This window comes from Rutidosis leptorrhynchoides, chromosome 8 (assembly GCF_046630445.1).
Source record: "Rutidosis leptorrhynchoides isolate AG116_Rl617_1_P2 chromosome 8, CSIRO_AGI_Rlap_v1, whole genome shotgun sequence".
NCBI classification, from domain to species: Eukaryota; Viridiplantae; Streptophyta; class Magnoliopsida; order Asterales; family Asteraceae; genus Rutidosis; species Rutidosis leptorrhynchoides.
In genome coordinates, this window is record NC_092340.1 from 141,605,535 (window position 1) to 141,677,623 (window position 72,089).

General features: G+C 34.4%; 2 protein-coding genes across 2 annotated transcripts; both read right to left on the reverse strand.

Annotated features, from left to right (window-relative positions):
* Positions 1–2,401: 2,401 nt before the first annotated feature.
* LOC139862945 (pentatricopeptide repeat-containing protein CRR2, chloroplastic-like) lies at positions 2,402–3,899 on the reverse strand. Its single transcript, XM_071851573.1, has 2 exons — positions 3,775–3,899; positions 2,402–3,477 (listed from the first exon to the last, which is right to left on the reverse strand). The coding sequence occupies exon 2, from the start codon at positions 3,193–3,195 to the stop codon at positions 2,554–2,556; it is 642 nt and encodes a 213-aa protein (XP_071707674.1). The 5' UTR covers positions 3,196–3,477; positions 3,775–3,899; the 3' UTR covers positions 2,402–2,553.
* A 45,358-nt stretch (positions 3,900–49,257) lies between these two features.
* Positions 49,258–53,340, reverse strand: LOC139863857 (uncharacterized). Its single transcript, XM_071852459.1, has 7 exons — positions 53,296–53,340; positions 52,390–52,409; positions 51,863–51,991; positions 51,637–51,739; positions 50,637–50,786; positions 50,024–50,093; positions 49,258–49,757 (listed from the first exon to the last, which is right to left on the reverse strand). Exons 1-7 carry the CDS (start codon positions 53,338–53,340, stop codon positions 49,456–49,458), a joined length of 819 nt encoding a protein of 272 aa, XP_071708560.1. The 3' UTR covers positions 49,258–49,455.
* Positions 53,341–72,089: the final 18,749 nt, after the last annotated feature.

Consider the following 72,089-nt stretch of genomic DNA (forward strand, 5'->3'; position numbering starts at 1 on the left):
TATACGGTTAAGAAAAACACACGGATTCAGTACACGGAGACGTATTCGTACGGTTTTAGTATCCGTATGATGAATTCGTGCGATTTCAACGTGTAACCGTGCGGTTGCAATGTGCAACCGTGGCGGTTACAGTTCTTGAGATTGCAGGTTGAAAAGTGCAGAAAAATTAAGGTATTGGCTTCCAATCAATCTAGCAATCAAAATACGGGTGTTTTTGTTAATGTTTGACGTCAAGAATGTTTTTATGACTAAGTTTAACACATGGGCACAAACAAAAACAATTTTTAACGTAAAAATTGACTTTTCTGATGACTTCTTGTGAAAACACCAAAAACTTAAAAACCTAGAAATTGATTTTGACAAAAACTGATCGATTAATGGTACCCAAAAGCTCTCATACTACTTGTAGGATCGATTAGTTGGAATTAATCGATCAAATACTAACAGCATCGAGTGCGAAATCCTCGATATTGTGTTTTATATCAAAAACACTAAACAAACAAAGATCTTATTTATTGGAATGACTTTGATAAGTTTATGATCTCTTAGAAGAATTGCTAGGACGACTGGAATACTTGGGATCGACTAGGGTTGAGTTAGGGTTCGTAACCTCTACAATGAACCCGAAACTCAACATTTATAGCCTCAGTCGACTCATCCGTGCGGATGCATTCTGCATCCGTGCGGATGTAGCTCTAACCGTACGGATGCTTTCTGCTTCCATGAGGATTCACGGAACTTGTGAATTTTAACTTCAATCACACATGTTCGATTGTCACACATTATATAAACGTTATAGCACACAAACAAATAATCAAACAATAATGGCATCACATATGTTCTTATTACAAAACAATTGTTCACGACACAATCAATGAACTAGAATCAATGAACTAAGGACTTATGCACTAACAAAATATTATGTAGTTTATTTCTTTCTCTCTTTTTTTTTCAAAAATCACATGGCTTCTTAGTTCACAAGATTCAACATTTAACATGTTTTTATATATAAAAAAAGCTATTATAAATGTAATAGACATTTTGTTTATTATAAGGAGTGTTTATTCAACATTTATCAAACAAAATAGTCACATGTAATAGATATTTTGTTAATTATGTAGGGGCATATTTTGATAGTTACGCCGAGAGCATATAAAAATACAGGACCGGCCCTGGTTTATTAAGGTACTTAAAATAGTTTATTTTGAATACAATTATAAATAGGCTTAAGCCCACGACCTCTTTAACTATCATTGTAATTACCTAAAAAGCTATTTACAAGAGTTAAATCTCCCATCTCATTGGCTGCTATGTTTATGTCTCTCATTTCATTGTTTCTATCATCCTTGCTAATTTTATTTAATTATTTAGTGAAAAAACAAAAAAATAAATAACCGACTGAAAGACCAACATAAATACAAAATCGACTTTTAATTTGGCCTAACAAACATGCCGCATAAAGCATAAACAAACCAGCTACGGTAAATAAAATATCAGCCACCGACAAGGTCGGGTAATAATAAATTTAGCTAGCTAATCAACAACTGACAAAATACTTGGTTAAATACAGTACCTTTTTTTTTTTTTTTTTTGGGAATGCACTTAGTTAAGTACTAGTATTCGAGCACCTGGTTAACCAGCTTATCATTTAAATCCAGTTCGAATCCATTTATTTTCCTTCTCGTCCAGAAATACCACTGAAGATATAAAATGATCATTAGCACTATAGTTTCTACAAAACGGTCACTAATCTAAAATCTAGATAAGCCACATATATATAAGTAAAAAATCCGTACGCCAACTAGGCCGTTGTCTCGGGTAGGGGATTTGACACTTAAGAAGGGGTTAGGGCTTTGTTGTTGGTTTGGGATGAGAAGACGTTAGTTACACTGTTATTTCAAGATCTTGATCCAATTTGTTGATTTGACACTGTCTATTTTATACTTGTGCTTCTTCAGCTTCTATGACAATTTTTTCGGTTGATTAAAAAGTAAGAAGTATTTAGACAGGCTGAGAACTTGCTGCAGCAATTTAAAGTTTTTATATGTTCAAATTATTATATTGTTCAACTAAATTTTGTATCCAGTGTTCTAAAATAGGAAGGAACAAAGGCCCCAAGGTAGCCTTGGCATGACTTGCATTGCAAGATTGATGGTCCTGCTGCATACGATATACGAGTATATCCTGATAAACTTTGAGCAACAATGGAGAACCAAATACCAATGCATGGTCATATGAACATGTGGGTATGGTATGTTACAAGTAATTCAATGATAACCAAATACCATTGGAGTTAATTAGTTCGGAAAATAGAAAGCTAGCAAGATCCAAAACAATGAACCAGAAATAGTCAACGATTATGTAAAACATTAGTTTAGAAAACAGAAAGCATTATCCTTGAACTTATACATATTTTTGTGTCCATTGAACCAGCCATAGATCTTTCGTCATTTATGATCCAAAGAGCTTGTCTATATCAATTAGACAACTGTTACACATGAGATATATCAAGCGAAAACCTACAATATTTAACAACGACGAAACAAGTGTAAACTATCTTGTAGGCAACCTTCTTGAATATATCTTTTGAGCCAACCTCTCAGCTACTTCAACCTTTCCATAAGTTTTACACGCAGCCAATAACGAACCCCATAAAGCATCATCCGGGACAACATCCATCGCTTCCATCATCTTCTCTGCTTCCTCAACCCGCCCAACTCGCCCCAACATATCAACCATACACGTACAATGTTCCAGGCTCGGTCTCAACCCAAACTTATATTTCATCATCTCAAAATACTCTTTCCCTTTATCCACCAAACCCCGATGACTACACGCTGTTAAAACCGCTGTAAACGTCAATCCATCAGGCTCCACACCATCAACTACCATTCTCTCAAACAACTCAAACACCTGTTCACATCTCCCATACAACGCGTACCCACTCATCATAGTCGACCAAGTAACCACATTTCTGTCAGGCATTTCATCGAACACCTTCCGTGCGCTCACCAACTCACCACATTTACTGTACATCGTCACCAAAGAATTCAAACTAGCAACATCCGTATCAAACCCATTCGAAATAATCCGAACATGAACGCAACATCCAAACCGTAAATCCGGAACACGACTGCACGACTTCAACACGGCAGGTAATGTTTGGCGATCTACGGGTTTACCAACACGGATCATTTCCCGGAAAACATTGAGGGAATCAGTGAACTTATCGATGGAAGAATACGCCCTGATGATCGTATTGTAGAGGAACGTCGATTTGCGATTGGTGTAAGAAAAAATGGTGAATGCTTCGTGTAATTGAGAACAAGATGAATATGATAAAACGAGTTTCGCACGAATGAAATCGTGGCTGGAAACACCTGTGATTATGATTCGAGCATGTAGTCGTTTGATTATAAACAGGTTTCTGGTGGAATAACATGAGTCAAGTAGTTTGGAGAATAAGTGTATTGTCCCCTGATTTATCATAGTTATCAGCATGAAATCAAATTAAAAAGGCTCAAAACTTTGATTTAGGCAGCTCAATTAATAAGGAAAAATTACTTGTGCATCAAAAAATTGGTATAAATTCAAAAAACTTCAGATAAGTTAAGATACTTGCATAAAATCAAAAATCTCGCACAAAATTGAATCTCCCATAAAACATAATATTTTCACTATAAACTAATTTTCTCAACAATAAGCAGAATATACGAAATCGTACGCGGTAATGATAATAATAGTAAAAATTTGAAAGATATGAGAGTTAATTACATTCGACCGTGAAAGAATGCTATAATCCGGTGACTGTGTTTGTGAGTGAGCAGGAATTGGAGAAACCCTAACAAGTAAAGTTGTAACTTGGCGGTTTGAAGTAGCAGAAGATTTTAAAGAGGTTTGTCATGGGGCTTAAAGTAGATAGCACGTGACTTTAACAGAATTAATAGAGTTGTTAGACTATATCATTGTAATACTTAGCTATTGATTTGTATTGTGTGAAAACACTATTCTCCCTTTTATTCTTGTAATCTTTAGATTGTAACAACAATTTCATCTTAATTGTGCTTTCAATCTTTTGTAATCAATTTCAAGGCTTGATTCTTTCTCTAAAGCTTTCAAGTTGATTACTTAGGACTTCTTCGATCTATATAGATTCAGGAAGTTCATAACAGTGGTATCAGAGCACTTTTCTGGGCAATTTTTCAAAATCAAGATTAAAGAAATCGAAGTTTTAAAGGTCTGTCTATGGAGGCTGTTGGAATAACAAAACTGGATCAAGAATTTAAACAAGAAATAGGCGACTCTATCAAACAATCTCTACAGGATGCCTGCAATTCTATCAAGAATTTAAACACGAAATTGACAATGGTTGAAAACAGTCAAGAGTTCTTAATTAGTGAAATACAAAGCCTGCGAGAAGAAAAACAAGGTATGAATCGAAATTTAAACTTTTCATGTCATGAATCTAAAAATTCAAGATGTAGTTCAGATTTTGTTGCTGAAATGAATGAATTCACGGTAAATTATAGTAATAGGGTACACAAATTTGAGAATAAGAAGTTTGCATATGAGGTGTTTGATGAAATGCCCAAAAGAAAAGGTTTCAAACAAGAAGACACGGTTGAAGAGTGTTATGATGCTTTTCAATCTATGTATAACAATATGGGTTTTGATAAATGGTATCTTGTTAGCCTTTTTATTTGGGGTTTGCAATTGGAAATCAAAAAGTGGGTTGAGATGAATCAACCTAAAACTCTTTCGGATGCCTATGGTTTGGCTAAATTGCGAGAAGATATTAACAATGTCATGAAGAAACGAACCGATCCTTCGTTGTTGCATGTTCATGGTCTTAATGTTGCAAATGAAGTGAATAATGGCAATAGTTGTTTGGTTAGTTCTGTTAACTCACATGAAGTAGTGTAAACACATTGTTTGGAATCACTACCTATTTTAAGGGTTAAAGGTACAAGTGAAGTAGAAAATAACAATGGTATAGCTGTTGTTATTGCTGATATTTGTGAAGAAATTGATAAAGATAGTCAAAGTGAGCTAGCTATTGTTGCCACTGCTAATAGTTGTGAAAAGGCTGTAAAAGTTAATCAAACCGAGTTTAACCCGACATTGGTGAAAGAAGATATCAAATGTGTAGTCGTGGTTAGGAATGACTTGAAAGATGAACATGTAAATACCATTTGTATTACCTTAGTTCATGAAATGATTACATGTTTGTTTGCACATGATCATACTTAGAATCAAGGACCAGAGGCTGACATAGTTATAAAGGTGCAATTCAAGAACCGATTCAAAAGGAAGTCCATGTGGCACTTGTGGCCCAAATGTGAAAGTACCCGTTCATATCGATTAAAAACGTTTCATATTAATTGGTTTCATTGCGAGGTATTGACCTCTATATGATACGTTTTGTAAACATTGCATTAATTTTTAAAAGGCAAACTTTCATTTCAACTAAAGTTAACAGGTATGCATACTATGACGCCCCGTACTAAATCATCATGTACGGACCATCATCAACAGGATCATTACAAGGTTAAGTACTATATGCGTTTTCAAAACAGAGTTTGCATTCATTAATAAAAGTGACGTCATAACATACGTCAATTGTTTTACAAATCAAAGTATGATTCACTAAGTAGAAGCATTAAATAAGTGTACGTGACCATAATGGTCGTTACATAACATAAGTTCATAAGAAAAAAAGTTTGAATGCAACATAAGTAGTCATGCGATAACAACTCTAGGCAGCGGGTTCTACAGCACGACTAGTAAGATAGCGGAAGCGACTTCAAGCACCTGAGAAAATACATGCTTAAAAAGGTCAACACAAAGGTTGGTGAGCTATAGTTTAAGTATAACAGTAATGTAAGTAGGCCACGAGATTTCAGTGCTACAACGAGCGTTTCAAAAGTATGTAAAAGTATATGCTTAACCGTGGGCACCCGGTAACAAACTTAACGTTTAATGTACCCCCTTAAAGTGCACTTGGCAAGTGCGTATAACCTCGAAGTATTAAACACTCGTTAAATGCTAGCGCTACTAGCCCGAGTGGGGATGTCAAACCCTATGGATCCATATCTAAGATTCGCGTTCATGGTTCAAAAACCAATGATTAAACGTTACCGAGCTAAAGGGAATGTTTCTGCCGTTATATAACCCACACATATATAAAGTTTAAGTACTCGTGCCTAGTATGTAAAACATAAAATCCGCATGTATTCTCAGTTCCCAAAATAAGTTAAAGTAAAAAGGGAATGCTATAACTCACAATGATTAGTAGTAACGGTAAGGTAGTAGTCGGAAAGTGGTGTGCAAGTAACGGTCCAAACGTCCTCAACCTAAGTCAAATAGCACTAAGTCAATAAGTCATCTCAAAAGGTTTACAAGTACGTAATTAAGGTCATAAGGGTCATCATCAATCATCATTAAACAAGAGGTAACAAGTAAGACTCGTTTATGAAAGTCGTTTAAAACAAAGGCTGACTTCGGTCAGTCACCACGGCCTCTACCCTTACTGAATTAAGGTGAGACCAGTGGTCATGGCTCCGTCTATGAGTCCCTTAAGTGTGGTAAAATTTACAGAAGCAAACTCATCTTGGTTTGACCGTGGCGACGGTCTAAGTGCGAGTAGGTCAGAAATTTCTGCACAACGTTAAAGGACATGGTAACGATCGGAGGGCCATAAATCCTAAACCGTAACTCGGATTAAGACGAGTCCTATATGAAAAGTTATCTACTCGAAAAGTTCTATCTAAAAATCAAGGTTAGAACAGCCCAGGTCTACTGGTCTGTTCCAGAAGCACCAGGTCAGTAGGTTTTGGACAGAACAGTGGGTTTTGGAGAGTTCCGGTTGTCTCGGTGCTTGATGTTCATCACGGTTCTCATCCTTGATGCGTATAGCTTCAAGTGTACAACTCGTTGATGTGTTAACATCATTTTGACCAAGGTTTGTCCATCATAACTCAAGTGCAAGTGTTGTAAGTGTTTGATGAACCAAGGTTACATGTAAGTTTATGAACAAGTTCATGATCACTAAGAAAGATCACAACCAAGTGTTGGATCCATGATACTTGCACCAAAGTGTAAGCTCTTGTTGGTTTCATGTCCTTGTTCAAATGTGTAGTAAGCAACTAACAATAAGAAATAAAGAAAATGAGTGATAAGCCTAAACCAACCATGAAGGTGGTATTCTAGTAACATACAACAAACAAGAACACAAGTAACAATTATAAAGATTATAAACTTTAAATCTTTTGAAACAAAATAAAGTAGAAAACTAACTAAATAAGAAAATGGTTCATAGTTGCTCATACTTTTAAAGATTCAACCCAAGTTGATCTTTAAGTGAAGTAACTTTAAAGTTACTTCAAGAACTACAAGTAATGAGTTTATACAACTATGAACTTTAATCTTTTGAAACAAAATATGTAGAACATAACTAGATAGATTATGTTCTTGATGTTCTTGTTAAATACAAGATATAAGTGAAGAATCAAACTAAAGAGTTGATTCTTGAAACATGTAAAGAAAGACAAGTAAGTAAGTAAGTAATAACATGTAAATAACTAAACAACAACAAGACAAGTAATCAAAGACAAGTAGCAAGTAACAAAAGAATGATGATGATGGATATAGAATTCGGTTTTACAAGGAAGAAAGGAAGAGCAAAATAAGTCCATGTTACTTACAAAAGCTAGAGAGAAAAGAGAGAAAATGGAAGTAAGTTTGTGTGTGTGTTTTGAGAGAGTAATCTAGAGAATGAAGTAATGAAATTTGAAAAACAAAACACCCTATATGGGCACACTAGGCCACGGCCAGCAGGTGGGTCAAGAGGGAGGGTTTGGTTTGTTGGATAATTGTATGTAAAGAGGCTTAAAGTTGGTTAAAAGGATAGGTTGCATGGGGATAGTGAGCCAACTATATTCCAAAAGCCTTTAACTAGCTAGTTCATGTTTAAACTAATACTTACATGTTGAAAGAGTTGGGCTAAATGTCCATTAGCATAAGTAGGGTGGGCTTACACAAGTCCATCTTCACTTAAAAGGCCCAAGTTGCAAGTAGTTAGCAAGTAATCCAATAAAAGTCCAAGTTAAGCCCAAGTAACTAACTAATAGCTTTAGTTAATTAAAATGATCAATAAAATTAATCATGAATGTAAATAATATCTTAAAATATTATTCGTGCAAGTTCCGGGTGTCACAAAGACGTTTCGGGCATTTAAAGTTCAAGTACGGGCAATTAAAGCAACATGTAAATGTAATAACATACATTCGATTAATCACACGTATTAATAATAATAATTATTAATAAATAACGTTGGTAAAACCAGGGTCGTTACATTACCCACCTGTTAAAGAAAATTTCGTCCCGAAATTTAAGCTGAAGTAGATGGAGGAGTCGGGAAAAGATGAGGATATTTCCGCATCATTTGATCCTCTCGTTCCCAAGTAAACTCAGGTCCTCGTTTGGCATTCCATCGTACTCGTACAATCGGAATCTTGTTGCGTTTCAAAGTTTTGATCTCACGATCCATAATTTCAACAGGTTCCTCCACAAAGTGGAGTTTGTCATCAATAGTAAGTTCTTCCAATGGTATGATGAGTTCGGGTGCAGCAAGACACTTCTTCAAGTTTGACACATGGAAGGTAGGATGAACTGAGCTCAATTGTGCTGGTAGATCCAAACGGTATGCAACTGGTCCAACACGTTCCAAGATCTCGAATGGACCAATGTATCGTGGGTTCAACTTTCCACGTTTTCCAAAACGGATCACACCTTTCCAAGGTGCAACCTTCAACATTACACGATCACCAACATTAAATTCAAAGTCTTTCCGTTTAAGATCGGCATAGCTCTTTTGGCGATCACGGGCAGTCTTAAGTCTAGCTTGGATCTGAGTGATCTTCTCCGTGGTTTCGTGAACTACCTCGGGTCCGGTGATTTGCTTTTCGCCTACTTCGGCCCAACAAATAGGAGATCGGCACTTACGACCATACAATGCTTCAAAAGGTGCAGCATTAATGCTTGAGTGATAACTGTTGTTGTACGAGAATTCGGCGAGTGGCAAATGCCTTTCCCAGGCCTTTCCAAAATCAATGACACATGCACGCAGCATGTCCTCCAAGGTCTGAATCGTTCGTTCACTTTGCCCGTCAGTCTGAGGATGATAAGCAGTACTCATGTCAAGACGAGTTCCCATGGCTTCTTGCAAAGAACGCCAAAATCTGGAAGCAAAACGGGGATCGCGATCGGAGATGATTGATAAAGGTACACCATGACGAGATACAACCTCTTTGATGTACAGCTGAGCAAGTCTTTCCATTGTATCAGTTTCCTTCATCGCTAGGAAGTGTGCAGATTTGGTGAGGCGGTCAACAATAACCCAAATAGTATCGCATCCGCCCACCGTCTTCGGCAGCTTAGTAATGAAATCCATTGTGATCCTTTCCCACTTCCATTGTGGGATTTCCGGCTGTTGAAGTAACCCAGAAGGTCTCTGATGCTCGGCTTTAACCTTCGAGCAAGTCAAACACTTACCAACATAAGTCGCAACGTCCTTCTTAAGATTCGGCCACCAATACTGTTCTTTAAGGTCGTGGTACATCTTACCTGCACCGGGGTGAATCGAATATCTCGATTTGTGTGCTTCATCAAGTATCAGGCTTCGTAGATCTCCATAGTAAGGTACCCAAATTCTTCCGGCATAACATCGGAGTCCAGACTCTCTAACCTCGAATCGAGAGACAAGTATGTTCAAATGCTCGTGAGATATGTTCTCCTCCTTGAGAGCCTCAACTTGGGCTACTCTGATCTGGTTGTTGAGGTTCGAATGGATGGTGATGTTCAGAGCCCTAACACGGAGAGGTGCCGTCCTCTCCTTTCGGCTTAAAGCGTCAGCTACAACATTGGCCTTGCCAGGGTGATAACGGAGTTCACAATCGTAGTCGTTGAGCGTCTCGATCCATCGACGCTGTCTCATATTCAATTGCTTCTGATCGAAGATGTGCTGGAGACTCTTGTGATCGGTGAAGATAGTGCTCTTAGTTCCATACAAATAATGTCTCCACAATTTGAGTGCAAAGACAACGGCTCCAAGTTCAAGATCATGTGTAGTGTAGTTCCGCTCGTGAATCTTCAATTGTCGGGAGGCATAGGCAATAACCTTTGATCGTTGCATCAGTACACAACCAAAACCACTCTTCGATGCATCGCAATAAACAACAAAGTCGTCACTGCCTTCAGGAAGTGATAGGATAGGTGCGGAGGTTAACTTCTTCTTCAAAGTTTGGAATGCTGATTCGTGTGTGGGTTCCCAAATGAACTTCTTGCCCTTGTGAGTCAGTGCGGTCAAAGGACGCGCAATCAGAGAAAATCCTTCGATAAACCTTCGATAATAACCGGCGAGACCTAGAAATTGGCGAATATGCGTTGGAGTAGTGGGGGTCTCCCACTTGCTGATGGCTTCAATCTTGGCGGGATCAACTTTGATACCCTGGTCGCTCACAACATGACCCAAAAACTGTACTTCCTTCAACCAAAATTCGCACTTGGAGAATTTGGCGTAAAGTTGCTCTTGTCTTAAGAGTTCAAGCACTAGCCGAAGGTGTTGCTCATGTTCTTCTTCGCTCTTAGAGTAGATGAGGATATCATCTATGAAGACGATAACAAACTTATCCAAGTAAGGCTTGCAGACACGATTCATGAGATCCATGAACACGGCAGGTGCATTTGTCAAACCGAATGGCATCACGAGGAACTCATAATGACCATAACTGGTCCTGAATGCAGTTTTCATCACGTCACTTTCCTTCACCCTCAGCTGGTGATATCCGGATCGCAAATCGATCTTTGAATAAACGCTCGATCCTTGTAGTTGATCAAAAAGATCATCAATTCGTGGAAGAGGATATCGATTCTTGATAGTCAATTTGTTGAGTTCACGGTAGTCGATACACATACGGAAGGATCCATCCTTCTTCTTTACAAACAACACAGGTGCGCCCCAAGGCGAGAAGCTTGGTTGGATAAACCCTCGATCTAATAGCTCTTGTAGTTGACTCTGTAATTCTTGCATCTCGGAGGGTGCGAGTCTATAAGGTGCGCGAGCTACAGGTGCAGCTCCTGGCACTAAGTCAATCTGAAACTCTACTGCCCTCGGTGGCGGTAATCCAGGCAGTTCTTCGGGAAAGACATCGGAAAACTCGTTCACAATACGCACATCGTTCACGTTCTTCACCTCAGTTTCTACCGCTTTCACATGTGCTAGGACAGCAAAGCGTCCCTTCTTCATAATCTTTTGTGCTTTCACGCAACTAATGAGGTTCAACTTCGAGGTACATCTCTCTCCATAGATAACCAGTGGTTCGCCATCTCCTTGTGGTATGCGAAGTGCTTTATCTCCACAGATAACATCGGCCTTTATCTTGCTCAACCAATCCATACCGACGATCGCGTCAAAACTTCCCAGTTTGATAGGTATCAAATCAATTTCGAAATCTGCACCAGCTATGTTGATAATAGCTCCACGACTAATATGGTCGACCTTTTCTAGTTTTCCATTGGCGACCTCGACAAGCATACTTTCCTTCAAAGGAACTAACGACCAATCTAACTTATCACAAAAATGTCTACACACATAGCTCCTATCGGCACCAGTATCAAATAGGACAGAAGCTAAAAGATTGTTGATCTTGAATATACCTGTCACCAAGTCGGGGTTGTCGCGAGCGTCCCTTGCATTAACATTGAAGGCTCTAGCACGTGGTGGTCCGCCATCCTTACGCTTGTTAGGACACTCGTTTCTGAAATGGCCCGTCTTTCCACATTCATAACACTTCTTAGGCCCATTGTTGTTGTGGTTTGGCTTCACATTCAAAGTGGTAACCTTGCAATCCTTGCCAACATGTCCAGATCGTTGGCACTTCTCACAGATAACATTGCAATACCCAGTGTGGTGCTTGTAGCACCTATTGCATTGTGGTAAGGTTCCTTTGTAGTTCGGATTGGTGCGGTTGTTGTTGTTGGGGTTGGTGTTGTTGTTGTGTATGTTGTTGTTTTACCTGAACCCTTCATGTCGTTTTGCCGGGTTTTGATCATAGTTCCTACCCCTGTTGTTGTTGTGGTTGTTGTCCCATTTCCTCTTTTCACCACTAACAGTTTCGAACTTAGCCTTCTCCGGCTCGTCAAGGATGATTTGATTCAAGAGAGTATGCGCCATGCGCATTGCTTCGGGAACACTTGGTGGCTTGGATGAGGTAACATTACCCTTGATGGACTTAGGAAGTCCCGAGAAGTATTTCTCCAAACGCTTAAATTCGGGGGTGACCATGGTTGGACACATAAGAGCCAATTCCAAAAACCTACGGTTGTAGTTGTTAAGGTCGTTCCCTACGGTTTTCAATTGCATAAATTCGATTTCCATCTTTTGAATCTCGGTTCTCGGACAGTATTCCTCGATCATAGCACATTTAAATTCTTCCCAAGGCGTAGCATACGCCTCATCAATTCCTTTCGCTTGGGCCATGGTATTCCACCATGTGAGCGCGCCATCAGACAGCGTGCAAGATGCAAATTTCGTTTTGTTAGCCTCAGAACAATTGCTAACCCTGAATACCGATTCCAACTTTTCGAACCATCTGGTGAGACCGACGGGTCCCTCAGTGCCACTGAAGTAGTGTGGCTTGCAGTTTTGAAATTCCTTGTAAGTACACCCATCTCGGACGACAGGTGGATTGACAGGCGGTGGTGGTGGAACTTGGGGTTGTCTTTCAGCTAGTGCAGCAGCGACTCGCTCGTTAATCATTTCCTCAATTTGTGCCGCGGTGGGGATAGATCTCCCGTTGGCCATGATGTTCTATACAAACATTTTGACTCAAGTCAAAATCCATTATGCAAATAATAATAGTACATTATATAACAACCAACATGAAAACAGCACAACACATGTTGATTAAATAACGCAAGCAGATATAGGTACCACAAAACCATGAGATGATAACGTAAATAGAACACTTGCGCAAGAAGTAAGCAACACAAATTCCATTCATTAATGATAATAAGTTCATACATTACAATAAGTTCGTACATTACATAAGTGAAATATGAAATTACAAAAGAGATTACAATACAGAATCTAGTACAAAGTCCTACGGCGATGGTGGGTACAAGATGTCCAAAACATGAGCCAACTGCTCCTCGAGCTCAGTAACTCGAGTCTGGAGAATCTCAATCTCCCGCCTCATTTCCTCATTAGAGGAAGGTGATGGGGCAGGTGGTGCTGGCGGTGCAGGTGGAGCCGGTGGTGCTGAAGTGGATGGTCCGGCTCTGGGTGGTGACGGTAATATCTGTGGATCGGCGGGGTAAGGCACCAGCCGTTTACGTGCAGTGATCCTACGATGCCGACCATAAGCGTCAGTGACAGTACGACCAGGAATTATGCCAGCGAAGCGATACCGCTTCTTCGGCGGGGTAGAAGGTGCCTGAATCGGTCGGTCAGCGGGATCCTCCTCATCACTGGAGTCGTCAGATGAGGTGTCGTCTGAAGAAGCATCGGTGGAAGAACCGTCGTCTGAATCATGCGGTGGTGGCGCGGGTGGCTCAACATATCCGAAAGCGGCCAACATCTGTCGGTGTCGGCCTGGCGTAATCACGGCTAAGCGGCCGTCGGCAGTGCGTCGGCAAGGTGTGCGCCAGTGATTACGGAAGGGTCCTTCCCCGAACTCCGCGGGGATCTCCATGCCACCAATGCGAGCCAGTTGCCTCAGGGGTCTGGAAGAAGACGCCGGGATAGGCACACTAGAGCTAGCTCCAGAACTAGAGGCGCCAGGGTCGCCAGTGGGTGTCGGGGCCGGAATGTCGGCAGCAGCAGCAGCAGCAGCAGCAACAGGTGCAGCAGTGGGTGGAACAACGGGGCCTGAGCCGCTCGGGATGTCAGTAGGTGGAAAGTCCGACATCTGATCAAGGAAAAATAAATTTTCCATGTCAGTATGTCATAAAGCAAGCAAATAATAGGCCAACAGTTTAATTCATGTATAACAATAAGTAGCATGGCAATATCAGTAATCGTACGAAACTAGCATGCAATCGAAAGCAAGTAATAGCATGCAGTAGTGAAATCACGTAGTAGCATACGGCATATAGCAGTAACAGTAAGCAGCAGCGTGCAGTAAGTTCAGCGGAAACAAGTAAACTAACAAGTTGTAGATTAGCCCTATTAGTGAATCCTACTCGGGTCGGTCTTAGACTCACTAATGCATCCTAATTCCCTACAACCAATGCTCTGATACCAAATGTGACGCCCCGTACTAAATCATCATGTACGGACCATCATCAACAGGATCATTACAAGGTTAAGTACTATATGCGTTTTCAAAACAGAGTTTGCATTCATTAATAAAAGTGACGTCATAACATACGTCAATTGTTTTACAAATCAAAGTATGCTTCACTAAGTAGAAGCATTAAATAAGTGTACGTGACCATAATGGTCGTTACATAACATAAGTTCATAAGAAAAAAAGTTTGAATGCAACATAAGTAGTCATGCGATAACAACTCTAGGCAGCGGGTTCTACAGCACGACTAGTAAGATAGCGGAAGCGACTTCAAGCACCTGAGAAAATACATGCTTAAAAAGGTCAACACAAAGGTTGGTGAGCTATAGTTTAAGTATAACAGTAATGTAAGTAGGCCACGAGATTTCAGTGCTACAACGAGCGTTTCAAAAGTATGTAAAAGTATATGCTTAACCGTGGGCACCCGGTAACAAACTTAACGTTTAATGTACCCCCTTAAAGTGCACTTGGCAAGTGCGTATAACCTCGAAGTATTAAACACTCGTTAAATGCTAGCGCTACTAGCCCGAGTGGGGATGTCAAACCCTATGGATCCATATCTAAGATTCGCGTTCATGGTTCAAAAACCAATGATTAAACGTTACCGAGCTAAAGGGAATGTTTCTGCCGTTATATAACCCACACATATATAAAGTTTAAGTACTCGTGCCTAGTATGTAAAACATAAAATCCGCATGTATTCTCAGTTCTCAAAATAAGTTAAAGTAAAAAGGGAATGCTATAACTCACAATGATTAGTAGTAACGGTAAGGTAGTAGTCGGAAAGTGGTGTGCAAGTAACGGTCCAAGCATCCTCAACCTAAGTCAAATAGCACTAAGTCAATAAGTCATCTCAAAAGGTTTACAAGTACGTAATTAAGGTCATAAGGGTCATCATCAATCATCATTAAACAAGAGGTAACAAGTAAGACTCGTTTATGAAAGTCGTTTAAAACAAAGGCTGACTTCGGTCAGTCACCACGGCCTCTACCCTTACTGAATTAAGGTGAGACCAGTGGTCATGGCTCCGTCTATGAGTCCCTTAAGTGTGGTAAAATTTACAGAAGCAAACTCGTCTTGGTTTGACCGTGGCGACGGTCTAAGTGCGAGTAGGTCAGAAATTTCTGCACAACGTTAAAGGACATGGTAACGATCGGAGGGCCATAAATCCTAAACCGTAACTCGGATTAAGACGAGTCCTATATGAAAAGTTATCTACTCGAAAAGTTCTATCTAAAAATCAAGGTTAGAACAGCCCAGGTCTACTGGTCTGTTCCAGAAGCACCAGGTCAGTAGGTTTTGGACAGAACAGTGGGTTTTGGAGAGTTCCGGTTGTCTCGGTGCTTGATGTTCATCACGGTTCTCATCCTTGATGCGTATAGCTTCAAGTGTACAACTCGTTGATGTGTTAACATCATTTTGACCAAGGTTTGTCCATCATAACTCAAGTGCAAGTGTTGTAAGTGTTTGATGAACCAAGGTTACATGTAAGTTTATGAACAAGTTCATGATCACTAAGAAAGATCACAACCAAGTGTTGGATCCATGATACTTGCACCAAAGTGTAAGCTCTTGTTGGTTTCATGTCCTTGTTCAAATGTGTAGTAAGCAACTAACAATAAGAAATAAAGAAAATGAGTGATAAGCCTAAACCAACCATGAAGGTGGTATTCTAGTAACATACAACAAACAAGAACACAAGTAACAATTATAAAGATTATAAACTTTAAATCTTTTGAAACAAAATAAAGTAGAAAACTAACTAAATAAGAAAATGGTTCATAGTTGCTCATACTTTTAAAGATTCAACCCAAGTTGATCTTTAAGTGAAGTAACTTTAAAGTTACTTCAAGAACTACAAGTAATGAGTTTATACAACTATGAACTTTAATCTTTTGAAACAAAATATGTAGAACATAACTAGATAGATTATGTTCTTGATGTTCTTGTTAAATACAAGATATAAGTGAAGAATCAAACTAAAGAGTTGATTCTTGAAACATGTAAAGAAAGACAAGTAAGTAAGTAAGTAATAACATGTAAATAACTAAACAACAACAAGACAAGTAATCAAAGACAAGTAGCAAGTAACAAAAGAATGATGATGATGGATATAGAATTCGGTTTTACAAGGAAGAAAGGAAGAGCAAAATAAGTCCATGTTACTTACAAAAGCTAGAGAGAAAAGAGAGAAAATGGAAGTAAGTTTGTGTGTGTGTTTTGAGAGAGTAATCTAGAGAATGAAGTAATGAAATTTGAAAAACAAAACACCCTATATGGGCACACTAGGCCACGGCCAGCAGGTGGGTCAAGAGGGAGGGTTTGGTTTGTTGGATAATTGTATGTAAAGAGGCTTAAAGTTGGTTAAAAGGATAGGTTGCATGGGGATAGTGAGCCAACTATATTCCAAAAGCCTTTAACTAGCTAGTTCATGTTTAAACTAATACTTACATGTTGAAAGAGTTGGGCTAAATGTCCATTAGCATAAGTAGGGTGGGCTTACACAAGTCCATCTTCACTTAAAAGGCCCAAGTTGCAAGTAGTTAGCAAGTAATCCAATAAAAGTCCAAGTTAAGCCCAAGTAACTAACTAATAGCTTTAGTTAATTAAAATGATCAATAAAATTAATCATGAATGTAAATAATATCTTAAAATATTATTCGTGCAAGTTCCGGGTGTCACAAAGACGTTTCGGGCATTTAAAGTTCAAGTACGGGCAATTAAAGCAACATGTAAATGTAATAACATACATTCGATTAATCACACGTATTAATAATAATAATTATTAATAAATAACGTTGGTAAAACCAGGGTCGTTACACATACCATTTCAAAATACATCCACTCTATACCAATGATATAAATACGTTTTCCCAAATGCTAAATGACTAATCTGTCATTTATTTAATAACAATCTTTATGAACTCGTACGACTTGAATGCAATGTCTTTTGAAATATGCCATGAATGACTCCAAGTAATATCTTTAAAATGAGCAAATGCACAGCGGAAGATTTCTTTCATACCTGAGAATAAACATGCTTAAAAGTGTCAACCAAAAGGTTGGTGAGTTCATTAGTTTATCATAATCAATCATTTCCATAATTTTAATAGACCACAAGATTTTCGTTTATTCATTACACATAACCTGTGTATAAAAAACATTCATATGGTGAACACCTGGTAACCAACATTAACAAGATGCATATAGAATATCCCCAAAACAGAATCCTCTCGTCTGTAATAATAACTCGAAGTACTAAAGCATTCCATTTTCCAGAATGGGGGTGTTAGTGCTCGTAGATCTACCTTTAGGATTCGCGTCAATTAGGGGCCAGTTCCCTAATTCTTAGGCTACCAAGCTAAAAGGGCGATATTCGATCTAATAATCCAACCATAGAATGTAGTTTTGAGTACTTGTGTCTATTTCGTCAAACATTTATAAAAGCAGCGCATGTATTCTCAGTCCCAAAAATATATTGCAAAAGCATTTAAAAAGGGAGCAAATGAAACTCAGGATACAGTATTTCGTAGCAATTATGCATATGACGGCACTGGACAAATGCAGGGTTGGCCTCGGATTCACGAACCTATATCATTTATATCTATATTAAAACATATAACAATTTTGTATATATTAATATTATTAAGATACTTGTTATATCTAATGAATTATATGTTATTTTAATAATTAATTATCTTGTATATATTCTACGTATTTTAAGTAATTGATATCTATTTTTGTAGTGCATTTATTTATAGTAATATTGTAAGACCCAATTATTTATTGCACATAATGTAGAGATGGTGTACATAAAGTGTTTGGAGCCTTGCGTAATTGAAAAGTTGACAGAACCTGTTCAGACCATAGTGCGCGCCGCGCATGGTTGAGAGTGCGCGCCGCACACAGCCCCTGCGACAGAATTCCTGCTTTTTGCTATTTTGAGTTAAATGAAGGGCGTTTTGGTCTTTTCACTTGAGGCCGGATGTGTAGCCATATTATCAGTTTGGGATCCAATTTTGGATCATATTTCACATCCACAAACACTCTCATTTCATCTAGAGACAGAGAGAGATTTCTAGAGAGAGATTTGAAGATTTGGGGAAGAAGGAGCTTGAATCGATCAAAAGCTCGAGTGTTAAAGTTGTTCATCTCACTCCTAGCTACGTTGTGGTAGTATTGGTAAGTACTAACTCTGAGTTTTCATAGTTTGATTATTGTTCATAATTGGGGTTTTGATTTAGGTGTTCTTGAGTAAACCCACTAGTTGATAATTGAGTGATTGAACTAGTAAATGGTGTTGATAACCATTGTTGGTGGGTTTTGGGTTGGATGATGAAATTGATTAGTTGATAATCATGTTCGGGTGTTAATATCACTAGTTAACTTAGGTTATAAGTGATTAATTGTGTAAGCTTGCAAAATGGGTGTTTTGACTTGAGATTAGGTCAAAATGGGTTTTGTGTCAAATGATGCAAGTAATGTGTTTTGATGATGAAACCTTGAGTAAAATGAGTTGTTGGAATATAATCACTAGTCGATTGTGGTTAAGGGTGTTTTGGGTGAGATTTGACTTAGTCAAATTGGAGGTAAGTGCTAATGGGTCGAAATTGCACTTATGGTGTTTTGGGCATAAGCTAGAGTGTTTAGCTTATTTATTTGTGAATTACTTAGGTGATTTACATTTGGACGTTTAGGAGCTCAAGCGGGAGTTACCTTTCTCATAACCGAGGTGAGTGGAATATTTATACGGGTATGTATATAATTTGATTGCTTGCGTGCAACGTGGCAAGTGTTATCCGGTAGGATACGCTTTTCGTGGGCCACATTTGGGCTGGGAGAAATATAGTGAGTGATATCTGTGATGACCCGGGAATTTCCGACCAAATTTAAACTTAATCTTTATATGATTTCGATACGATAAGCAAAGTCTATTAAACCGAGTCTCAAAATGTTGGAACTATTATTCATAAATGCATTTGACTTTAACTATTCCCGACGATTCACGATACGATTACTTGTAAATAGATATATATATATATATATATATATATATATATATATATATATATATATATATATATATATATATATAATAAATATGAAATATTATATATTGTATTGTTAAAATTAATTATGCAAAACAACTCATGACATAATAAACTTTATTGTGTCAGTAAAACGTAATTGTATTTATATAACGTATTTAGAATATAAATAGCTTTAAAAACAAATATTGTACTTACAATATTGTATTACGAAACTTATTAGTTTCTAAAATAGTTATCATTATAATAAGAAATTATATTTTTCTCAAACACCACGAGTAACACCTTGTCAACAATCTAAGCACACACTTATGATACGATTTTCATCCCTTAAAAGTAATAAATGTTATTGAGCAAATTCTTAATATTAATACTACATTTAAATGGAATCCTTAATATCATTCATACAAATATCCAATTCAAGAACTAGCTTTCATAAGGTAAAATAAATGGGGATTCTTTATTAAAACCGTGAACCGTACTATTCCTGTTTGTGTTTAACAACACGTAATTTTTTTTTCTTTACAAACACCCATTCATGCATCAAACATCTTTCCAAAATATCACCAACTTATTTTACTTTTACTAGACAACCACAACCTACCCACATATATTATTTTATCTTTTATATGACCTACATGATACAACTTGTTATTTTTTTGTTATCAAGTGAGGCTGTTGATTCTTTTATATAATTGTACGAATTATCTTTCTATTTCCTATCACAATCTGTATCATTCATATAATTCACTTTATGTAATAGAATGCTACTTTATGTAATAGGATGCTACCATATAATTGTCTAACTCAAATCTTATTTATCTTATATATTACAGTGTACAAAATAATATAAATATAAACCCATCTTCTTATATCTTACTCTCTTTCTCTCCTAATCTTGCTCGAGAGCAATCCCTTCAAACATGCTGCATCTTGCCTTCTGTTACATGATCAATACCAGCATTCTTTAAAACAACTCGAAACCATCGTGAACCAAACACTACACCATCACCATTTGACCACCACATCCTACACACAATTCAAATGACATCTTAAGATTTTTTTTGGCCAAACTGTATTCTGTTTCGAATTGATAAACACAATCACTACCACAAACCCATACCCATATAACTATGACTATGCTCGAATGTTACCTGCTGCTATACTTCAAAAATTGTTTCTTCATCGGGAATACTCTACAAACCACCACTCCATGGTGAATCTCACCATCTGCGTTTTCTTCTTACCTGCTTCATTCTATTCTTTCTTCTTGCACCATAACCTGCCACCATCATTACATTAGGAAATCGAATCCTGGAACAATAACAACAACATAACAGTCATCAATCATCAGAAATTATAAACAATAACAGAGTTATAATTAAATGATTCATGATCATCTTTGTTTGAACATTCAAGATTATTTCGATCTCAGAAGTAAAACAATGAAGATAGTTATTTCTGTTTCGATTACCATTTAACCAAAACCCATGGTTCTTGATCGATAAAACCCAAAACCATCATTGAAAACCCATCACCTAATGACATACTGCATACTACCATAACTTGTCCTTTTCGTTAGAATCATAAAGAAAAACCCCACCTGCAACACCCATCTTAATCGACCCAACTTAAAACAACCCAAATTCACTTTTGATTTACAATCACACCATCACAACCAGGTTAATTATTAATAAGCACAATTAAGTTCATTAATTCCGAATTTATTCAATCAAATAAAAACCATCTGACCTTTGTAAACTACTGCTGCAATGTGTTAACTTTACAATCGAGCTTTTCCATCGATAAACCTGCAACCCTTTACAATTGATCATCAAAACCTGCTATTTATTCTCTGTTTCGAAAGAACACCCCAAAACTGGAAACTAGGAACCCTTGATATTGCCATTCAAGAACCTGCAACTAATCTGTTATTGTGAGTTGACGATGATGATTAATTTATGATGAATTGATGATTATGATAACACGAAAAGGATACGAAGAAGATTGATGATGATTACCTGCTATTAGCTCGAACGATGATGATGATGAGTGGTGATCGATTTAACAATGATGACAAATTGAAGACTAGTTATACGTCAAGTTGTTGTGGGTGATTGAATAATCGATTAAAGGATCGAAGGTGCTGCTCATCATGATTATATTTTTTCTCTGCGATCGTGATTCTGACTTCTCGATCTATTGTAGCCGCCAACCAACCCCCCACGAACCCTTTTATTAGGTACGGTGTATTATAACAATTATTATTATTATTATTATTATTATTATTATTATTATTATTATTATTATATTATTATTATTATTAGTATTATTATTATAGATTGTTATTGTTATTGTTATTATTGTTATTGATTGATATTATTATTAAGTATAGTATTAGTAGTACTATTATCATTGTTATTATTATGATTATGAATAATATGAATATTATTATAATTTTTATAAAAACCATAAAATTTATTATTAATTCATTAAAAACTAATACTTGTATAATTTTATAAGTTATAATATTATTATTGGTACCATTACTAGTATTATAATTATTATTAGTATTATAATTGTCATTATAAATGTAATAATCATTATTACTATTATTATTTTTTTATAAGTATTATTATATACATTATAATGATTATTAGTATTATGTAATTACTAAAATTATTAACATAACTAACACTAACAAAAAAAATTAATTTTTTTTTAAATTATTATCATTATTACTAATATTAAGTATTATCATTACAAATATTAATTGGGTATTACTATAATAATTATCTTATTTATATATATATATATATATATATATATATATATATATATATATATATATATATATATATATATATATATGTATATGTATATATATATATATATATATATATAAAGATATAGTTAATACTTATAACATAACAAATTTATATTTTATGTACAAAATGAATATATGAGACGTATATATGTTATTAATATATAAATGACACAATTAGTAAATTATATATATACAAACTTATTCGATTACGTTATGTATATTAATGAATACACAAATGATATAGGATCGTGAATCTAAGGCCAACCCTGCATTGTTCAATGTCGTCATATGTATTTTTACTACAAAATACAGTATTGTGAGTTTCATTATTCCCTTTTTATATACATTTTGGGTTGAGAATACATGCAAATGTTTTATTAACTGTTTTACAATAATTATATGCGTGAGTTTTATTTGCACCCTTTTTAAATGCTTTTGCAATATATATTTTTGGGACTGAGAATACATGCGTTGTTTTTATAACTGTTTTACAAAATAGACACAAGTAATCAAAACTACATTATATGGTTGAATTATCGAAATCGAATATGCCCCTTTTTATTAAGTCTGGTAATCTAAGAATTAGGGAACAGACACCCTAATTGACGCGAACTCTAAAGATATATCTATCGGGCCCAACAAGCCCCATCCAAAGTACCGGATGCTTTAGTACTTCCAAATTTATATCATGTCCGAAGGAGGATCCCGAAATGATGGGGATATTCTTATATGTGTATTGTGAATGTCGATTACCAGGTGTTCAATCCATATGAATGATATTTTGTCTCTATGCATGGAACGTATATTTATGAGAACTGAATATGGAAATCTTGTGGTCTATTAAAATGATGATAATGGTTATTTATGAGAACTGAATATGGAAATCTTGTGGTCTATTAAAATGATGATAATGGTTATTTATGTTAAACTAATGAACTCACCAACCTTTTGGTTGACACTTTAAAGCATGTTTATTCTCAGGTACGAAAGAAATCTTCCGCTGTGCATTTTGCTCATTTTAGGGATATTACTTGGAGTCATTCATGACATATTTCAAAAGACGTTGCATTCGATTCGTTGAGTTCATCAAGATTATTATTATTAAGTCAATTATATTTGGAAATATTATGAAATGCTTTACATGTCTGTCAACTGTCGATGTAACGAAAGTGTCTTTTAAAAACGAATGCAATGTTTGTAAAATATATCATATAGAGGTCAAGTACCTCGCGATGTAATCAACTGTTGTGAATCGTTTATAATCGATATGGACTTCATCCGAATGGATTAGGACGGGTCTTGACAGTTGGTATCAGAGCAGAGGTCTTAGCGAACCAGGTCTGCATTAGTGTGTCTAACTGATAAGTCATTAGGATGCATTAGTAAGTCTGGACTTCGACCGTGTCTGCATGTCAAAAGTTTTGCTTATCATTTCGTGTCAAAAATTTCCTGCTTATCACTCTTAGTCTAGACACATCTTACTGCATTGATTGCATAGACAGTGTATAAATAAATTCATATCTTAACGTATCTGTTATTGTTACTTTTGCCTGACAGCTTCCGTAGATTCCTCCGTAACTTATGGGATTATAGTACTATATATGCATATGTAAATCATGTATTTCAGGGTACTAATCTACATCTTATAATCTATTCCTTATCGAAAATCCTTTATCTGATCGTACGAGATGAATTCCTCAACCAGTTCGAGTCCCTCAGATTCCGATAGCTATTCCGATAGTTATTCCGACAGCTATTCCGATATGGATTTCCACTCGAACTTCGAAAGCAGTGTAACCGGAATGGAGCAACCAGTCAGCCATCCCTAATTCATCTGATGGGTTCGTAGTCAACTTAATCAATAGAGACGCGCAGAAGGCGACCCCATCCACTAACCGAATTCACCTTTTGGCGAAGAACCTGAAGCACTTACCGGCGAACCTGTTCGAAGCACCATTTCACCCTCATTTCCCAAATATCTCGCCACGACTATATCATAACTCAGATTCTAAACCTTATTAATCCGCTCGTTCCGACCGACAATTATCCCGGAATAATAGAAGAAGTCAACGAACTTCGCGCTCGAGTAATCAATTTGGAAAATATGGTACAAAATGTATCAGCTTCAGCAACATCACTGACACCAATAGTACCACCAACATCAATACCAGTACCACCAACAACCCAAGTTTCAATATCACATACCTCAACATCTCATTCTGTACCTCGAACTTAAATCGTTCTACGAATTGTTCTACATCAATTATCTTCATTCTTCACGGCGATTATGTAATCTCTAAAGTTTTAGAGATTATGTATTCTAGGTATAACGGTAAACCAAATGAGTTTAATATCATATTAACTCAATGAATCCATGATTACATCTGAAGAAAATATATATGTATATATATTTTCATAAAGATTGTAAAAAAAAAAAAAAATCTTTCGTACAAAGTGTTAATTGTGAAAATATTTTAACGGGTAGGTAATACCCGAAGAATATTCAGATTTCACATTAATAAGTTACAATGTACATTCTTCGAAGCTGATTCAACAGTTGTTTACTATCCTACTTACATCCACCGATATACAAATCCGTTCACCACAGAATAACAATATTCATCCAATTTCATATTTGGATTTTGATTTATCAGAATCCAACAAGTGGCATAATGAAGAAAAACATTTGACAAAATAAAATTTGTTAGAAACAAACAAATTAACTATGAGGAATTTTGTTAAGAATCCACGCTAACTGTTCCTAGCTAACTGATTACATTTTATTTATCACAATTTAATTATCGCAATTTTATTTATCATCATTTAATTTCTGTTATTTATTTTACGCACTTTAAATATCGGGACACGTATACAAGGTTTTGACATATCATATCGACGCATCTATATATATTATTTGGAATCACCATAGACACTCTATATGCAGTAATGATCGAGTTCTCTATACAGGGTTGAGGTTGATTCTCAAACAATATATATACTTTGAGTTGTGATTGAGTCTGAGACATGTACACGGGTCACGATATGTATTAATTAATTCGAATATTATATATTAAATTATATATGAATTATTGGACTGTCAACTGTGGACTATCGACTGTGGACTAATAACATTGGACAATTAAAATTAATTAAAATATTGACTATAACATATGAAATTAAACAATTCTTTAAGTTGCCACTTGATTTCATCTTAAACCTCATTTGTATCTTCACGATTACATTCTGCGTTCAAACCTTTCAGGATTCTTGAAAACACCTCAATCGATAGGATGAACCAACCGCACTTCATCTACGGAAGGAAAGATTTATGCATATAGTTATGCACCTGAGAAATTCTCGGCAACTGAGTAAAAGTTTAACACGTAGCCGCGTCAGATCCTTTGGCATTTATTAGCAAAAATAACTTTGCGATCCCTTTTCAAGGTAGCCAATTTTGTCACAGCTCCAGCAAGTCAACTTCGAATTTTCATTCGAAGTAGCCTTATTATAATCCTGATATATACGATTACCCTTTTGATACCGGAGAATTCTTTTATATTTCACCATATTACCAACAGACATACCAGCAACCTCGTTACTTCTTGGCTTAAATCTCTATGACAAATTATTATATTTATTCATTGAAACCCTATCATATACTCATCCGCATCTTGTAACGAGAACTGTCATACCAATTATCGGGAATCAGCAATCAGTACTTTGAAAACTCACAGCATATCTACATCAACAGTTATATGTATGACATTTATCTCTTAGAATTATGATCTCTCCTTCTGGAATTCTGAAAAGCACTCAGTCACAAATCAATACTCTGAATGTTGAAAAAGCTGAATGAAGCAGCAGAAACCATAGACAACCGTAAACGACCATAATCATCGAAAATTTGATGATAAAGAATAGTATGTTGGAAAAGCTCAGAAAAGTTAGAACTGGAAAACGGATTGAGCTAACCACGAAGGAGACCAATGACAAATACAAGGATCATACCATATATTCAAAGAATCCAGATAATTCTGGATCCGTTGAAATCTTTAGAGGATATCTTGCTCCGAAGTCATGTTAAAATCTTGCGGAAAACCTTTCTCCATCAACCATCGAACTTAGAAATTCCAAAATGTCCTCATCAATATCTCCGATATTTCTGAGGATATTTTCATAAATATTCTCGTCCGAAATTATATACCTCTTCGTGCTTCCTGTGTATCCTTATATTGGAAACATTCAATAGAAAATTTAGTACCGAAAAGCAGATTATGCGAAACTATGAAGAAAGCCGTGGACAAATCACAAAGAATAAGTTTGACTTCAAAGAATCCAAATGATTCAATACTTGCTAAAGTCTTTAGCGAATATCTTGCTCTTTACTCTAAACCCTTGCGGACAATAGTTTCAATCATCCTCTGATCTTAGATATTCCGAGATATTATCGTATCTTTCATTATAAATATCCTCGATATTTCTGAATATATTTTCATAACTAATCTTATCTGAAGTTATTAATCTCTTCGTGCTATCAGTATTACATCATATAGAAACTGTTAGTTTCTATATTCTGTAAACTTTCGAACTTAAAATATGAATGATATTGAAGTAATGTTGGGAGCTGAAGCATGAGTTAGTATAATATAATGACACTTGATCAACGTGATTATATTATAGTAAGTCATGTTGAGTTTCTAATGGAATGTGATGATTCACAGATCATATCGTCATCCCGTGCCATGTTACATAACTCTTTCATCCAAATTAACTTCTGAACATATCAAGAAAATATATTCTTGATAGTTCTATTCTCAATGATTCTGGTAATTTGACAAATCAAATCGTGCTATTACGTTCTTTCTTGCTTAGAACATTAAGTTCATTCGGAACTCCATACCTACAAATTCTGGACCAATACTTGCGAAAAGAAAACAAAAGTATGAAGCTCCGAAATAGAAAGGGGGTATAAATCGCAGCAAATAAGAGAGAGCATTAACTGTGGATAACAATGATTATAGGAGACAGAAGCAGGAACACCGAAATATAAGAGAAAATATAAAGCCCAATAACAACACGGAGATTACAAACCGTGGATATTAATACGAATAGCAATATAAAGACACGGTAGAATTAAGAATAGTATCACCCCAAGGTAATAGTAGAAGTAACCAGATTCTTCTGGTGGAAGATTAAAAAGAAGGATGATAGAAATGATAATTAAGAATATATCAAGGAGTAGAACTGGATGAAGCATTTTCCCAACCTTTTAGAAGTAAGAATTAAGAATGAAAATATAGGAATGATGAAAATAAGGGAATGGAAGAAGTTCATTTATAGTGGAGATACCAGACGAAGCAATCGATACAGATCATCGCATTTAATTATAGAGATTTTAATTTCCTTACTCACCGAAGAATCAAATCTTTTAGATTCCGAAGATTTCCTTTAAATCTCTTGAATTCCGGAATTCAAACGTGACCACGTCAAAGGTTAATGACGCACCTTGTTATTTTTTTTTTTAAAATTCAACCAAGACAACGTCAAAAGTTAAAACGAAACTTCATTTATTCATTTCACTCTTTTGTAATGGCTTCATTCATGCTCTTCGAATAATCGAATTATTTTATCGGTATTATTCAATAATGATAAAACTCTATTTATCAGCTCTTATTCATCAGGGAAACATATTTATTGTTAGCCATGACGACCTCACTCAAATTTCGGGACGAAATTTCTTTAACGGGTAGGTATTGTGATGACCCGAGAATTTCCGACCAAATTTAAACTTAATCTTTATATGATTTCGATACGATAAGCAAAGTCTATTAAACCGAGTCTCAAAATGTTGGAACTATTATTCATAAATGCATTTGACTTTGACTATTCCCGACGATTCACGATACGATTACTTGTAGATATATATATATATATATATATATATATATATATATATATATATATATATATATATATATATATATATATATATATATATATATATATATATATATATATATATGTATATATATATAATAAATATGAAATATTATATATTGTATTATTAAAATTAATTATGCAAAACAACTCATGACATAATAAACTTTATTGTGTCAGTAAAACGTAATTGTATTTATATAACGTATTTAGAATATAAATAGCTTTAAAAACAAATATTGTACTTACAATATTGTATTACGAAACTTATTAGTTTCTAAAATAGTTATCATTATAATAAGAAATTATATTTTTCTCAAACACCACGAGTAACACCTAGTCAACAATCTAAGCACACACTTATGATACGATTTTCATCCCTTAAAAGTAATAAATGTTATTGAGCAAATTGTTAATATTAATACTACATTTAAATGGAATCCTTAATATCATTCATACAAATATCCAATTCAAGAACTAGCTTTCATAAGGTAAAATAAATGGGGATTCTTTATTAAACCCGTGAGCCGTACTATTCCTGTTTGTGTTTAACAACACGTAATTTTTTTTTTCTTTACAAACACCCATTCATGCATCAAACATCTTTCCAAAATATCACCAACTTATTTTACTTTTACTAGACAACCACAACCTACCCACATATATTATTTTATCTTTTATATGACCTACATGATACAACTTGTTATTTTTTTGTTATCAAGTGAGGCTGTTGATTCTTTTATATAATTGTACGAATTATCTTTCTATTTCCTATCACAATCTGTATCATTCATATAATTCACTTTATGTAATAGAATGCTACTTTATGTAATAGGATGCTACCATATAATTGTCTAACTCAAATCTTATTTATCTTATATATTACAGTGTACAAAATAATATAAATATAAACCCATCTTCTTATATCTTACTCTCTTTCTCTCCTAATCTTGCTCGAGAGCAATCCCTTCAAACATGCTGCATCTTGCCTTCTGTTACATGATCAATACCAGCATTCTTTAAAACAACTCGAAACCATCGTGAACCAAACAATACACCATCACCATTTGACCACCACATCCTACACACAATTCAAATGACATCTTAAGATTTTTTTTGGCCAAACTGTATTCTGTTTCGAATTGATAAACACAATCACTACCACAAACCCATACCCATATAACTATGACTATGCTCGAATGTTACCTGCTGCTATACTTCAAAAATTGTTTCTTCATCGGGAATACTCTACAAACCACCACTCCATGGTAAATCTCACCATCTGCGTTTTCTTCTTACCTGCTTCATTCTGTTCTTTCTTCTTGCACCATAACCTGCCACCATCATTACATTAGGAAATCGAATCCTGGAACAATAACAACAACATAACAGTCATCAATCATCAGAAATTATAAACAATAACAGAGTTATAATTAAATGATTCATGATCATCTTTGTTTGAACATTCAAGATTATTTCGATCTCAGAAGTAAAACAATGAAGATAGTTATTTCTGTTTCGATTACCATTTAACCAAAACCCATGGTTCTTGATCGATAAAACCCAAAACCATCATTGAAAACCCATCACCTAATGACATACTGCATACTACCATAACTTGTCCTTTTCGTTAGAATCATAAAGAAAAACCCCACCTGCAACACCCATCTTAATCGACCCAACTTAAAACAACCCAAATTCACTTTTGATTTACAATCACACCATCACAGCCAGGTTAATTATTAATAAGCACAATTAAGTTCATTAATTCCTAATTTATTCAATCAAATAAAAACCATCTGACCTTTGTAAACTACTGCTGCAATGTGTTAACTTTACAATCGAGCTTTTCCATCGATAAACCTGCAACCCTTTACAATTGATCATCAAAACCTGCTATTTATTCTCTGTTTCGAACGAACACCCCAAAACTGGAAACTAGGAACCCTCAATATTGCCATTCAAGAACCTGTAACTAATCTGTTATTGTGAGTTGACGATGATGATTAATTTATGATGAATTGATGATTATGATAGCACGAAAAGGATACGAAGAAGATTGATGATGATTACCTGCTATTAGCTCGAACGATGATGATGATGAGTGGTGATCGATTTAACGATGATGACAAATTGAAGACTAGTTATACCTCAAGTTGTTGTGGGTGATTGATTAATCGATTAAAGGATCGAAGGTGCTGCTCATCGTGATTATATTTTTTCTCTGCGATCGTGATTCTGACTTCTCGATCTATTGTAGCCGCCAACCAACCCCCCACGAACCCTTTTATTAGGTACGGTGTATTATAACAATTATTATTATTATTATTATTATTATTATTATTATTATTATTATTATTATTATTATTATTATATTATTAGTATTATTATTATAGATTGTTATTGTTATTGTTATTGTTGTTATTGATTGATATTATTATTAAGTATAGTATTAGTAGTACTATTATCATTGTTATTATTATGATTATGAATAATATGAATATTATTATAATTTTTATAAAAACCATAAAATTTATTATTAATTCATTAAAAACTAATACTTGTATAATTTTATAAGTTATAATATTATTATTGGTACCATTACTAGTATTATAATTATTATTAGTATTATAATTGTCATTATAAATGTAATAATCATTATTACTATTATTATTTTTTTTTAAGTATTATTATATACATTATAATGATTATTAGTATTATGTGATTACTAAAATTATTAACATAACTAACACTAACAAAAAAAATAGTTTTTTTTAAATTATTATCATTATTACTAATATTAAGTATTATCATTATCATATTTATCATTACAAATATTAATTGGGTATTACTATAATAATTATCTTAATAACCAAATGATATATATATATATATATATATATATATATATATATATATATATATATATATATATATATATATATATATATATATATATATATATATATATATATATATAAAGATATAGTTAATACTTATAACATAACAAATTTATATTTTATGTACAAAATGAATATATGAGACGTATATATGTTATTAATATATAAATGACACAATTAGTAAATTATATATATACAAACTTATTCGATTACGTTATGTATATTAATGAATACACAAATGATATAGGTTCGTGAATCTAAGGCCAACCCTGCATTGTTCAATGTCGTCATATGTATTTTTACTACAAAATACAGTATTGTGAGTTTCATTATTCCCTTTTTATATACATTTTGGGCTGAGAATACATGCAAATGTTTTATTAACTATTTTACAATAATTATATGCGTGAGTTTCATTTTCTCCCTTTTTAAATGCTTTTGCAATATATATTTTTGGGACTGAGAATACATGCGTTGTTTTTATAACTGTTTTACAAAATAGACACAAGTAATCAAAACTACATTATATGGTTGAATTATCGAAATCGAATATGCCCCTTTTTATTAAGTCTGGTAATCTAAGAATTAGGGAACAGACACCCTAATTGACGCGAACTCTAAAGATAGATCTATCGGGCCCAACAAGCCCCATCCAAAGTACCGGATGCTTTAGTACTTCCAAATTTATATCATGTCCGAAGGAGGATCCCGGAATGATGGGGATATTCTTATATGTGTATTGTGAATGTCGATTACCAGGTGTTCAATCCATATGAATGATATTTTGTCTCTATGCATGGGACGTATATTTATGAGAACTGAATATGGAAATCTTGTGGTTTATTAAAATGATGATAATGGTTATTTATGTTAAACTAATGAACTCACCAACCTTTTGGTTGACACTTTAAAGCATGTTTATTCTCAGGTACGAAAGAAATCTTTCGCTGTGCATTTTGCTCATTTTAGGGATATTACTTGGAGTCATTCATGACATATTTCAAAAGACGTTGCATTCGAGTCGTTGAGTTCATCAAGATTATTATTATTAAGTCAATTATATTTGGATATATTATGAAATGCTATATATGTCTGTCAACTGTCGATGTAACGAAAGTGACTTTTAAAAACGAATGCAATGTTTGTAAAATGTATCATATAGAGGTCAAGTACCTCGCGATGTAATCAACTGTTTTGAATCATTTATAATCGATATGGACTTCGTCCAGATGGATTAGGACGGGTCTTGACAATATCCGTATGGATAGCTCTTCGTTGGCTATATTTGATTTGTGTTATGTGGTGAGTGATATCCGGAAGGAATGACTCTTTGTCAACCACGATTAGAGGTGAGGCATGTGACGAGTGGTTAACGTTTGACCTATCACTCTTCGACGGTCACATGTGTGTGTTTAGTTATGTGACCAGTGGTTAATGTTTGACCTATCACTCTTTGTCGGTCACATGTGTGTGTTTGGTTATGTGGCGAGTGATTAATGTTTGACCTATCACTCTTTGTCGGCCACATTTGTGTGTTGGGGTAAGTAGTTAGTGCTATCCGTTTGGGGATCCGCTCTTCGTTGGCCACTTATCGTAGGATGGTAAGCGGTTTCGCTTTTCGTCGGCCATCCTTATGATTGAGGCAAGTGTTAACGTTTCGGTTGCACTTTTCGTCGGCCTCATGCTGCGTAGTGGTGAGTGGTTAATGATTTTGACCTACCGCTCTTCGTCGGCCACGTACGCGTTGCGATGGGTGGTGAGTGATTAACGTATTTGACCTACCGCTCTTCGTCGGCCACCATCGAGTCGAATGTCGACATTGAGTATATTGGGTTGTGTAAGTGTTATTAGCATTGTACGTATGATTATTCGATTATTGCGGTTTGCTAATGATATTGCGTTGTTTGTGTAGGTGTATGCAAGTGATTGAATTATGTATGTATGCGTATAAGTATTGCATTCACTAAGCATTAGCTTACCCTCTCGTTGTTTACATTTTTATGTTCGGAGGCGGACGTGGCAAGGGTGTGCTCAGGATTAGATGAATTCCCCTTTTGATGCTTGCTTGGATTACCTTTGGTTTCGACTTAGGATTGGGTAGTTTATCCCCAAACATCATGCTCGTAGTTGTGTTTGGAACTTAAACTCATGTAGTCGAAAACTTGTATTTTGTACGAAAGTCGTAAAACGGCCGATGTGGGCCCGGTGTCGTAAAACTTGTTTTATTATTGAAACGTGTTAGTTTTACATATTATAATATATTGTGGAAAGCGTTTAGTCTAAAAGTGTCGGGAAGTGGAGATCTTTAAACGAAAATTGGAAAATTTGGACAGCGGGCTGCCAGGCCTTGTGCGCGCCGCGTACAGCAAGGGTCGCGCGCCATGTACCCTTCTGTAATAAAAAAATATATTTTGCATAATTGGTTGGATAACGGTTTGGGTCGTTAATAGTGGTAGCAGAGCATGGTCTAAGGGATTTAGGTGACTTGAGATAGGCGCATAGACTTAGACTTTTGTGTATGCTATGATGCGGGACTTGTAGGATTACGGGTCGGTTCGGATTTTAGTTAGTGCCTTAGAGAATAGGTGAACTAGCTATGTAATGATTATGTTGTTACTAATCATGTTGTTTTGTGTTGAACATCTAACGAGATAGTTATTGTATTCATGAGCTCGGCATGGCGTGTGAGCGTAATAATAATTCGCGACCATTATTACGGTTGCAAGCCAAGTCAAGTAAGTGATGTACAACAAGTATTAAACTATATGGGATGTACGAACGGTGGCGTGTTTATATGATTATGAATATTGTTCGTGACGGTGTATGTAATTTATTCGTGTTGCGTTCCTAACCGAGTTCATTTCTTAGAATGAAGACGAGGAACGGACGTGATAATGAAGATCAAAGCGAAGACTTCGAGTTCACGGCCAAGGTTGAGGCCATTATACAAAGGCATCGTGCGACTCTTTTAGAGGACGTTAGAAAGATGTTCCTAGATTCGATTAACGAGGAAGTAGTCGATCTAGTCAAGGAACAAGTTAAGATTGTCCTTCACAAAGATAATATAGGAAGACGAGACTTCTACTACAAAAACTTCAAGGACGCACAACCTCCCACTTTTGATGGCGAACGAGACCCACTCAAGAGTGCTCGATGGATCTATGATATGAAGGGGGCCTTTCGTACTAGTGAGCGCCCTCTCGATAAGAAGATGAGGTATGGTAGTAGTATGTTAAGGGGTGACGCCAAGTTGTGGTGGGATGCGAAAATCCAACTCTATGGTGAGGAACAATGTATGGAGTTCACATGGGACGAGTTTAAGGCGGAATTTTTCAAGGAATATCGAACTTCGGCCGATCTATCTAAGCTTAAGGACGAGTTGCGTACTTTGAGGCAAGGGTCAATGGATTTAAACACTCTCAAATCCGTTTTCTTATCGAAGATCCAATTTTGCCCGGAATATGTCGGGAATGACCACATGTTGAAGGAAGACTTTTATCGAACCTTGAACGATCATTACCAAGAGAAGATTAGTAGGAACTCGGTGAAAACTTTTGACGAGTTGTTTGACATGGCGAAGGGTTTTGAGACGCTTGTTCTGAAAAAGAGTGGTTCCGATGTTAGTAAGCAGAAATCCGAAACTACGATGAATTCGAATAAAAAGAGTAAAAGTATTTTCGAGAGTGTCGGAAGCATGAATAAGAGTGATACCGGTGGTTTTATACCCACGTGTTATAAATGCGGACAACGGGGTCATTTGTGGCGCGAATGTACGAATGCGAAGTCTAACAAGGTTACATGTTTTAATTGTCGAAAGGAGGGACACCGAAAGTCGGCGTGTCCGGAATTAGTTGGTGATGCATGAGAACCTGACGACAATATTCAGGTATTTTTCGATATTTCTATTGAAAGGTATTTATAATTTTGTTTGATGCATTTTGTGTTAGTGCGTAGAGTGATGAGGGGTAGCGTTCCTTATGGAATTACCCTATGATGATGGTCGGATTGACGGGCGAAGGGTGTAAGACTTGGTGCTTCCAAGCATTCCTTAGTGTTGGGCGAAAGATTTTACCAAGCCATGAGAATAGGCTTTGGTGTTGTTTTGGTAGCGCGTAGTCGCTTTTGTGTCGTAATTGATGAAACATAAGTTTCGTCGGGGACGGATGACTTAAAGTCACTTTAGTGTTGTGGTGGGTGACATCGGATGAATGGAACCCACGAAGTCGAGTCTTTCGGTTTCGATGAATGTTGGTAGTGGAGTCTATGAGACGCGTGGTCAGGTGCCTCTTTCATACCTGCAAGCGTAATGTTCGACTCCGACGATGTTGTGGTTACATTGTACTTAGGGTACCGGAGAGAAACCCTTAGGTACATGAGTGACTAGGTGGAACTTTAACAAGCTATGGCAATCGGAGGATTGCAAGAATAAAGTTTGTGTATCTTGTGATGAACTTTTCGTTCGAAGTGATTAAGGATAGGTTAAGACCCTTTGTATGCTCAAGGTTGGAGCAAGATGTGGTGATGGGTCGTGTGAACCCAATGGTTAGAAAAGTCTACCTTTTGGTAGCATTGTACGGTTGTACAAGGTGCGTGTTGCGTTGGCTTTTTGTCGTTGTTTAAATGACGCCAACGGGTGACGGTGAACATCAATTTCTAGTGTGCGAAATGAATTCTTGAGAATTCGGGTACTACGACAGAGGGATAGATTGGTCACGTATTTTGAAAAAGTGGTAACTATCGGGGGATGATGTTACCATGGCGATGTGGTTATGGAATGTAGTTCCAAGTGGGGGAGTTACACTCCTACACGAGGAGGTTTTAGTGTGAAACTTCGGATGATGCTCATGGTAGATCCGGAGTTAGTGTCGGGACCTAGATTGGTCGATTTGTGGTAGAGTACAATTTTGGTTAAATTGTATTTATTTGGTTTGGACGTGAATTACTACTTGAGGTGGTAATGGGGTTAAGCTCATTAAGAGACAAATGGGCGGGCTCGTTGAGCAAGGTAGGGTCCCGTAATCGAGGGATGGTATGCCCATTTCTCTTTTAGAGAAATGTATTCTTAAACCTATGCGTGATATAGGTTATGTTTTGCGCGATCGTGTTAGCGATGTTTGTGCATACGTATGGTTCGTGTGCGGGAGATTCCAAGTTGAGTGGAATGATTCTAAGTATGCGTATATACTTAGCTTGTTGTGTGTATTATGGCAAGTGCTATCCAATTGTGAGGATTCACGTTTCGTTGGCCACGGTTGGAGGGTGATAAGTAGTAAGTGTTATCCGTTATGATTCACTTTTTGTTGGCTACTTATTGGTGTGTGGCATGCGTTTTTCCGTTAGGAATCGCCTTTGTTTAGCCATGTGTGAGGAGAGGTAAGTGTGATCCGTAAGGATGCGCTTTTTGTCGGCGTCTTGTTGCGTAGTGATAAGTGGTTAATGTTTGATCTACCGCTTTTCGTCGGCCATGTACGCGTGAGGATATAGGGCAAGTGGTATCCAATCGTGAGGATTCACTTTTCGTCGGCTCCATTGTGATGTTTGTTAGCCATATTATTTGTGTGTTGTTACTTTAGCGATGTACATGATAAGGGTACGCTAAAGGGATTGCTAACTCGGTACGAGATTTTAAATGTTAGCATGTGTTTGTCATGCGGTCGAGGCGGGAGTTCGTTCTGGTTTGGGAATGAAGAGAGACTTAGTGCTCGGTTTGGTAGATTTGGTAAATCATGGATGATGATTTCAATTGGAAGGGTAACTTTTGAGTAAAGTCGCCTAAAGGAGTTGCGCGAAATCTACGGATTTGTGGGAATTGTTGTGGACATCGAATTTGGACGTATGTTGAAGGACCATAGAGTGTGGGTCCTGGTAGTTAAGTGGCGAGGATCACGGGGACGTGATCCAATTTAAGTGGGGGAGAGTTGTAAGACCCAATTATTTATTGCACATAATGTAGAGATGGTGTACATAAAGTGTGTGGAGCCTTGCGTAATTGAAAAGTTGACAGAACATGTTCAGACCATAGTGAGCGCCACGCATGGTTGAGGGTGCGCGCCGCGCACAGCCCCTGCGACAGAATTCCTTATTTTTGCTATTTTGAGTTAAATGAAGGGCATTTTGGTCTTTTCACTTGAGGCCGGATGTGTAACCATATTATCAGTTTGGGATCCAATTTTGAATCATATTTCACATCCACAAACACTCCCATTTCATCTAGAGAGAGAGAGATTTCTAGAGAGAGATTTGGAGATTTGAGGAAGAAGGAGCTTGAATCGATCAAAAGCTCGAGTGTTAAAGTTGTTCATCTCACTCCTAGCTACGTTGTGGTAGTATTGGTAAGTACTAACTCCGAATTTTTATAGTTTGATTATTGTTCATAATTGGGGTTTTGATTTGGGTGTTCTTGAGTAAACCCACTAGTTGATAATTGGGTGATTGAACTAGTAAATGCTATTGATAACCATTGTTGGTGAGTTTTGGGTAGGATGATGAAATTGATTAGTTGATAATCATGTTCGGGTGTTAATATCACTAGTTAACTTAGGTTATAAGTGATTAATTGTGTAAGCTTGCAAAATGAGTGTTTTGACTTGAGATTAGGTCAAAATGGGTTTTGTGTCAAATGATGCAAGTAATGTGTTTTGATGATGAAACCTTGAGTAAAATGAGTAGTTGGAACATAATCACTAGTCGATTGTGGTTAAGGGTGTTTCGGGTGAGATTTGACTTAGTCAAATTGAAGGTAAGTGCTAATGGGTCGAAATTGCACTTATGGTGTTTTGGGCATAAGCTAGAGTGTTTAGCTTATTTGTTTGTGAATTACTTAGGTGATTTACATTTGGATGTTTAGGAGCTCAAGCGGGAGTTGCCTTTCTCATAACCAATGGGAGTGGAATATTTATACGGGTATGTATATAATTTGGTTGCTTGCGTGCAACGTGGCAAGTGTTATCCGGTAGGATACGCTTTTCGTGGGTCACATTTGGGTTGGGAGAAATATAGTGAGTGATATTCGTATGGATAGCTCTTCATTGGCTATATTTGGTTTGCGTTTTGTGGTGATTGATATCCAGAAGGAATGACTCTTTGTCGACCACGATTGGAGGTGAGGCATGTGATGACTGGTTAATGTTTAACCTATCACTCTTCGTCGGTCACATGTGTGCGTTTGGTTATGTGACGAGTGGTTAATGTTTGACCTATCACTCTTCGTCGGTCACATGTGTGTGTTTGGTTATGTGGCGAGTGATTAATGTTTGACCTATCACTCTTCGTCGGCCACATGTGTGTGTTAGGGTAAGTGGTGAGTGTTATTCATTTGGGGATCCGCTCTTCGTTGGCCACTTATCGTAGGATGGTAAGCGGTTTCGCTTTTCGTCGGCCATCCTTGTGATTGAGGCAAGTGTTAACGTTTCGGTTGCACTTTTCGTCAGCCTCATGGTGCGTAGTGGTGAGTGGTTAATGATTTTGACCTACCACTCTTCGTCGGCCACGTACACGTTGCGATGGGTGGTGAGTGGTTAACGTATTTGTCCTACCGCTCTTCGTCGGCCACCATCGAGTTGAATGTCGACATTGAGTATATTGGGTTGTGCAAGTGTTATTAGCGTTGTACGTATGATTATTCGATTATTGCGGTTTGCTAATGATATTGCGCTGTTTGTGTAGGTGTATGCAAGTGATTGAATTATGTATGTATGCGTATAAGTATCGCATTCACTAAGCATTAGCTTACCCTCTCGTTGTTTACATTTTTAGGTTCGGAGGCGGACGTGGCAAGGGTGTGCTCGGGATTAGATGAATTCCCCTTTTGATGCTTGCTTGGATTACTTTTGGTTTCGACTTAGGATTGGGTAGTTTATCCCCAAACATCATGCTCGTAGTTGTGTTTGGAACTTAAACTCATGTAGTCGAAAACTTGTATTTTGTACGAAAGTCGTAAAACGGCCGATGTGGGCCCGGTGTTGTAAAACTTGTTTTATTATTGAAACGTGTTAGTTTTACATAGTATAATATGTTGTGAAAAGCGTTTAGTCTAAAAGTATCGAGAAGTGGGAGATCTTTAAACGAAAATTGGAAAATTTGGACAGCGGGCTGTCAGGCCTTGTGCGCGCCGCGTACCCTTCTATAATAAAAAAAAAATATTTTGCGTAATTGGTTGGATAACGGGTTGGGTCGTTACAAATATTTATTGAAATAGTTTAACAATATTATCATTCTTTATAATATATTAAAAATATATATTTTTATATTTTACTTGATGTAATTTGTGTATAGCTTAAATAATATCATTTTAAATGATAAAAATATAGTAATATGTAATATTAATATGGTTGTATTATATGTAGTAATTATATTTTTATGTATTTAATAGTTATTTGATAAAATAATATTAACAATAATAATGAATGTAGAGTTGTATTATTTTGTAATAATAATAATAATAATCATATTATTAATGATAATAATTATATTCGCTAATGATAATAATAATTTTGATAAAACGGATAATCATTTAATTTGTTGTAATATTAATATCATAATAATATTAATGATAATAATAATAATAAGTTGTATTATTTTATAATAATGATAACTATAATAATTTTAATAACTTTTGTAATAATGATAATACTAATAGCAATATTGATAGTAATATTAGTAATAATATTAATGTCATTAATAACTAATAATAATATTAGTAATATTTAATAAAAATGATAACTTTAATACTAATGAAAATTTTACTGTAACAATATTTTTTAATAATAATGATAGTTTTAATACAATGATAGTTAATAATAATGATAATTTTAATGATAATAAAATGATATTTAATAATAATAATACAAATTTTAATAATAAATAATAATAATTTTAATAAAAATGATAATTTTTATTTAATCATGACTTAATTATAATTATATTCATAATTATATAATAATTTTATCTTAATCATAAACGTACTTATAATTATACTTCTCGGTTGTAATTATCTTAACTAGATTCATGATCATAACCATAATCCTAATCATCTTATTATACCCTTAATTATTTTTAATATCGTAATCATAATCATAATCATAATCATATCAATAACGATAATGATAATAATGATAATAATAATATCAATAATAGTATTAAATAATGAAAATGGAATCGTCACTCACGTATCAATATTGCGATTCAATATTGCAGGAAAGGTACGCAGATGCAACAGGACGGATAGACACTAGGTTGACCCATGATTCACGAACCATACCCACGAACATTACCCATAACCTCCATAGCTATAACCCATAATTTACTTAGCTTTAACCTTTTCGAAAACACATTTTGAAATCACTCGAACGTACCCCCGTCGTAGTATTATATGTGATAATACTAATAATAATAATAATAATAATAATAATAATAATAATAATAATAATAATAATAATAATAATAATAATAATAATAATAATAATAATAATAATAATAATAATAATAATAATAATAATAATAATAATAATATGATTAATAATAATAATAATAATAATATAAATATATTTATATGTCTCGAGAGATAGATAGATGAAAATGGAACCAGAAATCGTTCGTTTTATACAAGTTTATCACACCTACCCCCATGCGATCGCATGGGGTTTATGTCTTGAAACCATGCGATCGCATGGTGATCGAATCCCAGACACATACAACTTCGCGATCGCGAGGTGTTTGTGTGTATAAGCTCCGAGATCGCGGAGCAGCCTCCTCCAGCTCACTCCTAATTATCTCATGGCGCTCGATAGTTTTTATTATATTTTATATATAATATATTTAATTTATATAATTATTTAAATATAATATTATATTTACGTGCATAGTTAACTTGTATATTTCTCGGGTATTACCTACCCGTTAAAATTTTCACAAGTAATATTTGTACAAGAGCATTTTTATTACAGTCTTTATGAAAATATATACATGCATATTTTCTGCAGATGTAACATAGATTTAATGAGTTAATATTAAATTAAACTCATTTGATTTACGTTGGAATTATAATTGAGTAATCCCTAAAACTTTAGAAATTACGTAACCTTTGCTGAGTATTTCTTCCATTTGAATGAAATTATGAATTAATACTTCATTATTAATCTATTGGTATTTCTTCGGTGAATGATGTTGGTGTTCGTGGAATTCTTGTGATCTTCGCAAGGCACGATTGATGTTTTCTAGAAAGTTTCAAGTACATCGAAAATGAAAGTGTAAAATTAAACATGTATTTAAATAATACACTTGATTTATTTTGAAGTGAAATCTATTGAGTTGAAGCAAAGATTATGGTTGACAATTGTTAAGTCGTTAACGATGGATGTACATTATAGCATATCAGTAACATGAATTAACCGAGTAGCACTTACCAGTTGAGATTCACACGTAATAGCTTAGTACGAAAAGATTTATTATGGTTTCAGAATTTATATATATAAAATATACATATAAATTCTTCAGAGGGAATGAGTTAATACTTCATAACTCATTGATACAATATACTCATTGTTGATTCATGATGATGTCCGCGGTGATTATAGAGCTGGCGGAGCTTGTGATGTTATAAGTGCTGCTGGTGCTGACGATGCTGACGGTACTGTTGGTGCTGCTTGAATAACAAGTCCAGCTTGTAAATCGCACACCATTCCTGTCAGGGTTTCATTTCATCATTTCTATTCGCCCACTCATCTGATTTATAATTAGAACTAGAATAAATAATCTCTAAAACTTTTAGAAACTACATATTCTCTGTAGAATATTTCTTTGATGAAGTTATGAATCAATACTTCATCGTTTGTTGTTGTTGGTATTCCTTGGTATCTTCAGGGCGTATGACGTTGATGCTCGTGGGACAGATTGTGAAGTTGAGATTTGCGATGCGGTTGTTGTTGGTGGTGGTAATGGTACTGTTGGTGTTGTTTTCGATGGTACTGTTGATGCTGGTGGTGCTTGTGATGCCTGCATGTTGTGCATCATATTCTTCAAAGCCACTACTCGAGCGCGAAGCTCGTGGACTTCTTCTATTACTCCGGAATGATTGGCGGTTTGAATAAGGGGATGAATAAGGTTTAGAATAGTAGATATTATGTAATCGTTGCGAGCTATTCTGGAAATGAGGGTGAAAATGGTGTTTCGGACTGGTTTGCCGGTAACTGCTTCAGGTTCATCGCCAAGAGGTGAATTCGGTTGGTTGAAAAGATTACCTTCTTCTTATCTCCTTTGATTAAGTCGAATACGAACCCATCCCCAATTCATCCAGAATTGATGATGGCTGATTGGTTGATCCATTCCGGTTACACTCTTTCAGAGCTCGAGTGGAAATCCATATCGAAATCCGAGGAACTTGAACCGGTTGCAGAATTCATCTTGTACGATCAAGGAAATGAATTTTGAAATGAATTAGATTATAGGACTTAGTTTGGTATTATTCAATACATAATTTACATATGTGTATATAATACCAAAGTCCCATAAATTACGGAGGAATTTTTGGAAGCTGTCAGGCAAAGTTTATAGTAACAGATACGCTGAGATACGAATTTATCTATACACTATCTATGCAATGAATGCAGTAAGACGTGTCTAGACTAGAAATGATAAGCAGGTAATTTCCAACATGACATGATAAGCAAAACTTTTGACATGCAGACACGGTCGAAGTCCAGACTCACTAATGCATCTTAACATCTATCAGTTAGACACACTAAGGCAAGACCTGGTTCGCTAAGACCACCGCTCTGATACCAACTGAAAGGACCCGTTCATATCAATTATAAACGTTTCATATTAATTGGTTTCATTGCGAGTTATTGACCTCTATATGATACGTTTTGTAAACATTGCATTCATTTTTAAAAGGCAAACTTTCATTTCAACGAAAGTTAACAGGTATACATACCATTTCAAAATACATCCACTCTATACCAATGATATAAATACGTTTTCCCAAATGCTAAATGACTAATCTGTCATTTATTTAATAACAATCTTTATGAACTCGTATGACTTGAATGCAACATCTTTTGAAATATGCCATGAATGACTCCAAGTAATATCTTTAAAATGAGCAAATGCACAGCGGAAGATTTCTTTCATACCTGAGAATAAACATGCTTAAAAATGTCAACCAAAAGGTTGGTGAGTTCATTAGTTTATCATAATCAATCATTTCCATAATTTTAATAGACCACAAGATTTTCATTTATTCATTACACATAACCTGTGTATAAAAAACATTCATATGGTGAACACCTGGTAACCAACATTAACAAGATGCATATAGAATATCCTCAAAACAGAATCCTCTCGTCTGTAATAATAACTCGAAGTACTAAAGCATTCCATTTTCCAGAATGGGGGTGTTAGTGCCCGTAGATCTACCTTTAGGATTCGCGTCAATTAGGGGCCAGTTCCCTAATTCTTAGGCTACCAAGCTAAAAGGGCGATATTCGGTCTAATAATCCAACCATAGAATGTAGTTTTGAGTACTTGTGTCTATTTCGTCAAACATTTATAAAAGCAGCGCATGTATTCTCAGTCCCAAAAATATTTTGCAAAAGCATTAAAAAAGGGGGCAAATGAAACTCACGATACAGTATTTCGTAGCAATTATGCATATGACGATACTGGACAAGTGCAGGGTTGGCCTCGGATTCACGAACCTATATCATTTATATCTATATTAAAAACATATAACAAGTTAGTATATACTAATATTATTAAGATACTTGTTATATCTAATGAATTATATGTTTTTTTAATAATTAATGATTTTTTATATATTCTACGTATTTTAACTAATGATATCTATTTTTGTAGTGCATTTATTTATAGTAATATTTATTGAAATAGTTTAACAATATTATCATTCTTTATAATATATTAGAAGAATATATTTTTATATTTTACTTGATATAATTTGTGTATAGCTTAAATAATATCATTTTAAATGATAAAAATATAGTAATATGTAATATTAATATAGTTGTATTATATGTAGTAATTATATTTTTTATGTATTTAATATTTATTTGATAAAATAATAATAATGAATGTAGAGTTGTATTATTTTGTAATAATAATAATAATAATAATCATATTAGTAATGATAATAATTATATTCGCTAATGATAATAATAATTTTGATAATACTGATAATCATTTTATTTGTTATAATATTAATATCATAATAATATTAATGATAATAATAATAATAAGTTGTATTATTTTATAATAATGATACCTATAATAATTTTAATAACTTTAGTAATAATGATAATACTAATAACAATATTGATAGTAATATTAGTAATAATATTAATGTCGTTAATAACTAATAATAATATTAGTAATTTTTAATAAAAATGATAACTTTAATACTAATAAAAATTTTACTATAACAATATTTTTTTAATAATAATGATAGTTTTAATAAAATGATAATTAATAATAATGATAATTTCAATGATAATAAAATGATATTTAATAATAATAATACAAATTTTAATAATAAATAATAATAATTCTAATAAAAATGATAATTTTTATTTAATCATGACTTAATTATAATTATATTCATAATTATATAATTATTGTATCTTAATCATAAACGTACTTATAATTATACTTCTCGGTTGTAATTATCTTAACTAGATTCATGATCATAACCATAATCTTAATCATCTTATTATAACCTTAATTATTTTTAATATCGTAATCATAATCATAATCATAATCATATCAATAATGATAATGATAATAATAATACTAATAATATCAATAATATTATTAAATAATGAAAATGGAATCGTCACTCACGTATCAATATTGCGATTCAATATTGCAGGAAAGGTACGCAGAAGTAACAAGACGGATAGACACTAGGTTAACCCATGATTCACGAACCATACCCACAAACATTACCCATAACCTCTATAGCTATAACCCATAATTTTCTTATCTTTAACCCTTTTCGAAAACACATTTTGAAATCACTCGAACGTACCCCCGTCGTATATTTTATGTGGTAATACTAATAATAATAATAATAATAATAATAATAATAATAATAATAATAATAATAATAATAATAATAATAATAATAATAATAATAATAATAATAATAATAATAATAATAATAATATGATTAATAATAATAATAATAATATAAATATATTTATATGTCTCGAGAGATAGATAGATGAAAATGGAACCAGAAATCGTTCGTTTTATACAAGTTTATCACACCTACCCCCCATGCGATCGCATGGGGTTTATGTCTTGAAACCATGTGATCGCATGGTGATCGAATCCCAGACACATACAACTTCGCGATCGCGAGGTGTTTGTGTGTATAAGCTCTGAGATCGCGGAGCAGCCTCCTCCAGCTCACTCTCAATTATCTCATGGATGTCGACAGTTTTTATTATATTTTATATAATATATTTAATTTATATAATTATTTAAATATTATATTATATTTACGTGCATTGTTAACTTGTAATTTTAGTTCCAATGACTTGTACGTTGACGCTCGACTTAAGTCCCGGCTCCGGTTTTTCGAACGACGTTTCGTATGCTTAGAAAAGTTGTACTTTACGTTACGCCACAAGTACCTTTATCACTAATTAGACTCAATTCACCAATAAACTATATTACCCAAAATATAACTTATACATTTGAGTGTTTTGGTCATTTGCTTCTATAAATCATCGTCTCGTTATCTATTAAAGTATATTAATAATATTGGAACGTTTTATATCTAAATTACGTTCTTTAAACGAAACATTTTAATAATCAAAATTCTATTATATCGAAAACGATTTCTTACATTAAATATTATGATAGTTAAATAATTAAATTATCAAGAGTCACGAGGAAATTATTGTAAAGCATGCTTTGAAAATTAAGCAGGAATCTCCACTAACTTTTGACTAATTCTCGTAAATTGACACTTTGTTCTCTCTTGTAGATTTATCATCTATTCCAAATATTGTTAAAAAGGAGGATTTCTCAAATCAACTTGGACCTCACAACAGAGACCCATAACCATATCATAATATTTATGGGAGTTATAAATACTAAAATATCTACTAAATCAATCATTGGTATTATCTTCCAATTCCGAAGATAACTATATTAAACATATATTGAGACAAATACGTTTAATGTAAAGTATTATACATTTAATACTTTGTTAACGTTTTCAAGTTATATATATATATATATATATATATATATATATATATATATATATATATATATATATATATATAGGGGCAGGTTCAAATGAGAATCACAAAAAGGGCGAGAACTGCGAGAACTTCTTAATTTCATAGTTTTTATGTATTTAAATGCAACAAATTACATGCACGTGTTAATTAATTCTCATATCACTGACAAATATACGTTGATTACCATAAATTACATGTTAAATTGTTAATTATATGAAGTGTTCACATGTTACACAAACAAATATGCACATGTGAACGAGAATCTATATATTTGATTATATAGGTAAAATATAAGTTTTTTCAAACTATTTTATGTTCATGCTTACTCTCCATCAACATTTATGGGTGATTCAATCTACTCACATGTGAAAATGTTCGTGAATTAAAAGTTCTCGCAGTTCTCACCCTTTTTGTGGTTCTCGTTTGAACTTTTGACTATATATATATATATATATATATATATATATATATATATATATATATATATATATATATATATATATATATATATATATATATATATACACACATAATTGTTCGTGAATCGTTGGGAATAGTCGAAGGGTAACTGAATACATAAACACAGTTTCAAAATTTGTGAGACTCGACATTACAGACTTTGCTTATCGTGTCGAAATCATATAAGATTAAGTTTAAATTTGATCGAAAATTTCCGGATCGTCACAAAATGGAAGTCTAAAGTGGTTAGTTTTTACAATAATATTGTAACTTGTTACCAAAAAAGGGATAAACAGAAGTTGACATCACTTATTCGCGATTGGAAATGGTATCGAAAGAAAAAGACTACTGTGAATTTTGACACATTAGTGGTGGAATTTCCTGTCATGGTTGAGAAGATAAAAACAAAGAAGAGATTTTGAAAGGAAACAGAGCCATTAAGAGCCTTGAATCTGTCAAAGACTAATAATCTATTCAATCACAAGTGAGGAATGTTGAGAATATCAGTCCATTGAACAATGGATGTGATGATTTGATAACTTGTGAAACAGTTCTAGGGGACGAGATAAATCACGACTTATAATTCGGTCAAAGTAGATAGCATGTGAGCTAAATATAAGAATGGGGTTGAATGCATATGGTTATGCAACGAGACATCTGACTTGTGAAATGTTCCGAAGAAGTTAAGTTTGTTGACGGATTTTAGCTTGGAATTTAGTCTAGTTGCTTGGAAGTCATTACAATTGAGATTCTTAAGGACAAGAATCATTCCAAGAAGGGTGGATTGTCATGGGCTTAAAGTAGATAGCATGTGTGTGGCACGTGACCTTAACAGAATTAACAAAGTTAGAGTTATAAGTACTAGACTATATCATTGTAATACTTAGCTATAGCTATTGATTTGTATTGTGTGAAAACACTATTCTCACTCTTATTCTTGTAATCTTTATATTGTAACAACAATTTCATCTTAATTGTGATTTCAATCTTTTGTAATCAATTTCAAGGCTTGATTCTTTTGCTAAAGCTTTCAGGTTGATTACTTAGGGCTTCTTCGATCTATATAGATTCAGGAAGTTCATAACAAGGTTTAGGTTGACGCTCTGTTACCGAGTTTTTAATAAAGAGAAATAAAGTTTAGAGAATAAGAAAGAAAAGCACCAATAGTATTGATGCGATGAGTCTAGCATCAAGCCGGCTTCATAAAGTTCGACATAATTTTATGAATGTCATTTTTATGAATGTTGAGAAGAATTGTGTACATTTTACCGCCTTCATACTTTACTTTTACTTTTATGAGATTGAGTTTCGTTGTTATTATTGTTATTGTTGTTCCAATATCGTCTGAAGAGAAACCATCCGGATTTGAAGCTTTATCACAATCACAATCCCACATTGTTACAAATTTTAACTATAACTTACATTGATCATGGAGAGTGGGGGCAAAAACCAGCATTAGACATCGGAAACATCAGGTGGACTCATCTCCAATATCGTTTAAGCTCCCCAGTTCATTGGATTGTCCGCGTGCCTGCACTTCGTTTTGGTGTTTCTCTCAACGTTGATCTCTGGCTTCTTCTGAGGAAGGAACGTCGTAAAATACCTTTTATCATGTTCATTTCTTTTCAGAAACGTCGTAAAAATACCTTTTATCTTGTTTATTTCTCATGAACGTCGTAAAGTTATTCATTCCTACTATACGAACGGAAAATTTTATAATACATACAAGCAATTGAGATTACGTATGCTCAATCCTTTTATTCCGCACTTGTTATTTTCCAAACATTGCTTTTAAGCATTGTAATCTTGATTGAACTGATTCATTGTTAACTGATCACTATTGGGACTCAAAAAATATTATTACAGATTACGAGACCGAGCATAGTGGTTAGGCCAAACTGATTAGCTCAATTAATGGAATGGTGTTGGGACACAGATCCAACCAAAGAATCATCATTGTGTTTTTGCTATCAGCTGCTTCAGGTCATTAATTCCGGCATGAAAGATAGCATTACGGAGATCATGTGAAAGAAGAAAATATGTACATCAAGACAAGTATAAGTATACGTACGTTCCAATGGTTAAGATGATCAAATGAAACCGTACAAACAATGGAAGTTGAAATCATAAGATGTTTAGCGCAAATAGAAGTATGCATTGTGAATTTGTTGTTTCCCAGTTCTTGTGTGATGCGTCTTAGTAATAAATTCTCATGATGAAAAACGTCTTGCAGCAACTTGACCGAGTATTTGAGAAAAAAACACTGAAAGACGTCCAACGTTTATATAGAAAACATGCAAAAAAAATTACTCTCTTTTCCGGGAAATCAGGTATGCTCATAACATCGATTGCATTAATTGACCTAGGAATTATTATCCAGTAGCGTGAAAGGGCAATGCACGCAAGGTGATACACTACAATTGCACTTATCGTCACACAAGTTGCTTTTTTGAAACAAAATTTTATGAAAGCATTATTTTATTTTAAAAGTTAAACAATAGTGATACAAAAGTCTCTAACAAGCCGGATATCTCCAACATCTAGTTCACAGAAGGTTTAGTTCAACATGTCTACCAGTTCACCGAATTACAGAATGAAATAAAAACCGTATGCAAACTCACAAATCCACTCTCACAACATAATTAAAGATCAACACCAGAAAAAGATAACCTAGCGACGACCATAGTGCCTTTCAGGACTCCTATATGGAGGAGAATACGGAGGAGACCTTCTTCGTTCCCTTCTTGACCTGCCACCGTAATAAGGTGGTGAGCGTCTAGGTGGCGGAGGCGAGTAATCACGCCCACCACCTCTATATGGTGGTGGGGACCGCCTTGGAGGTGGAGAATAATGACGACCACCTCCACCTCTATATGGTGGCGGGGACCGCCTTGGAGACCTCCGGTATCCATAGTCATCACGGCCAGACCCACCACGATACCTACCTCCACCTCCTCTGTCACCACGATAGCCTGCAAATGACCAAACAATTCCATCAATATGAAACCAATGTGAGGTGTCAAATTAGACCCATTAACTTATACATCGGTCAAACTGGGATATGGTTTAAGCTGTACCAGGTCAAAGAATGTAAATCAAAATGTTGGTAATTTTGAAAAGGGCAAACACCTCCAAAGTCAACCAAAATATGGTATTTCGATTCACATGGCTTTCCAAATCATTTTATTTTAAAAATCAGATTATAGTTGGTTAAGAGAAATAGAAAAGAAAAACTCACTGTTGTCTCTAGCGTTTTTCAGGCCTAGATAATGACCAGGTGTAGGAGTCCTGGGACGTTTCCTTCGTGACTGAAATAAACAACCTCAAGTAAAAGTGCTTTCACCAGAGAGAGAAATCTTAAAAGTACATAAACATTATTAACAATGCATAGTAATCACAAAACAAAAAACTAATAAAAAAAGAAGAAGAAAACTGACTCTATGTTCATAAGAAACATGAAAAATGGCTTAGAAGAAAGAACAAAAAAAGGAAAGAAAAAAAATGCATGTGGCTAGTACCCATCAGCAATTAAAGCTTGACTAGATGTTGACAATGAACGTTGATTAGTTGAATAAATTAGCTTTTGCTGTTGATAATGACCGTTGATTAGTTGATAGTTGGGATGTTTCATGTATGCCAGGGTTGTATATAAGTTGAGCAATAAGCTTGGTATAATTAGTTGATCAGATGATGCATGTGAAATGATTGGTGCTGTTTTAGCTGGCCATTGATCAAGCTGTTATATAGTTGCATTGATGGATTCATCAACTTTGATTGCTGCCAACATAACTAATCCAATATAAGGCAAATTGTATAAAATATTACTTGCTACAAAAGCCAGTGTAACTTACCTTCTCAACAGTTATTTGGCGATGTTCAAGAACCGACTGATTAAGATGTTTTACGCAGCGATTGGCATCTTCAGTAGTGTCCATTGTTATAAAAGCAAATCCACGAGAGATGCGCGAACGAGGCTCCACAACCAGAAAACAACTAGCCACCTAAATAGATAGCGTAGTCGTTCGTCATTTAAGTTTGTACATACAAATATAGGGTATTATAGGGTAAAAGAAGGATAGCAAATCATTTTGAACCGGAGCTTAAAGAACATAAAGTTAGGTGTTGTTTGTTTTTCAATATGCAGATCTTATTATGTCTGCGGGCGACATTTTTATTGCAGACTGTTTGTTGTTTGTTTTTTCGAAGACATAAAATAAAATAATGTCTTAATCTGTCTGCAAAAACGCAGACTTAGAAATATGCTTCTAAGTGTTGCAAAACACAAATAAGTTATTTTGCAGACATAAATACAAACAATCTTCACTATTCAGACCTTTAGTCCACATCTTCTATATAGACATGGTCCATAGTTCTTCACACAAAAAACATAAGACCTATATTAAGACCCATATGTACAACCTTAAAACAGCAAATTCATAAGACCCATATGTACAACCTGAGTTGTTATAAAAACTGTGCATGATATTAACGCATATATGAAACATAGCACTGGTGGGGCGAGTTGAGTTGGTTTGCTAGTAAGCAAGACAATTGAGGATTGAGGAAACAAAGCTTTCAGTAGAAATTGTCGTCAATTAGTCAAAATTAGAGCTTACATAATGAATTGACACCATTATTTCGCCTATCTGCTAAATGAGAAATGAACATAGAATTTTGACCAAGAAACATATACGCTTGAATGTGTAGCAATGTAAAGCATCTTTTTATTAGATATTTGAATATTGGAAATATGACAGAATCGACCTATCACTGTATTCCCTACAATACATGAATTACCAAATATTTGAGCATTTAGTTAACCAAAAATCAGTTTTAATAAGATCAACCAACCTTCCCCTCCTTTGAAAAATGCTCTTCGAGCTGCTCCTGTGTAACACGTGTAGATAGACCGGTTACATATAGTGTATTTCCAGGGTTTACAACCTCTTCCTCCCTGACAAGGTTCATAAAAATGGTATCAACATCAAAAAAAATCCATCGCACGGCAAAAGCAGTCAAAGCTAAAATCTCAAATAAGCTGAAAATAAGGTATCCTGATACAAAGCTCAAAACCTACCTTCCACGACTTCTGGACCTTGATCTAGACACAGGCCTACCTCTTGGTGGCCTTGACAAGGATCTCGATCTAGATCGAGACCTGGACCTCATCATCGGTGCTTCATAGGGAGGAGGAGACTCTGAATACCTGCATACATTAAAGACAGATATTAATCAAATGAGTATTTTATTTCCCTTTTTCCAAGATAAAAAATGAACTTTGGTCATTATTATGTAATTCAAATTCAAATTAAAACTATTTAATAATACTAATAATATGCTGTCCCTTAACACGATCCTGAAAGTTCAATCAATACTCAGTATCTAGCCTATTTTCACTTGAAATATCCCCACCAATTATCAATGTATTCGATGAGTGACAACAATTTGGTCTAAAAAACAATTCAGCTTTACCCTACATGATAAAATAGTAATCAAAGCAGTAATCGATAAATCGTAAAACCTAGAAGCTAAAAGTGTTATGAAACAAGCATGAATTGATGAAAAATAATGTAAAAAAATCGAATTTGAGGATTTAGGGTTTACCTTCGTCGAGGAGAATCATCCTGCAAATAATAGAAATAGAGATACACGCTTTAAAAGGTGTGACACAACCATATTATATTTTTTATGTATAATTAAAAGCATAATAAACAAATGATAGGAGCTTATAAATGAATAAGAGCTCACCATTTTTTGCAGAGAAGAACCCAAGATCGCGAATTTTGAATTTTACTCTAGGGTTTTTGGACGCTAGAAAAAAGGGTAATTAATGTAGGTGAAAGAGGGGGGGGGGGGGGGGGGTGGTTTGCGCTTGCTAATTTTGTATTAACGTCCCTAAGGTTTAGTTAAAATACATCTACATACCTCGTATTATCCTATTAGACAAACAGGCCCTCATTCAAAATTTATGTCATGATTTCTTGTTTTTTACTTTTTTATCAAACGACAAGAGAAAATAAGTGGAAATGATGATAAACGAAACAGGTCCTTCGGGTGTGTTTGATCGACGAGCTTATGCTAGGTTATGAAAACTTATAGAAGATTGAACTTATTATTTTAATAAATTTCAAAGCATAAGTTTTAATTTGGCATTATACTAAAATGTAGAGCTTATAAAAAAAACGCCCTAGAAATATAAATTCTTGAAAATAGCTCTATAAAAATGTAAGGCTTATGTATGGTTGGAAAACTAAACCCGAAACATAAAAACTGGGTCTGTTGGGTTTAAAAATTAGGGTCCAATGGGCCTCAAAATATCAGAGAAAATAAATATAGAGGGTCCAAAAGAGATCATAAAATATGACCAAAAATTTACAGGGGTCCAGTGGGTTTTAAAAACGGGTCCAATCTGGTCTATACAATTGCAATTCAAATCTTCATAAATCCAGATCAAACACAAAGTGGTCAGATCGTTCGTGATTCCAGAAAACTCGTCATGAAGACATGAACCCTAAGTAGCGTAAATCCCAAATCGCCAATATCTTCTCTCGTCATAAACCCTAAATCGCGTAATCAGATGTATATTTCCATCCCCAAATTGTCAAATTTAAAGTCTTGATTCCAGATCTGTATCCATCGCAACTCGTCATAAACCCTAAATCAACTCCTGGTTTGTATTCAAAGGAAAAAGGTGAAGTTTTTCTGATCCTTCCACTAATTGTACTGTTACTTCCAGGTTATTTTTAATTTTTATTGATTTTTATTTTTAACCCTAGCTAGCATGCGACTATGATTTCGCACTTGTTTTTTATTTTAATTTTTTCATTTAAAAACTCGTCTCATGCACTCATTATAGCAGAATTCGTTTGTAGAATTGACTAAAATTGTGGTGTTTTTGTCATTGTTTCAGTATAAGATTCTGTTTTAGTATAAGATTCTGTTTCAGTATAGTTGATTCTGTTTTAGTATAAGATTGTGATGTATTGAAAAGTTCATTCGTTTGTAGAATTAACTAAAATTATAATAATTATTGGATGTTAAACTAGCATCTGTTGGGTGGGGGGGGGGTGCGCTTGCTAATTTTGTATTAACGTCCCTAAGGTTTAGTTAAAATACATCTACATACCTCGTATTATCCTATTAGACAAACAGGCCCTCATTCAAAATTTATGTCATGATTTCTTGTTTTTTACTTTTTTATCAAACGACAAGAGAAAATAAGTGGAAATGATGATAAACGAAACAGGTCCTTCGGGTGTGTTTGATCGACGAGCTTATGCTAGGTTATGAAAACTTATAGAAGATTGAACTTATTATTTTAATAAATTTCAAAGCATAAGTTTTAATTTGGCATTATACTAAAATGTAGAGCTTATAAAAAAAACGCCCTAGAAATATAAATTCTTGAAAATAGCTCTATAAAAATGTAAGGCTTATGTATGGTTGGAAAACTAAACCCAAAACATAAAAACTGGGTCTGTTGGGTTTAAAAATTAGGGTCCAATGGGCCTCAAAATATCAGAGAAAATAAATATAGAGGGTCCAAAAGAGATCATAAAATATGACAAAAAATTTACAGGGGTCCAGTGGGTTTTAAAAACGGGTCCAATCTGGTCTATACAATTGCAATTCAAATCTTCATAAATCCAGATCAAACACAAAGTGGTCAGATCGTTCGTGATTTCAGAAAACTCGTCATGAAGACATGAACCCTAAGTAGCGTAAATCCCAAATCGCCAATATCTTCTCTCGTCATAAACCTTAAATCGCGTAATCAGATGTATATTTCCATCCCCAAATCGTCAAATTTAAAGTCTTGATTCCAGATCTGTATCCATCGCAACTCGTCATAAACCCTAAATCAACTCCTGGTTTGTATTCAAAGGAAAAAGGTGAAGTTTTTCTGATCCTTCCACTAATTGTACTGTTACTTCCAGGTTATTTTTAATTTTTATTGATTTTTATTTTTAACCCTAGCTAGCATGCGACTATGATTTCGCACTTGTTTTTTATTTTAATTTTTTCATTTAAAAACTCGTCTCATGCGCTCATTATAGCAGAATTCGTTTGTAGAATTGACTAAAATTGTGGTGTTTTTGTCATTGTTTCAGTATAAGATTCTGTTTTAGTATAAGATTCTGTTTCAGTATAGTTGATTCTGTTTTAGTATAAGATTGTGATGTATTGAAAAGTTCATTCGTTTGTAGAATTAACTAAAATTATAATAATTATTGGATGTTAAACTAGCATCTGTTGGGTGATGGCACTCACAATAGCAGAATTCGTTTGTAGAATTAACTAAAATTGTGATGTTTTTGTCATTGTTTCAGTATAAGATTCTGTTTTAGTATAAGATTATGTTTCAGTATAGTTGATTCTATTTTAGTATAAGATTGTACAACATGCCCAACACAATAGGAGTGGGCAAGAATTGAAGCAATCAGAAACTTTTTGGAACCTTTTCACATCATCACAAAGTTGTTTTCTGGGAGGTATTATCCGACATCTAACTTGTATTTTTATAATGTGTGGAGAATTCAACTATGTATTCAAGAACAGACTGAGAATTCTGACCCGATTATAAGTAAGATGGCTCGTAAGATGGAAGAAAAATTTGCTAATTATTGGGAGAATTATAGTACCGTTTTGTCTTTTGCGGTTATCTTGGATCCGCATTATAAGGTGAAGTTAGTTGAATATTGTTTTGATAAACTTGGCATCAGGGATACAAACCTTAAAATAAAAGTGGATGATATGGTCAACGGTTTGAAGAAGCTGTATAAGGAATATGAGATATGTTCTAGTGCAATGCATGATTCGACTCGAGAAAGAGGAAGCTCAAAAGATGGTAAGGGTGTAGCGGATGATTTGGTTGGATTTGATTCATTTCAAAGTAGGTATAGCAACCCCGAGAGAGAAAAATCTCAATTAGAGCAGTATTTAGTTGATCCTCCACTTGATAGACAAGAAGATATTGATGTTTTGCACTTTTGGAGAGATAATCAAGCGAGGTATCCACAATTAGCTCTTATTGCTCGTGACATTTTAAGTATCCCAATCACTACTGTTGCTTCTGAGTCATCTTTTAGCATTGGAGGTCAAATTATAAGCAAATATAGAAGTTCGTTGTTGTCAGAAAATACCGAGGCCTTGTTATGCACTCGCGATTGGTTGTTCGATTTGAAAGGTAGCTTATTAGTATATTTTATATCTTTTGTCCATTAATGTTTTATATGTTCATTAGTATTAGTATTTTGGGTTGCAAGTGTTAATCTTCTATGGTTAATTTGAATCTTTTTTACCATGTGTAGATGAAGATGAAATGGAAGAAGAAGAATTAATAGAGGATATAGAAGCGTTGATCCCAGCTTTTGAAGATACCTTCGTTTAAATTCAACAGATTTGTTACATCTTTTTAATGCTTGTTGTTTTACAAGGTTACATGTTTTTGTTACATCTTTTGAAAGTACCTTTATTTAATATCAACAGGTTTGTTACTAGCACCATTATTTGTTGGACTTGGTTGCTGACTTTGCTACTTGACATCATATATTCGAAGTTGAAGTCTTTGAAATTTCTTTGTCGTTTTGTTGAATGATTTGTAGTCTGAAAGCCTTGAACTTTCTTTAGTTTGGTTGAATGACTTGTAGTTTGAAATCCTTGAACTTTCTCTGTTGTTTCTATAAATATGACAATGATCTTAATTTCTTGTATGTGGATTTACAAAGTTTGTTGCTTCTTTGTGTTTATATTTATAAATTAATAATTTGCAACTCAAAAAGGCAGGTGGCAAAATCATATATATGATTATGTACAAGTAAATAAGTAATCTTACTCAAGTTTTTAAAATAACTTGTCTAATATCAACAAATGAAAAGGAAACAAAATGAAACCATGAGATAGATATAACATCTACAGAATACATTAAATTTTCATTCAAGTTTTTTTAGCATCCAATACAACTTGTTCGAACAGTGAATCCTTGTAGTCAACCAATTTAAACAAATATTTTATTAAAGAATTAACTAAAAAAAAAGGGTCTCGACCCGACCCGACCCGCTTTTGACCCGACCCGTTGAAAATTTCAGACCCGTTTCGACCCGGACTTATTTAAACCCATACCCGTTTCGACCCGACCCAACCCAACCCAATTGCCAGGTATGGGCTTATGATACTAAATAACTAAGGTACGTTTTATTATATTATTCTACACTTTATACTTTAGAGCACTGGGAGTGGTGACTGAGGTCACTTGGCAAGTCAGGCCTGACTTGATGAGTCAGAAAAAGTGGGGAGTGGTGACCTCTGTCAGTTAGGCATGTCAGTTTATATTTTTATTATTTTTTATGATTTTAAATATAACATAAATTAATAAAAATAACTTTCATTAAAAATAAAAAAAAATTACATTTCCTAAGAAAATGTAAAAACATACGATTCGTAAAAAAAAAAAAAAAAATATTACGATGCCTAAAAAAGAAAAACATTACCAACCTAAAATTAAAAAAAAAACATTACAAGTCCTAAAAATAAAAAAACAAACCGAAATTTCCTAAAAAATTAACTCGTCCGATCGAGCCTTTCACGGGGTTTTAGGACTATTGTATCCCTCATCACTCTCGTCGTGCGGGTAGTGAGGATGTGGGCGGCGGATGAATTCACGGGACCATATGTGGATACAATACAAGTCGACAGACTCGTCGTTGAGTTTTGCTTTCCCGACTAGTTCTTCCCATTCTTGTTCAGTTGTGAGAAACTCAAAGGTTTGAGTTTCTGGAACAATGTACATAAAATCCGAGGCCTCGAAGTCGACATGCTCTCGTATGTAGTTGAACAAACGCCCTGTGTCCCACCCGTTAACGTCGAGGGACTCGAACGGAGTACATTGCGAGCCGGAATACGATTTCCAATCCTCGCTGAGCTCTCCACCGTGGTAAACATTCAATGAAATAATGCTTGAAGAATTCATTTTTAAGCAATATTAGTGTGTTTAATTGAGAAGAGTTGAGAGTGTGTGTTTGGGTTGAGAAAAGGGTTGTATATATATAGATAAAAGTGGGGAAAGTGGGGATTAAAAAAAAAAGATGGCCGTTGATGTTGCGTCCCCAGGCGTCTAACCAAACCGGGACGCGACATCGAATTTTGGTTGGGGAGTGGGGCAACGTGCGACGAGCTTGGGGACGAGGCATGTGACATACTCCACTCCCATTGATCTTAGTCCATTTAGGTCAATTCACATTAATAAACTGCAGATATAGATTCAAAAATGTCACACCCCCAAATAGGGCCTGGGGTATTTTTGACTAATTATATCAAATCACAGTTGTATAAACGAGAACGACTCTATATGAGACGTTTTATTGAGTTTTGCAGCGGAAGATAAATAGATTACATTGTATTTAGAGCATTAAATGTCTTTAATTGATATGATATGTAATGAAGACTCCAAGCATAGCAAGCAATCATCATCAAAGCAGCAGATATACAGCGGAAGCAATATTTAAGTACCTGAGAATAAATATGCTTTAAAAAGTCAACACGAGGTTGAGTGAGTTCATAGGTTTATCATAAATCAATAGTTCAGTATAGCATTAGACCACAAGATTTCAGTTTAAAGTTGATTGATACCAAATATATCAATCGAAAGAATTGCTGATTATAATATCGCGACTAAACAAAATTTTACCCCGAGACACCTTGAACAGTCAGTGTCAGTTTGAATCATTATTATGTAACAAAAGACCAGAGGTCAAATGATTAGAGACGTTACTCTCAATAGCGCTATTCATAATAACTAAGTTTGCGTTCACCAAGCAATTAACGATATTACGGCAGGAATTTAGCATGACAAAGCACGTATTCAGCATAAAAGTTTGAGTACTTGTGTCTAACATAAAACAGTTATAAAAGTTGCGCATGTATTCTCAGCCTAAAAATATATATAAAAATGGAGCAGATGAACTCACGATATGATACGATAGTTTGTAGTAAATATGCATATGACGGTACCGAATAAGTGTAGAGTTGTTCTTGGATTCATGAACCTATACCAAGTATATATATTAAAACATATACTCGTAATCGAACAAATTTATATATATATATATTTATTAGTTATTTCATTTTTATATTAATAACTTATAGGTTTCATTATCTATATATATTTTTAAATAAATGAAAATATTACTTTGGTTATGTTATATGTATTACATATATTCTTATATATGTATAATTTGTTTGTTAAAATTAGTAATTATAATAATACTAAATAATATTAGTAATGATAATAATAATAATAATAATGAAAATATTAATATCAATAATAATATTAATGATTCTATTAATGATAATTATAATGATAGTTTTAATAGTAAAGGAAATCTTATTAAAAGTGATAATTTAATACAATAAAATTTTAATACCTTTAATAATAAGAATGATAATAATGATAGTAATAATAATAATTTCAATAAAGATGGTAATTTTGATAAAAATGATAAGTTAAAATGATACTTTTAATTATAACCATGTTTTTAATATTAATGTTAATAATAACTTTAATATTAGTAATAATAACTATAATAAATATGATAATAGTAATCTTAGTAATAATGATAATAATACTAAAGTAATAGTTTTAATCATAATGGTACTACTAATATAACCTAAATGATAATACTAGTGATAATATTAGTAATGATAACAATATTAATTATATTAGTGATAATAATAATAATAATAATAATAATAATAATAATAATAATAATAATAATAATAATAATAATAATAATACTAATACTAAATGATAATAATACTTAATTATAAAAATACTAACAATAATAATACTAATATCTAATAATAACGTTAATAAATATAAATATAATAGTAATAATAATAATAATATAATAATAATAATAATAATAATAATAATAATAATAATAATAATAATAATAATAATAATAATAATAATAAAAATAATAAAATGAAGACTATCTTAGAAAAGCTTTTTCCAAAAAAATTTGCCCATGACCGGGCTCGAACCCGAGACCTCTCGCTAACCCATCAACACCTCAAACCATCCATCTATTTTTGTTTTTCTAAATTTAAACGAACCTAAATATATATATATATATGTATATGTATATATGTATATATATATATATATATATATATATATATATATATCCTATTTTTCTGTTTCTTCAACTTCTTCCCAAATCTATTCAGGAATCATCAATAATTATGACAGCAGGTATTTGGAATTTGAGTTAGGATGTTAAACCGAAAAATGACTTATAATTGGGATATCAAATTATCAAACACTAAAACAAAACAAAAATAAAAAACAAAAATAGAAAAATATAAAAAAATTTAAAAAAAACTGCTGCTGTCGCAAGACTTGAATAAAAAAAAGTTGATTTTTGATTTATAAACGTTTTTAGGTTATGATTCCTTCATGAAACATTTTCCAAATCACTTCTTGAAACCTTGTGAATCCTCAATTTAAACAGAAACATCAACACAATTACGAAATTTGTGATGAACAAATTTGTTGACTTTTTAAATTTAAACTTTGACTTCGAAATTAGAAATCGATAGAACGAATTGGGAACTCAAACTTTGCAGTTACTTTGCTTAGAGGATTCCTAACATTACTACATTTATGGATTTTGAAATGGGATTTGTTTTCAAGGTTTTTGAATATTGAGCAAGAACAGAGGTATCGTTTGAAAAAAATATATATATACTTCTGTTTAAATTAATGAATTGGTTGTATGAGTAACTGAACGAATTAATGTAATACTTATAATTGATCAAAGTTGTTTCTAATGATCATTGGATGTCGACTAGATCACGACTAGATAACAGAAAAAATAAAAAAAAATAAAAGCAAAAATTAAAAGCAGATACAAATATAAAAAAATGTAAAAGCTGATTACGATAAAAAAAATAAAATAAAAAATACAGATAGTGTTTTGACCTAATTTAGGTATGTTACTTTTTATTTTTTAATTAATATTAATAATTAATAATTATATTAATAATAATACAATTTAATAATTATATTAATAATAATAATAATACTTTTAATAATGATAATTAATAATAATAATAATAATAATAATAATAATAATAATAATAATAATAATAATAAGTATAACAATAATAATAATAATATTAGTAATAATAATACTAGTAAGGATAATACTAATATTAATAATTATAATAGATTATGTTAATGATACTAATAATCATATTAAATATTAAATCATAATAATAATAAATGATAAATGATAATAATAATAATTTTGATAATAATATTATTATTATTAATAATAATAATGATATTTCATTATTTTAATATTAATGGTAAGTATTAATACTAATAATATATTAGTAATTATATTAATGATAATGATAATTATTAATAATAATAATTATAATACTGATAACAATAATAATGATTGTAATTGATAATATGGTTTAATAATAATACTAATATATAATTATTGTTCGTGAATCATCGGTATTTGATAAAAGTTAGGTTTAAATTTTGTCAAAAATTTCCGGGTTGTTATAGTACCTACCCGTTAAAAGAAATTTCGTCCCAAAATTTAGTTACTGCCATCAGTCGGCGTTGTTTGTAAATAGGTGAGGATATTTTTGTTTTATTTGGTTTTCACATTCCCAGGTATACTCGGGGCCTTGCATAAATTTCAACGGATAGAATATTGTTTTGCTTCGAGCATTTAAATCTCACGATCCATAAATTCTACGAAGTGCATTTTATTATTAATGCAGAGGTTATATAAAGGATTTAACAAGAGTGTCATTGATTAGGTTTTCTCAGAAAGAGATGTTGACGCTATACAAGTATTTCAATATACATGAAATGTGTTATGATTAATAGTGAGCTTATTTAAACCTTGAGCGTTTATGCCACAATATTAGGGTAGATAAAACATAGAGGAGTTCATGAAAATCATAGTCAGGAAGTTTGATAGAGATCGTCATTCTTTACAACAAGAATGATGAATATAAGTTGAAAATTAGAGTTTTATCGACATTAAATAATATGGATAAAATGATTCGATTATAGAAAGAGTATAAATGAAGCTATCACGAAAGAGTGAAATGAGGAAATTAAATGTTCGTCTTAACTTTTGACATAGTTAAAGTTGATTTCCGGAATTCAAGGAATTAAAAGAAAATCTTCGTAATCTTTATAAGATTTGATTCTCCGGTATTTAAGGAAATTAGGATTTCTTTGATTAAATGCGGTAAATTGCCTCGATTGCTGTGTCTGAAATTTGGCTATAAATTAACTTCTTTCATTTCATTATTTACACCACTCCAATACTTTCTTCCTTAATTCATATTTCCAAAGATTGTGAAAATGCTCCATCCAGTTCTTATCCTGGATATTTTTCTGATTATCGCTTCTGTCTTTCTTCTTTTTCATCTATCACTGGAGGAATCTGTTTACTTCTACTATTACCTTGGGGTTATAGTGTTTTTAATTTTTCCGTATCTTTATGTTGCTATACGTATTGATATACACGGTTTGTAATTTCGGTGTTGTTACCGGGCTTTATATTTTCCTTTATATTTAGGAGCTCCATGCTTTTGTTTTTCCTTCCTGGCTTCAAGTCAAGCGAATAATGGTCCAGAATTCGTAGGTATGGAGTTTCAAATGATCATAATATACAAAGCAGAAGGAAAGGTAATAGCACGATTTGATTTGTCAAATTACCAGAATATCCGAGAAGGATAGAACTATCAAGAAAATATGTTCTTGATATGTTTAGAGATTAAGTAGAATGTAAGAGTCGTGTAACATGGCAAATGATGGTTATAAAGTCTATGAATCATCATCTTCCATTAGAAACTTAGCATGACTTACTGTAATATAATGACGTTGGCCTGACGTCATTATATTATACTAACTCATGCTTCAATTCCCAACACTTCTTCAAAACATTTATAATTTAAACTTGAATTTTACAAAATATAGAAACTAAAACAGTTTCCTTTATGATGTAATAAAGATATCGCAAAGACATAATTAATTGCGGACAAGAATCGTTATGAATATATCTTCAGAGATATAGAGGATATTTATAACGAAAGATACGATGATTTTATAATCGAGGAAAATTCTTCTGTAGAAATTTAGAATGCGTAAAGAGATCTTCGGTGATATCCATCAGAAATCGAATCATCTAGATTCTTTATGTATAGGTTTAATCTTCGTGATTTGTCAACAGCCTCCTTCATGGGTACCAAGTTTTCTTTTGAGCTTCTCCATGGTACCATTCTTTATTATCAAGCTTTTGGTCATTAAGACCCTCTACAGCTTTTGCTGCTTCGTCAGCATTCCCAAAGTTTAACGAATCTGAATCATTGGTTATAGTTCTGAGGTGTTTTCAAGAATTTTGAAGAAGGTACAATGTAACATATTAATGTGAGATATAAATATTTCTCGGGTATTACCTACCCGTTAAAATATTTTCACAATTAACAGTTTGTACAAAAGAGTTTTAATTACAGTCTTTATGAAAATATACGTACATAAATATTTTCCTTCAGATGTAATCATGAATTTAATGAGTTAATATAATATTAAACTCATTTGATTTACGGTTGAAACGAGAATGAATAATCTCCAAAACCTTAGAGATTTCATAATTGTCGCGAAATATTTCGCTAATGAAGTTATGAATCAATACATTCGTCGTTATACTTGATTTATTATGAAATGGAGTTTATTGTGTTGAAGCAGTGATTAACGACTGTTAAGTCATTTAACGAAGGATGTACATCATAGCATATTAGTGATATGAATTAACCAAGTAGTACATACTAGTTAAGATTCACACGTAATAGCTTAGTACGAAAAGATTTAGTATTTGTTCCAAACCATATATATATATATATAAAGTATACATATATAATTCTTCATGAAGAATGAGTCCATACATCTTAACTCATTATTACTAATATTCCTTGGTATCTATGAGGCGTATGATGTTGATGTTTGAGGTACTGAGTGTGATGTTGAGGCGTGGAATGCAGATGTTGTTGTTGGTGAATCTGATGCTGTTGGTGGTGATGCTGATGGTACTGGTGATGCTGGTTATGCTGCTGGTGCTGCTGATGCTTGTAGAATTCGCACCATATTCTTCAGAGCCACCACTCGAGCGCGAAGTTCGTTGACTTCTTCTACTATTCCGGGATGATTGGTAGTTGGAACAAGGGGATGAATAAGATCTAAAATCTTAGATATTATATAATCGTGACGGGATACCCTAGAAAGAAGAGAGAAAATGGTGTTTCAGACTGGTTCACCGGTAAGCGCTTCAGGTTCTTCACCAAGAGGTGAATTTGGTTGGTGGAAGGGATCACCTTATTCTTGCCTCCATTGATTGAGTCGGCTGCGGACCCATCCCCAATTCATCCAAAATAGATGATGGCTGATTGGTTCGTTCGTTCCGATTACGCTGCCGTTGGAGCTCGAGGAGTTCGAGGAATCCATATTATGTGTTTGGAATATGGTTTGATATGAAATGAGTATTGAATACTGAATGATATATTCGTCTCCTCGAATATGTATATATAGCAAAAAGATTTCCGTAATTTACGGAGGAAATTTAGGAAAAGTGTTAGATAAAGTCTATTGAGATGGATATGATAAGATATGATAGGATATGATGTGTCTATAATCCATTTATGCAATAATGGTAGTATGACGTGTCGCATTTAAATGTGGTGGCGGAATTGGATAGTACTTAGGAAAATGAGCAGAGTTCTTATATTGGCTCGACATTCTAAGATAAGTAAAGTTTCTAAAGTATAGTGTAGCATTTAACAGCTAAAGACAATAATTAAAGGCACTACAGTCAAGGAAAGTTGTAGTCCTACATTGCTAAGGTACCTAGTTGTATAAGTCACACATAAAATGCAATCCTGGTTCTCTACAACAGCTCTGCTCTGATACCAATCTGTCACACCCCCAAATAGGGCCTGGGGTATTTTTGACTAATTATATCAAATCACAGTTGTATAAACGAGAACGACTCTATATGAGACATTTTATTGAGTTTAGCAGCGGAAGATAAATAGATTACATTGTATTTAGAGCATTAAATGTATTTAATTGATATGATATGTAATGAAGACTCCAAGCATAGCAAGCAATCATCATCAAAGCAGCAGATATTCAACGGAAGCAATATTTAAGTACCTGAGAATAAACATGCTTTAAAAAGTCAACACGAGGTTGAGTGAGTTCATAGGTTTATCATAAATCAATAGTTCAGTATAGCATTAGACTACAAGATTTCAGTTTAAAGTTGATTGATACCAAATATATCAATCGAAAGAGTTGATGTTTGTAATATCGTGACTAAACAAAATTTTACCCCGAGACACCTTGAACAGTCAGTGTCAGTTTGAATCATTATTATGTAACCAAAGACCAGAGGTCGAATGATTAGAGATGTTACTCTCAATAGCGCTATTCATAATAACTAAGTTTGCGTTCACCAAGCAATTAACGATATTACGGCAGGGATTTAGCATGACAAAGCACGTATTCAGCACAAAAGTTTGAGTACTTGTGTCTAACGTAAAACATTTATAAAATTTGCGCATGTATTCTCAGCCCAAAAATATATATAAAAAGGGAGCAGATGAACTCACGATACGATACGATAGTTTGTAGTAAATATGCATATGACGGTACTGAACAAGTGTAGAGTTGTCCTTGGATTCATGAACCTATACCAAGTATATATATTAACAGATATACTCGTAATCGAACAAATTTATATATATATATAAATTTATTAGTTATTTCATTTTTAAATTAATAACTTATAGGTTTCATTATCTATATATGTGACGCCCCGTACAAAACCATCGTGAACGGATCATCAACAACAGGATCATTACAAGGTCAAACACTATATGTTGTTTTTAAAAAAAAGTTTGCATTCATAAGAAAAGGTGACATCATAACCAACGCCAAAAGTTTAACATACGATAAGGTGCCTCTACGAATAGAAGGCGATAATAATAGTACGTGACCCAATGGTCGTTACAAATTCATTGTTCAAAAGTAATAAAGTTTGAATGCAAAATAAACGTTTCATGCGAAGACATCTCTAATAAGCGCAGCGGGAGTCTACAAAGCATGACAGCTACAGCGGAAGCAACCAAACCTTAAGCACCTGAGAAAAACATGCTTAAAAACGTCAACACAAAGGTTGGTGAGCTATAGTTTAAGTATAACAGTAATGTAAGGTAGGCCACGAGATTTCAGTATTTCAAAACAGTATGAAAAGTATATGTATAACCGTGGGCACTTGGTAACTAACTTAACGTAATATCACCCCCTAAAAGTACACTTGGCGAGTGCGTAAGTTTACGAAGTATTAAACACCCATTAAATGCCAGCGCTACTAGCCCGAGTGGGGATGTCAAACCCTATGGATCCATATCTAAGATTCGCGTTCACCGGTTCAAATACCAATGACTAAACGTTACCGAGCTAAGGGGAAAGTTTATGCCGTTGTATAACCCACACATATATAAAGTTTAGGTACTCGTGCCTAGTATGTAAAATGTAAAATGCTCATGTATTCTCAGTTCCCAAAATAGTTAAAGTAAAAAGAGATGCTATAACTCACAGTGGAAAGTAGTAAAAGTCGATAAGCGGGAATAGTAAGCAAGTGGTTGGTCCGAAAGGTCCTCAACCTAAGTCAAAAGTTACTAAGTCAGTAAATCGTTCCGAAAGGTTTAAAAGTATGTAAATTAGGTCTTAAGTATCATCATCATTCATCATTAATCAAAAAGTGTAAAGTAAGTTTTAATCAAGAATAGAGTTTGAAATAAAGGCTGACTTCGTTCAGTCGCCACGACCTCTATACAAACTGAAATGAAGTGAGACCAGTGGCCATGGCTCCATATATGAGTCCCCTAGAGGCTGACCAATTTCCAGAACCAACTCGTCTTCTTTTGACCATGGCGATGGTTTAAGTGCCAGTAGGTCAGAAATTTCAGAACAACGTTAAAAGGGTGTAGTGACTTTCGGATGGCCATAAATCCTAAACCGTAACTCGGATTAAGACGAGGTCTAAGCAGAAAATCATCTAATCGAACCGAACTAGCTGAAAATCAACTTTCCAGTAGCCCAGGTTACTGATCAGTTCCAGAAAACAGTAAGTAAGGTGTTCTAGTGGGTTCTTGGTGCTTGATGCTCATCACGGTTCTCATCCTTGATGCTTGATGTGTTTGCATCATCCTAACCAAGTTTTAACCATCATAACACTAGTGTAAGTCTAAGATATGTAGCACAACTCAATTAAGGGTTGTAAGTAGTTTGATGAACCAAAGTTACATCAAGATCTTAGATCCGACACATACATGAGTTCTAATAGTAATATTAAGCTACAAACTTGAAAGTAAACTAAATAAACAAGATCTTAAGTTTTAGAACTTAGATCTTAGTTAGATCTTAAAGATCCTAGACTAGAAAGTCTAGATCTAGTGTTCTTAAGTTAGATCCTAAGTTATAGAACTTGGATCTTCACTTTAATGAAACCATAAGTTATGAAACTTAGATTTTCATCTTGTAAAATGTATGTAAGCTTATAAGCTCTTATTTACAACAAAATTAGAAGACCATAAGCTATATAAACTTAGATCCAACATAAGTGTTTGAAGTTATAACTAGAAAGTTATACTTTCATGTTCTTGAACTTACAAAGTTTAACTTTAGTTTCAAGACAAATGAGATCAAGATTAACTAGTAATACTTGACCAAGTTATACACATCACGAATTTAAAAACAACAAAAGAAAGCAATAACTAAATCTACAAGTATTATGTTCATGTTTGTTTCATACTTGAGAAGATTCAAATCAAAGTTTGGATCTTAAGAAAGTAAACTTCAAGTCTACAAAACATGAACACAAGTATAATTATAAAGCTTATGAACTTTTAGATCTTTAAAACATTTAAGTGTAGAACCATAAACTAACAAGTTTAGATTCTTGTTCTTGGTTCTTCATCAAACAAGAGATGGAAGTAACCAAGATTACATGAAGATACAAGCTAGTTAACTTGATCTTTAACAACAAACAACCACTAGTGAATGGATGATGATGGTTTCGGTTTTTCAAAGAAAGAAAAGAAGAAAATAAAACATTTTACTTACAAGTTTTAGAGAGAAAGTTGAGAGGAAATGAAATGATGTAAGTATGTGTGTGTAAATGAAGTATGAACTAGTGTATAAGTATCAAAATAAAATAAAAATGGATCTCTCCTCCCACCTTGCTCAACCTTCGGTTTCAAGGGCTCAAAGAGGAAGGTCAATTGCTCACTTTCTTGTGTTGGGAGGTGGTGAAAGCTAGAAATGGATTAAAGTTAAGTTGCATGGGAGCTTGGTGCTAGCATGCTTGTGACAAGTCTCTTCATACTTAAGTTAATTAATCCAAGTTTAAGCCTTAATAAGTCATTAGCATAATAGTGGGCTAACTAGTCCATTAAGAAAGTAGGGTGGGCTTCCAAGTCCATTAACATGAGTCCATGTAAGTAAGCAACAATTAAATAAATAAAGCTAAAGTAATTAACTAGTAACATTAGTTAATCAAAAATGATTAATAATAATTAATCATGAATGTAAATAATATTCGAAAATATTATTCGTGAAAAGTACGTGTGTCACATAGACAAGTCGGGACATGTAAAGTCAAATACGGTAACAAGTAAATGCATAAAAATACATTTATTAAAACGCAAGCATTAATAATAAATATTATTAATAAAAGTTGGAAAATCTAGGGTCGTTACATTACCCACCTGGTAAAGAAAATTTCGTCCCGAAATTTTAAGCTGAGGTAGATGGAGGAGCTGGGAAAAGGTGAGGACACTTCTGCATCATTTGATCCTCTCGTTCCCAGGTAAACTCAGGTCCTTGTTTGACATTCCATCAGACTCGAACAATCGAAATCCTGTTGTGTTTCAAAGTTTTGACCTCACGGTCCATAATTTCGACAGGCTCTTCCACGAAGTGGAGTTTGTCATCAATTGTAAGTTCCTCCAATGGTATGACATGTTCCGGTTCAGAAAGACACTTCTTCAAATTCGATACATGAAAGGTAGGATGAACTGAGTTCAATTGAGTTGGAAGATCCAGACGGTAAGCAACGGGTCCAACACGCTCCAAGATTTCGAAAGGACCAATGTATCGCGGGTTGAGCTTCCCACATTTTCTAAAACAGATCACACCTTTCTAAGGAGCGACCTTCAACATTACGCGGTCACCCACGTTGAATTCAAAGTCTTTACGTTTAAGGTCGGCATAACTCTTTTGACGATCACGGGCCGTCTTGAGTCTCGCTTGAATTTGGACAATCTTCTCAGTTGTTTCGTGGACTATCTCGGGTCCGGTGATTTGCGTTTCGCCTACTTCGGCCCAACAAATAGGAGATCGGCACTTGCGGCCATACAATGCTTCAAAAGGTGTGGCACTAATACTCGAATGATAACTGTTATTGTAAGAGAATTCGACTAGCGGCAAATGCCTTTCCCAAGCCTTTCCAAAATCAATGACACATGCACGCAACATGTCTTCTAAAGTCTGAATCGTGCATTCGCTTTGTCTGTCGGTCTGCGGGTGATACGCGGTACTCATGTCGAGACGAGTTCCCAAGGCTTCTTGCAAAGAACGCCAAAATCTAGAAGCAAAACGGGGATCGCGATATGAGATGATAGATAAGGGCACACCATGACGAGATACAACCTCTTTTATGTATAGTTGAGCGAGTGTCTCCATCGTATCCGTTTCCTTCATGGCTAAGAAGTGTGCAGATTTGGTAAGACGGTCAACGATAACCCAGATGGTATCGTATCCGCCCACCGTCTTTGATAACTTCGTAATGAAATCCATTGTTATCCTTTCCCGCTTCCATTGCAGGATTTCCGGTTGTTGAAGTAACCCAGAAGGCTTCTGATGTTCGGCCTTAACTTTCGAGCAAGTCAAACACTTCCCAACATAATTTGCAACGTTCTTCTTAAGATTAGGCCACCAGTACTATTCCTTAAGATCGTGGTACATTTTACCGGTTCCTGGATGAATCGAATATCTCGACTTGTGGGCTTCATCTAATATAAGGTTCCGTAGATCTCCATAACGAGGTACCCAAATTCTTCCGGCATAGCATCGGAGTCCTGTTTCCTTAACTTCAAATCGAGAAACGAGAATGTTCAAGTATTCATGAGATATATTCTCCTCCTTGAGAGCCTCATCTTGGGCTGCTCGGATCTGGCTATTAAGGTTCGAATGAATGGTGATGTTCAGTGCCCGAACACGAAGAGGTGTCATCCTCTCCTTTCTGCTCAAAGTGTCAGCTACAATATTGGCCTTGCCAGGGTGATAACGAAGTTCACAATCATAGTCGTTCAGCGTCTCGATCCATCGACGCTGTCTCATATTTAGTTGCTTCTGATCAAAGATGTGTTGGAGGCTTTTATGATTGGTGAAAATAGTGCTCTTTGTTCCATAAAGGTAGTGTCTCCACAGCTTTAATGCAAAGGCAACGGCTCCAAGCTCGAGATCGTAAGTAGTGTAATTTCGCTCGTGAATCTTTAGTTGTCGGGAGGCGTAAGCGATAACCTTTGTTCGTTGCATCAGTACACAACCAAAACCACTTTTTGAAGCATCGCAATAAACGACGAAATCGTCACTGCCTTCAGGAAGTGATAAGATAGGTGCGGTGGTTAACTTCTTTTTCAAGGTTTGAAATGCTGATTCCTGTTCGGGTTCCCAAATGAACTTCTTCCCTTTGTGAGTCAGCGCGGTCAAAGGACGCGCAATCAGAGAGAAACCTTCAATAAATCTTCGGTAGTAACCGGCGAGGCCTAAAAATTGGCGAATGTGAGTCGGAGTAGTGGGGGTTTCCCACTTGCTGATAGCTTCCATCTTTGCGGGATAAACTTTGATACCTTGATCACTCACAACGTGACCCAGAAATTGGACTTCCTTCAACCAAAACTCACACTTGGAGAATTTTGCATAAAGTTGCTCTTGTCTCAAGAGTTCCAACACTAGACGAAGTTGTTACTCATATTCTTCTTCGCTTTTGGAGTAGATGAGGATATCATCTATGAAGACGATAACGAACTTATCCAGGTATGGCTTGCATACACGATTCATGAGATCCATAAATACAGCAGGTGCGTTGGTTAAACCGAATGGCATCACGAGAAACTCATAATGACCAAAACGGGTTCTGAACATAGTTTTCATCACATCACTCTCCTTCACCCTCAACTGGTGATAACCGGATCGCAAATCAATCTTAGAGTAAACGCTCGATCCTTGTAGTTGATCAAAAAGATCGTCAATTCGGGGAAGAGGATACCGATTCTTGATCATCAATTTGTTGAGTTCACGGTAGTCGATACACATGCACCCCAAGGTGAGAAACTTGGTTGGATAAATCCACGGTCTAGCAGTTCTTGTAATTGGCTCTGCAACTCTTGCATTTCGGAAGGTGCGAGTCGATAAGGTGCGCGAGCTATAGGTGCAGCCCCTGGCACTAAATCGATCTGAAACTCCACTGCTCTCAGTGGCGGTAATCCAGGAAATTCTTCCGAAAAGACATCGGAAAATTCGTTCACAATTCGTACATCATCCACGCTCTTCACCTCGGTTTCTAATGTTTTCACATGTGCTAGAACAGCAAGACGTCCTTTCTTCATGATCTTTTATGCTTTCATGCAACTAATGAGATTCAGTTTCGAGCTACATCTCTCTCCGTAAATAATCAGTGGCTCACCGTCTCCGTGTGGTATACGAAGAGCTTTATCTCCACAGATAATGTCAGCCCTTATCTTGGTCAACCAGTCCATACCGACAATAACATCAAAGCTTCCCAACTTAATGGGTATCAAGTCAATCTCGAAATCCACACCAGCTATGTTGATAATAGCTCATCGGCTAATTTGGTCAACTTTCTCAAGTTTACCATTGGCTACCTCAACAAGCATACTCTCCTTTAAAGGAACTAACGACCAATTTATCTTAGAGCAAAAGTGTCTACATACATAACTTCTATCGGCACCAGTATCAAATAGGACATAAGCTAATAGATTGTTGATAGTGAATATACCTGTAACCAAGTCGGGGTTCTCACGGGCATCCCTTGCATTTACATTGAAGGCTCTTCCATGCGGTGGTCCGCCGTCCTTTCGCTTGTTGGGACACTCATTTTTGAAGTGGCCCGGTTGTCCACACT

Bases quoted from the DNA above. Each gene is read 5' to 3' on its own strand.
- LOC139863857 (XM_071852459.1), bottom strand. From the start codon at position 53,340: ATGACGAGAGAAGATATTGGCGATTTGGGATTTACGCTACTTAGG. The intron at 51,992-52,389 runs GTAAACCCTAAA...TAATGTATGCAG, and splicing joins GATGATTCTCCTCGACGAAG to GTATTCAGAGTCTCCTCCTC. The intron at 50,787-51,636 runs GTTGGTTGATCT...CTATCTATTTAG, and splicing joins ATTTTTCAAAGGAGGGGAAG to GTGGCTAGTTGTTTTCTGGT.
- LOC139862945 (XM_071851573.1), bottom strand. From the start codon at position 3,195: ATGATCCGTGTTGGTAAACCCGTAGATCGCCAAACATTACCTGCCGTG.